This window comes from Azolla caroliniana, unplaced genomic scaffold (assembly GCF_043228905.1).
Source record: "Azolla caroliniana isolate FFs.n. ecotype wild unplaced genomic scaffold, voAzoCaro1.0.p SCAF_21, whole genome shotgun sequence".
In the NCBI taxonomy this organism is placed as follows: domain Eukaryota; kingdom Viridiplantae; phylum Streptophyta; class Polypodiopsida; order Salviniales; family Salviniaceae; genus Azolla; species Azolla caroliniana.
Window position 1 is genome coordinate 614,182 of NW_028230456.1, and position 72,089 is coordinate 686,270.

The 72,089-nt window shown below is 39.1% G+C and overlaps 5 protein-coding genes and 1 pseudogene across 8 annotated transcripts; 3 read left to right on the forward strand and 3 right to left on the reverse strand.

Moving 5' to 3' along the window:
- Positions 1–10,856: 10,856 nt before the first annotated feature.
- Positions 10,857–14,427, forward strand: LOC147850159 (glycerophosphodiester phosphodiesterase GDPD1, chloroplastic-like). 2 transcript variants are annotated; one of them, XM_087336694.1, is made up of 10 exons: positions 10,857–11,081; positions 11,581–11,768; positions 11,863–11,922; positions 12,024–12,110; positions 12,202–12,402; positions 12,615–12,710; positions 13,095–13,182; positions 13,270–13,378; positions 13,831–13,957; positions 14,067–14,427. In XM_087336694.1, the coding sequence occupies exons 1-10, from the start codon at positions 11,027–11,029 to the stop codon at positions 14,076–14,078; spliced, it is 1,023 nt and encodes a 340-aa protein (XP_087192820.1). In that variant the 5' UTR covers positions 10,857–11,026; the 3' UTR covers positions 14,079–14,427. The 2 variants fall into 2 exon arrangements, with proteins under 2 accessions (XP_087192820.1, XP_087192821.1); XM_087336695.1 differs by having other exon boundaries at positions 11,596–11,768.
- Positions 14,428–17,430: 3,003 nt separating this feature from the next.
- Positions 17,431–19,857, reverse strand: LOC147850160 (protein RMD5 homolog pseudogene; annotated as a pseudogene). 2 transcript variants are annotated; one of them, XR_015531680.1, is made up of 2 exons: positions 18,246–19,857; positions 17,431–17,711 (listed from the first exon to the last, which is right to left on the reverse strand). The product of XR_015531680.1 is annotated as a protein RMD5 homolog pseudogene, transcript variant X2 (transcript). The 2 variants fall into 2 exon arrangements; XR_015531679.1 differs by having other exon boundaries at positions 17,431–17,698; positions 18,232–19,855.
- Positions 19,858–22,274: 2,417 nt separating this feature from the next.
- Positions 22,275–25,517, forward strand: LOC147850161 (adenine phosphoribosyltransferase). The gene is made up of 3 exons (XM_087336127.1): positions 22,275–22,488; positions 22,991–23,283; positions 25,073–25,517. Exons 1-3 carry the CDS (start codon positions 22,290–22,292, stop codon positions 25,244–25,246), a joined length of 666 nt encoding a protein of 221 aa, XP_087192253.1. The 5' UTR covers positions 22,275–22,289; the 3' UTR covers positions 25,247–25,517.
- A 1,238-nt stretch (positions 25,518–26,755) lies between these two features.
- LOC147850162 (tetraspanin-9-like) lies at positions 26,756–28,210 on the forward strand. Its single transcript, XM_087336155.1, has 2 exons — positions 26,756–27,319; positions 27,817–28,210. The coding sequence occupies exons 1-2, from the start codon at positions 26,828–26,830 to the stop codon at positions 28,117–28,119; spliced, it is 795 nt and encodes a 264-aa protein (XP_087192281.1). The 5' UTR covers positions 26,756–26,827; the 3' UTR covers positions 28,120–28,210.
- A 1,139-nt stretch (positions 28,211–29,349) lies between these two features.
- On the reverse strand, positions 29,350–30,812 carry LOC147850163 (uncharacterized). Its single transcript, XM_087336700.1, has 2 exons — positions 30,680–30,812; positions 29,350–30,378 (listed from the first exon to the last, which is right to left on the reverse strand). The coding sequence occupies exons 1-2, from the start codon at positions 30,718–30,720 to the stop codon at positions 29,520–29,522; spliced, it is 900 nt and encodes a 299-aa protein (XP_087192826.1). The 5' UTR covers positions 30,721–30,812; the 3' UTR covers positions 29,350–29,519.
- Positions 30,813–37,640: 6,828 nt separating this feature from the next.
- Positions 37,641–45,849, reverse strand: LOC147850164 (uncharacterized). The gene is made up of 7 exons (XM_087336754.1): positions 45,336–45,849; positions 44,991–45,203; positions 44,415–44,570; positions 40,998–41,059; positions 39,798–40,734; positions 38,057–38,203; positions 37,641–37,872 (listed from the first exon to the last, which is right to left on the reverse strand). The coding sequence occupies exons 1-7, from the start codon at positions 45,411–45,413 to the stop codon at positions 37,654–37,656; spliced, it is 1,812 nt and encodes a 603-aa protein (XP_087192880.1). The 5' UTR covers positions 45,414–45,849; the 3' UTR covers positions 37,641–37,653.
- Between the last annotated feature and the right edge of the window lie 26,240 nt (positions 45,850–72,089).

Below are 72,089 nucleotides of genomic sequence, written 5' to 3' on the forward strand. Positions count from 1 at the left end.
GCTAAAGCCAAACTGAGCCAACGTTTAGGTAGGCTCTAGCCGAGCCGAGTTGCTAAACCGGTTTAGCTAAACAGTTTAGGCTTGAGTCGAGACATTGTCGATCCCTAATGTAAGGTAAAATGGAATATGCTTAATGATATACAAAAGAAGTGCTGAAAACCAAAAACATATGGTGTTGAACTTGTCCAATGGGAGACGTGAACAGATAAAAGGAAAAGAGAATAAAGCATCTGGAATAAAAAAAGTAAGATCATACAAGGTTTTAGTGTAGACGAAATTCCAGAGCAAATACTTACACACTTTCAATGGCGTGCATCCAATCAAAAAACAACTCATGAACATCCATCATTGTGTGAATTAGCATAATAAGTATTTTCTAATGATTTAATCAATGGAGTACATGACCAGATCAAACAAGTTCAAGAAGGAAGAGAATGTCGTAGGTAATGGTCAAATTCAACATTTGTGTGTGTTTGTGTGCTTTGATGTGCATGCATGCTGTCTTTACCCCTAAAGCAAAAATTATTTGGGCCACACCAACTTTACAAATGGTCCAAGCACCCATAGGGCACCTACTATTTACTATGCCATTTTCCATAAAGGGCATATTATGCCCACTCTCTCTTCATATCCCATGTGTACAAATGGTGTGTTGTCTCCTCCCAACTACCTAATTTATTTTGTTACATTCACACAAATACATAGGTGCCTCAATGGACTCTCAAATATTGCTCCTCACAAAAAATATTGTGATCATGGGTTTCCTGGTGTACCAACTCGTAGGATAATTGCACGAGTAAAGGTTCATCAAACTTAGTATGCTCTTAGTGAATGGTTTTGGAAGTGATTACACTAAATAACTTGTTTTGAAATTGTTTAGATATCAAGTACTCGAATGGGCATATGGAATTACTTAGTAGATGGATTTCAAGTATAGCTAGTAATATGATAAGTGTGAGACACATAAAATTGCTCAAGTAAATATTCAATTGTAGTTGCGAGATTTTACCTTACTACAAATATTGTTTTCAGCAAAGCACAATCGTTCTATACATACGAAACTATTTTCGTACACATATTTACTGTTTAGGTACATATGTATAATACCTCGTAGATGGTGTTATATGTTTTATATCTTAAAGTTGTCCTCTCAAAGTGCTTGTTTTTTTTGTTTAATACCGTACATAACATATTGGTGTAAAAAGTGGTATCAAACATACTTATCCAAAAAGAGAGCTCCAAATATCATAATTTATAAATATTAAAAATGACACAAAATTGTATTCAAATTTCCAAGTTGTGGGAAGTAGGATTCAAAGACTCATCTTGAAGCTGAACAAAGAAGAGTAGCACTTCTGTCCATCATAACTCATGTCATGGTTGCATTATTGTCCTTTCTAGCTAAATAAAAAAATGAAGAGGTTGATGCCTAAATGACATTGGAATGTTAGCTACTACGCTTACACGCCAAAGACAATATGAAATTGATCTCAAGCATCATGTGATGGAATGGCTCATGTTGTGGTCCTTGTTGTAATCCATATAATTTGTATTGGTTTTCTTGGGAAATAGGAATCGACAACAGTTTGGAAGTTTCCAATTTATTGTAATTGTAATATGTAACCATTTTAGACTAGAAGTTTGTTTTAGAAAATGAAATGAGATAGTAAAGTACTATTCCATAAATGTTTAACAAATATGATTTTAGTTATTTTTAGCTTGAGAGGTACTTAACCCACATTAATATGTTCAATACATATAGCACACATATACACTATACATAACATAGTTGACAACCATGATGCGTGTACACTTATATAGATGCATACTTTCTACTCACACATTCATGTACCTACAAACATATACTTATATTTCTTTAACTCTACGTACGTATAACAACTTTTTCTGCAACCAGCAAAAGACAACTTGGCTAAACTCCATAATAACAACTTTTTTCGCAATGAGAATAAGAGGGGTGCCACTTGATTTTCCATTGAAAGATCAAAACCTATGGTACATCCTAGTACCAAACTGTGAACCTAATGGTATTTACCGAAATTGCGGATGTGGATTCCATGAAGGAGGATTAACATCCCCAACCCGAAATGCAAAGAACTTGTTCCAATTAACCAGTGCACCTGAAGCCTTACAGAATGTGGATATGGCCAAATCTGTTTTTTGCAAATTTTCCAAATCACCTTTTAAGTATAGGGTTGTGTCGTCTGCAAATTCAACGTCCCTTACTTCTATATGTGAGGGTGGAATGCATAGTCCCCCGTATACCAATATCACTAGCATTCAAAAGAGAAACCATTGCCTCAGTGAAAAACAGAAACATGAAAGGAGCCAAAGGACAACCCTGGCGAACTGATCGAGAAATAGAAAACAAAGGGCCATAATTCCTAGCCAGTAAGACTCAACTTTGTGCATAATTATATAATGAAGAAATACCTCTTATCCATTCTTTCGAGAACCCAAAATGAGCCAATACACCTTGTAAAAATTCCCAATCAACACGATCATAAGCTTTCTCAAAATCAAGCATAACAATGGCCAACTTTTGATTAGATTTGGCCGTCAAGGCCATAGATTCCCAAAATGCTCCTTTCTCAAATGAATCCAGTTTGAGTTGGATGTATAAATGTAGGCATTATAATTGTTACGGGCATGACCATATAATATCCCGTGGTAAGAATTTACCGTAGTATTCTATACACGTGGATAAGTGTGAGGGTTAAATGAGAGTGTAAAGAAGGGGAGGATTACTTTTAATCCTCGGGATTGAGACAACCCATTAGGTCAAGTGTGAACTTGCCTGGGGGCCTTGGGTATCGCTATAAATAAGAGGCCTAGCTACCCTCATTTGATCATCTTTTGACTACATCGAGACTCTGCTCGTGTGGTGGGTCAACTCTCGTACCTGGTGCGCAGATTTTTTTTACTAATGTTTCTTTGTTTTTCATTTGTCTTTTGATTGATGCTGATCGATCGTTGTGCGGTTGGCCTTGATCCAGACAACGATCAACAAAGAACTTCGGTAACTCTTTCCATATTTTTTTTTTCTATTCTCTTTTCTCCCATCTAATCATGTGTTTAGTTTATATGTAATTTTTTTCATTAAGTCAATGATGTTGTAGTGGTCTTTAATTGATTATCTAAAACGTTTACATATGCGCACGAGGTCAATACCTCGTTTGACATATTAATAATATGTGATGAGTGTCGTATGCGTACGAGGTTAATACCTCAATTACGTATTACGTTCACGAACATATGTTACGTTTGTGTATGAGTTTAATACCTTGATTTGTTGTAAACGATATGCGTTTGGTCTCGTATGCGTAAGAGGTCAATACCTCCATTGCGTATTACGATGATCTCTTATTTGTGGATGTTTCGTGTGCGTAGAGGTATATACCTCGATTACGTATCTCGATCACATCATTTGTGGCTATTTACTATAACGATATGTTGAATATAGGCATATGTGGTCACATATATACGTATTTGATCGTATATATGTGATAAGTAAACATATGTGTATATTCGTTATTACGTGATTATATCGAAAGTTGTCATGATCGGGAAAAGGATGTTGGTGGCCGTCCTCACATTTTTGTGAGAATGGTGTTGTCACCATCCCTTTTTCAACATTTTTTTTTATTGTTGATAACCCCCTTGACGACCTCGATTTCGTTACGTAAAGAAACGCGAATAGCCAAAATGATGTTGAGTACGTCGGGCTTGACCCACTTCAAGTGAGGTCGCTCCAATGACGCACGTATCCAACATCCCTCCCTCGTTACATGGATACGATGCCACCATGAGCTCGTTCTTACGAGAGGCATTCGTAATGACGTGACCATGTGATGGCCCACGTGAGCCTACTACGAAACAAGGGCTCATTTGGATTGACCATTAGGTTGCACTTTGGCGTATGCCATCGTAATTACAAGACTTGAGGTTAGGTAACGTACCAACATAGTTTTGGTAAATGAGGGCGAAATAAGGACCCTTGACATATATGTTCTTTTAAAAAAACATATATGATCAATTGCCTCACATATCTCTTATACACATCAAACATTAAGCATTCGAGAAGAGCAACTTACTTGGTTGGCTCAAGTGTTTAATGTATTTGTTCTCGGGGTCTCGAGTTCAAATATGACAAAGACCATACAACATCCTTGATACATATGACTATAACACATGTTTAGACTTAAGGTCTAAGTGCACCTCGGGGTCCTCGTAATAGGACTTAAAGAGCCGAAACCACTTATGTGGGCACCGAAACATAGTTTATTGTTAACATTTTTTTCGTGTATAAACTATTCATGACGCGAACATACATGGTTGAGCCTCGGGGAGCCACCATGAAAAAATCGATATAGAGATCAGGGAAAGACATTTATTTGTCACCCCCATGGTTTTTAAAACACCTTTGTGTTACCATAGTAACCTGATCTTGAACCTCATCTCATACGTCTAGAGGGGTATTGACGTGAGATAATGATATCGATTAATGCTCGCCCATGATATGTTTACATCACGACATGATGTTATGACTATATCTCTGACCTTATCCTATTTCTTTTCCAGAAATAATCTTTAATGGCTCAAATTAACGACCCGATGTCATCCGCTCAAGCGGAAGGAACTCAAGGGAATCCTCCTGGACAAATGTCCACTGAGATGTATTTGGCACAAATAACCCAATACCTTAGTTTCACCGCTCAACAGATGACCGAACTTCGGCAATCTCAGAGTGCTCTTGAGGCACGTGTCATTAGTCTACAACGTGAGACTAATAGACCTGATGAGCGACAAGGTGAACCATCATTTGTCGTTAAGCCATTTACGGGAGACAAAAAGGAAAGAACCGAAGAAGCAATCTGCACATGGTTGGGACGATGGGAGTCTCATTTTGAGCTCTATCCCACGCCAGATAGTACGAAGATTGCATATGTCGGCCGAGAACTTGGGGGTAAGGCCGCCGCCTGGTGGCGTGGCCTCCGTACTATGGGGAAATTGCCCGATACCTGGACAGATTTTGTCACGGTTTTTAAGGGCCAATTTCTGCAACCTCCCTCTCGAACCGAGGCAGCACAAGCTTTAATGAACCTCTCTAGCAGGAAATTTTCCTCGCTAGAAGACTATGTTCACCATGCTAGAACCCAATTCCAAAAATCGGGTCTAGAAGGGGACAATTGGTTAATAGCTTGTTTTGTCAATGGCATCCCCAATTCGGACTATCACTGGATAGTGCACGATAAGGATCCAAAATCCTTCGAAGAGGCCGTTGAAATAGTTCTTCGCTATCAACGCACTTCGAAGAAGGACCATAACAAACCCAACGAAGCGCCCGGGACTAAGCAGTCGCAATTTGTTGGGAAACGCAAGACACCCAACGAATTCCTGGATCGCGATTGTAAGCGACAACATCCTTTTTGTGTATTCTGCAAAAAGAAGGGTCATACAAAAGATCAATGTCGAAAGCTCCAACGGAAAGAGCACGACAACAAAGCTAAAGCTGCAGACCATAAAGGTCAGATTCCTAATGTCCTTCAGGTCTATACACACCATTTAAGTAATTGTCAATGTTCTTTTCCTCACTATGTATTGGGTCCCAATGATTTACTACGTGCAAACGGGTATATCAATGGATCTCCCGTACAATTTTTATTTGATTCGGGAAGCTCACACAATTTTGTGAATGATCGTTTGGTTCAGATATGGGGAATCCAACCCACCGTAAGTGATCACACCTACACGGTGCACTTGGCTGATGGAAGAGTACAATACATCAACGGGGCGATTCATTCATTAGGAATTTCTATTGATACTTATATAGAGGAAGTAGACTTCCATGTAATGAATCTTTGTACCACCGATGTAATACTGGGGTATCCCTGGTTTTATAATAAAAACTCTTCTTTATTTATTGATTGGGTTCGTCATTCCATTTCTTTTGTACTGAACGATTGTACGCATTTTATTCAATGTGTAAAAAAACAATCCCTCTCGATTGTTTCCTCGTGTCCATCAATATCCGAGTTGTCTTGTTCTACGTTATTTTATTGTGTACTTGATCCGGACATTCACGTTTACAATATCGATAATGTCCCGATTCAATTAACATATTTTGAACAACAACAACTTGATGAAATCTTAAATGATTTTCATGATGTTTTTCCAAGTGAACTACCTGATGGGTTACCTCCTAAACGTAATATAGACCATCGTATAGATATTGTACCTGGTGTTGCACCAATAAGTATACCTCCGTATCGCTTAAGTCGATCCGAAGAAGATGAGGTATCTAAGCAACTTAAGGACTATTTACGAATGGGTTATATACGTTATAGTAAATCTCCATGGGGTGCACCAGTTCTCTTGGTTAAAAAGAAAGAGGGCACATGGCGTATGTGTATTAATTACCGGCGCTTGAATAAAGTGACGATCAAGAATTCGTATCCATTGCCCCGGGCTGACGATCTAATTGACCGTCTCCAGGGAGCTCGGTATTTTACGAAACTTGATCTCCGTACTGGCTACCATCAAATACGAATAAGTGAGGACGATGTTCCTAAAACGGCATTTCGTACGCGCTATGGCCATTACGAGTTTTTGGTTATGCCTTTTGGTTTGACCAATGCTCCGGCTACTTTTCAACAAGAAATGAATGACATTTTCCGAGAACAACTTGGAAAATTTGTCGTTATTTTCCTGGATGATATTTTAGTTTATAGCCGTACATTACAAGAACATGCTAGACATGTCCGCTTTGTTTTACAAACATTGCGTGACAAACAGTTTTATGCGAAGATCTCAAAATGTGAGTTCTTCAAGAAATCAATTACTTATCTAGGACATCTCATAACCGAACGAGGAGTTGAAATTGATCCTTCTCGCATTGAGAAAATCAAGCTTTGGCCCACTCTTCGGAATATTCGAGAAGTTCGATCATTCCTTGGTTTTGTGGGGTTTTTGCGAAAGTCTCTTCGTAATTACTCCCAATTGACGACGCCATTTACTGATCTTTTAAAAGGTCAAACGCGTAAGTCTACAAAACCTATTGTGTGGAATGCTACACTAGACCTTGCCTTTAAGGAACTCAAGGACCTGGTTTGCAAGGCTCCTTCACTTCTTTTACCTGATCCCTCAAAACCTTTTGAGGTTGAAACCGATGCAAGCGATTATGCTATAGGTGCTGTCTTGTATCAAGATGGTAAACCAATAGCATTCGAGAGTAAGAAACTTGATTCTGCTCAATGTCGGTATACCGTTCAAGAAAAGGAATTATTTGCAGTTATACATGCGCTCAAAACATGGCGCCATTATCTTTATGGAAATCACTTTGTGGTAACTACGGACCACGAGTCCTTGAAATATTTTTGTGACCAACAAGACTTGAAAGGTCGTAAGGCACGATGGGCTGATCTCATCCAGGACTTTGATTTTTCCATACGATATCGTAAAGGTTCCATGAACACTGTCGCTGATGCACTAAGTCGCATCCGTGAAGTTAACATGCTTAGCTTCACTGAAATATCATCAGATCTTTATGATCACCTTCGAGGAAAGTATCCTGATGACAGTTATTTCGCAAAATACTGGGCAAGAGTTGAGTCTGGAACAGACACCACCACATCCTCGAAGGAATACTTCCACATTGCTAACGGTTTGCTCTACCGTAATGGGAAGGTTTGTGTTCCAGATTTACCCGAGGTCAAAAAGAGGATTCTTTTTGAATGCCATGATGCACCCTCAGCAGGGCACCCTGGAATACATCGTACACTCGTTCTCATCTCCACTCAATTTTATTGGCCTAAGATGCGTCCTGACATACATAGTTATGTGACTAAATGTCACCAGTGTCAGGTTAACAAAGCCGAGCGACTTAAAGCCGCAGGACTTTTACATCCCTTGGACATTCCCAATAATAAGTGGGAAAGTATATCCATGGATTTTATTGTTAGCCTTCCTCGCACCCAAAAAGGTCATGATGCCATCTGGGTTGTCGTTGATCGACTAACTAAAATGGCCAGATTTATTGCTACTAAAACCACGGTAACAGCTCCTGAATTGGCTTACCAATTCGTTGACGAATTGTTTCGTTTTTATGGGTTACCGATGGATATCGTGAGTGATCGAGATCCAAAGTTTACTAGTGACTTCTGGACACAAGTCTTTAAGAAGTTAGAAACTACGTTGAGCATGAGCTCCACGGATCATCCTCAATCCGATGGACAGACAGAACGAGTAAATCAAATTATTGAGGACATGCTTCGAGCATACGTTGGTGCAAAACCAACAAAATGGGAACGTTATCTCCCAATTTTGGAGTTTGCTTATAACAGCTCCAAGCATACGTCGACGGGATATAGTCCTTTTATGTTGATGTATGGTTTTCAGCCACGAGCCCCGATTGATGTTACTATACATCATGATGAGTTGCGAAGTACGCAAAACTTTCTTCGGGATATGCAAGATATGTTGCATATTGCACGAGATAATATAAAAACAGCTCAAGATAGAGCGCGTTTTTATGCCGATCATCATAGGCAACCTCGTGTATTCAACCCTGGACAGAAGGTATTTTTACGTGTACCTCACAATTCTAAGACATTGTCTACAGGTAAGTGCGCTAAGTTAGCCCCACGGTTTTGTGGACCTTTTACAGTCCTCAAACGCATTGGGTCATCAGCCTATCGTCTCGCTCTTCCCGATGGTGTCGGAATTCATCCGGTCTTTCATGTGAGTCGTCTAAAAGAACTTCTAGGTTCTGGCGACAATACAGTTACGACTGAAACTCTGGTTACTTCTGAAGAATTATCTTCTAAACCACATGTACCAGAAAGAATTCTCGATGTTAAAACAAAAAAATTACGTACTAAAGAAATCCGAGAATTCAAAATAAAATGGATGGATAAATCAATAAAAGATGCCACATGGGAACGCGAAAATACTCTTAGAACTAACTTCCCTAACTTTCCATTGCAAGAGTGCAATGTTTTAAAGAGGGGGAGTATGTTACGGGCATGACCATATAATATCCCGTGGTAAGAATTTACCGTAGTATTCTATACACGTGGATAAGTGTGAGGGTTAAATGAGAGTGTAAAGAAGGGGAGGATTACTTTTAATCCTCGGGATTGAGACAACCCATTAGGTCAAGTGTGAACTTGCCTGGGGGCCTTGGGTATCGCTATAAATAAGAGGCCTAGCTACCCTCATTTGGTCATCTTTTGACTACATCGAGACTCTGCTCGTGTGGTGGGTCAACTCTTGTAGCGAGCGCGCCAGCACCAGGTACGACTCGACGCCACGGCGGTGGTATGGGACGCCGATCGAGGCTCGAGTCCGTCTCGATCCCTTCGCTCGGGGGTGGTCGGGTGGATCGGCACCCTTCTTTCTCTTTCTCCTTTCTATCTTTCATTTCTTTATCCTTATCTTAAGCTTACGTTAGTATCTAGATCTATAATAATAATACTAAGTCGTATACTAGTCTTTAGCTAGGATTTTATACATTGTATTTAGTAGTGTAATCGGTTGCCATTTCTTGATGTCAAGTGAAGGACCGTTTCATTTAGGGATAAGGTAAATTACTCCCTTTGTAAAATGTGAAGGCATATTATCCTCTCAAAGAATGTGTTGGAATGCTATACATACATAAATATGCTTTGAACAAGTCCTAATATTTAATGAGGAATGTTGGGGTTAGACCATCCATACCTGGACAACAATTCTTCAGCATACATACATAAATACATACGTACATAAATACATACAGACATACATACACACACACACATACATACCTACCTACCTACCTACACACATACATACATACACATACGTTTGTATGTACGCATGTATGCTCGTAGAAGCAGAGCACACAAATAAGGAAAGCAAACATACATACACACAAGCATACATCCACGCGTATGAGGAAAGAAAACATATTCACACACACACACACACACACACACACACACACACACACACACACACACACACACACACACACACACACACAACAAGCATATGTCCATACATACATACAAGCTTACATTCATACACACAATGGAAGCAAGCATACATGTATGTATGCATACGAGCATACACTCATGTCAACGAGGAAATAAAAACATCTATACCCATACATGGAAAAACACATGTACGTATAAACACATACACATACACACACACACACACACACATACATACATACATACATACATACATACATACATACAAGCAAGCAAGCAAGCAAGCAAGCAAGCAAGCAAAGCACACATGAGAAAGCAGAGCGAGCAAAGCACAAGGGGGGGCAACGCATACGCCTCGACGAAATGCAAGCGAGTATTGGGAAGAAGGCAAAGCAATACGCACGAGAAAAAGCAAAAAAGATAGAGACAAAGATAGAGATAGAGGTAGAGACAAATACAGAGACAAGAAATAGAGATAGAGATAGAAGCTAAGCGTTTTGTCTTCTTAACGCATACATAACATACATTATACATACATAACATACATACATACATTATACATACATTATACATACATAACATACATACATAGAGACAGAACAGGCAGACATAGATGGAAATACGAGGAATTATAATTAGCAACGAACAATTCTGATGAATATTTGGGTGAGATGGAGGAAGGAATCTGAACGCGTTGTGGAGGGCATATGCTGCGTATTGTGCTCTTTTCCCGCTCACCATATCTCTCTCTCTCTCTCTCTCTCTCATCATAATCATCGTCATTTGCCATGGCCTACCTCTCTCTTCCTCTTCTTTCTTCTTCTTCTTCTTCTTCTTCTTCTTCCCCTGTTTCTTCATCTTCTTCCCCTGTTTCAACACTGCGTGTCACACCAGCCAGAGCCATGCCCCCCTACCATCATTTTAAGGGGCTCCACGTCTCTCCTTCTCAGCATTGACCAAATCCTCCGAAGGATCTTTCCATCTGTTGTGTTTCTTCTTTTTGGGTTGTTTGGAGAATTTCCACACTCATCAGGATGCATTCCACTGCTCATCTCTACTCTGGCCCTGCCATGGAAACTTTGCTTAGAGGTAAACAGAACACACCAATTTATTCCCTCTTATTCTAAGGAGAGTTCGTTTATTATTTTTGTTTACCCACACTCATATTCATGTATTTTCACAAATATTCTAAGCCTTGTCATGCATCTGATCGTCTAAATGGCATTGCCTTGTTATCACATGATAGCCTCTTCCTAAACACCATATATATGTATATATATATATACAAATGTCATTTAATTTCATACGTATACAAATGCCGTGTATGGTTAACACATACAAATGTTGTCTAGTTTTGTATTCATACAACCTACCATATCGATTGAAACATGGTTTAATCCATTAAAATACATACATACATACATACATACATACATACATACATACATACATATATATACATACATACACACACACACACACACACATATACATGTTACATATTACATATTGAAGCCGGCATTTGTTGTGCTCATAAATTATAATGTGATATCCCACCAGTGATACAAGCCATGCTTTTCCCTGAAAGATTCTACTCTTGTAGGAATTGGTGGTGAATCAAGGGTAGTTATTATCGGTCACAGAGGGTGTGGCAAGAATAAGATATCTCTTTCAGGAATCCATGAGGAACATATGCCCACCATCATGGAAAACACTATTGTGTCTTTTAACTTGGCTGCAAACAGTGGTGCTGATTTTGTTGAGTTTGATGTACAGGTTTAGTCTAGTCCTCTGTCCATTACTTTTTTATTCTTTTGTCAATGAACATTCTTTGATGATCAATCGTCATTTTGTTTGCTATTTTATTCAGGTGACAAAGGATGGGCATCCAATAATATTTCATGATGATTTGATTATCTATAATGAGAAGGTAAACATTATGGATTGATTTTGTTATAATTCCAGAAGACATCCTGATGTGGACTCTAGTATTGTGCTCATTGCTGCATTGTTCTATTCCTACGGGGGTAGGAAAAGGATTGTTTGGTTGAAAAACGGATATGTGACCTGACACTCGATGAGTTCCTTTCTATAGGATATCAAAAAGATTCTCAAACAGTGAGTCATACTATTTCCTCCTATTTGTATATCTTATAGGCCTATGCGTTCACTTGTATGTGTGTTTTTAAGGGGTTCTACATGACTACAGATTGAGAAAGAATTGCTTCGCAAAACTGCTGATGGGTCACTTGCTGTATGGAAAACTTCTGTTAACGATTCCTTGTGTACTCTCAAGGAGGCATTTCTTCGCGTTTCTCCCACAATTGGGTTCAACATCGAGCTAAAATTTGACAATTACAATCCGATACCCCATTGGGATTTGAAAGCATCAATTCAATCAATCCTAGAGGTATAAATTCTATATTGCCTGTTTGTGTGCATGGAACATTTCCACATACAATCAAAACATTTTTCAAAGAAATCAACAATCTAGAGCATCCAGATGTTTGAAGTGCAGGAAATTCTGAAACATTGTTAGACTTCTAGATCTTTCCAAATTCATCCAAATAAAACAGACATGTCTCTTAACACTTTGTTACCTCTCTCCATAACATTTTGCAGGTTGTTCATGGGAATGCGATGGAGCGAAAGGTTTTCTTTTCTACTTTCCATCCTGATGCAGCTTTATTGCTCAGACAACATCAATCTATATATCCAGTGAGCTTTTCTAAGACATCATTTCATTCTCTACTGCATTGGCATTTGTGTATTTTCATTTTGATTTAGATTTGCATATGCTTTTGGTCCCAATGAGAGTTTGGTATGGCCTTCTGAGATTTGTATATATCTACAGGAGATCAGCATTGCCCCTTCAAGATTTTTGTATGCATAAATTAGAAATTGCATTACTCTCTTGAGATGTCTTGCATATATCAACCAGAGATTGATTTTGTATATGTCAACAATTGATTGCTTTAGCCCTTTGAATTTTTTTGTATGTAGCTACTATATCGTCATCACCAAATTACATTGCCATTTTGAGATTTATTGTTTATCAATGGTTTTATATGTTGACAGTAGATTGTGATGCCTCTTTTTCAGGTTCTGTTTTTAACTGATGGTGTGCCGAACACTTATCCTGATGTTCGCCGAAACTCTCTAACTTCTGCAATTGATGTTTGCTTGTCTGGTAATTAATTCTCTTCATGAGTTTCCTTTGAAGTTCTGTTATAAGAATTTCTGTTTTATCTTATAAATATGGGTGTAACTTGTACAGGAAATTTGCAAGGCATTGTTTCTGAAGTCAAAGCCATTCTTAATAATCCTGAAGTGGTACAAAAGATTAAGGCCGCGAAACTCAGATTACTAACGTATGGAGAATTCAAGTAAGTATTGTGCTTTATTTGAAAATGATTGTAGAAAATCTGAATTCTATTCGATGTTTTGCTGGGAATTCTTGTGTGGAATTGGCTATGCCATTCAAGATATTTTATGCCGAATTGTGATTTGACTGTTCTATTCAAGATATATTTCACAGACATATGTTGCATATTCTATAAGAATGATATTTTGCCTAGAATTATTTATAGAATTTCTTGAATTAGTTTCTATTGTATAATTTGCCATAGAGTTTGTTATAGAATTTTCTGTAGGATATGTTGTAGAATTGGTTTATAGAAATTGTGATTTTATAAGATACCTGGATGCATGCACACGCAGATATATACTGTTTAGGGTTTAGGATACACATGCAGATATATGTCTTTGCACGCATGTATGTATGCATGCACACGTATGTGTGTGTATTTATGTAACTTTACTTTCTTTTGTTAATCAGCAATATACCTGAGATACTCCACCTCCAACATGAATTAAGTGTTGATGGTGTCGTTGTCGATCATGTATCGAAGATGGTGGTAGCATCATTCTGCAAAAGCAAGGGTCCAATTATGACCTTGGATAATGTGAGTTTCTTTTCTCTTGAAATGTCAATTGATTTGTTGGATTCATAATTATTCCCCACGGGTTTTTTTGCCGAAATTATATACTTGTTTTTTTATGTCTTTTTTGCAGGGTTCAGAATAAGCCAAACTACCATTATTACGTGTAATATTATACGATTCTTCATTGAAGTGAATGTAATACTTCTATTCAAAGTATTTAATCATCGTAGCCTAGTTTAACATTGATAATTGACATTTGATATCAACATCTAGCTAGTAAAACAATAAGAATCTGTAAAGTCGAGATATTCAAAGCCTTTACTGTTGTAAGTTCTGACAACTATATTGATCAAATGGTTTATAAAGCTAGTTTAATCGCAGCCTAGCTAGTAGAACAATAAGAATTTGTAAAGTCAAGATATTCAAAGCCTTGACTATTATTGTAAGTTATGACAACTATACTAATCAAATGGTTTATAAAGCTTTAGGAATGATGTCCAACTAAATGTTCTAAAAACTTATAGCACTGATTTTGAATCAAGTGGTTCAGAACTCAGTAATTGTCTTTTATCTTCTTCCCCTAATATGTAAAAAGGAAAGAAAGCTTATGGTCAGGTCAGCATATACATCAACATTTATGATGCAATTCTTGATTGTGCTGCAAAGCAACTGCTGTTGTCACTTGCCTTTGAAGAGTGTTGCATTGGTTCACCACCTCGTGTATGACTAGTTACCAATCAAGAAGTTGAATGTTTGCACCTGTGTATGGCTAGCTTGGTAAAACCTAGCTTTGTTTGACTATTTGTAATGCTCAACTCTTGAATGATTGTAAAAGGCCATTTGTAGCTGGTGAGTATAACTATAATTTTATATTATCAGATCTCATAGTGCTCACATTTAAGTCTTATTGCCAGTGTCGTTCAAAACTACTAGCACGTATTCAAAATTTACTTGCATTACGTAGCTAATTCTGCAATGGCAATAAAGTTGGAAAATATTACATTCATTTACCATTGATCCACACTTTGTACTAATGTTTGCAAATAAAATTATGCAGTACACTTTTTATATTTATACCTATTGCAAGGTTAAAAACGTTGCATTAATTTTAACTTGCACGCTATGGAATTTTATCATATGCTGAATAAGCACATAACACTTCTTACCCAAGAAGTCATACATAGAACCTTTGGCCACATAATTTCACCCACAAGAATATTGGCATTTGGTTTATCATGATAAAACCTTTCCCCACTATAAATTCGAAATAAAATTATTGATAGTAGATTATTCCCACAATATGTACAAGTCATGCGAAACAAACCCATGATGTAATTGAAGTTTTTCAAAACAATTAAAAAGTCCATTGCTTATTTAGTGTTTGCTTGGACTGGTGCTACAATGTAATGGTGTAAACCATGAGCATTCATGTGAATGCAGTGATATTTGTACAAACAATGCCACATTATTTTCATGAACGATGACCATGTTGAGCAAAGATATCAACATTTGTCGGAATATGATAACCAAGTATGCCAACAATACCAAAATCAAATATCGTAGTTCTTCAAATAAATTTCTTCATATCAACCACCGTTGTGTGATTACATTTCTATATTTCTCTGGCCTTTCTATAAGCTCAAAGTTTGGAATAGGGACTGACAATTGAATTTGTTTCCTCTCATAGTAAGATTATTAAAACACTTGAATTTGATTTCTCTCATAGTAAGATGATTAAAACACAACATAGATTATGCATAGCTCTCCGTATTAAAAAAGTGTGCTTGAATAGCATTCCATTCATTGTTTTCTTGCTATGAGAAGAACAAGAATCAACCAAGGTCTAAACATAGGCAAGGTTTTCCTGATCAAGCTTAAGATTTCAAATCACAAGTACATTCTGAACCAGAAAAGGAACTCCTTGTAAGTTTCTGTCCTGGAGGATTGGTTGCAACTATGGCATCACCTCATCAAGGGTTCATTTACAATTGTAACATAGCAAAATATGCACAATTTCACCACCTAATGATCAAAACAGTTACATCTAGACAGACACTACACAGATATATAATCTACTTCAATGGCATCCCATCATTTAGTTCTCACGTACAATGCACTCTCTCCAGGCAAAATGTACTCAAATAAATTGGACCCCAATGGATAAGATGTATCAAATAACTTATTTAATCCTTTTGTGTGGCAGAGAGATACATTTTCTTCCACAAGATGGAGTTATACATGTAAAAAAAAAGGTCTACCATTGATAGGAAAAAATAACCAAAAGAAAAATAGGGTTAGAAGCACCCTATTGTGAGGCACTGACTAATTAGATATATATGACTTTTCTTTTTAGAGATGGTTTCTAGTCTCCTATCAATACTCATAGACTTGCAACATTTCCTCTGAACGGCAAAGAGATAAAGAGGTCTTCAATCGATAGGACAGAACAACCAAGTGAACAATTGGGTGAGGAGCACTTCATTGGCTAGCACTGATTGATTAGATATATGACTATCTTTTTAGAGATGGCTTCTGGTCTCCTATCAATACTCAGAGTACAATGATCAGAGATGCCTGGGGTTCTCATTCTCCTCGATACATGGAGACAAAGAGTTCCTCTTGTGTACGGATGATCAGAGATGCCTCAGACTACTCCTGCTAGTGTTACATGGAGGGCATAGAGAGGCCCTTCTGAGTAAAGATAGGACACATGTACTTTGCAGAGACAAATCATAGAAAACACTACAGAGCTAGCACCCCAGTTAACTCATCCATGAGAAAACAAATTGATAGAGCACTCGAGCTTCAATGCTTTAGATGTCCACCCAAGCATAGCTTAGTTTCAAGGATATGTAGAACTGCTGAACACTACAGTAATCGACCTACACATAGGCTTCCAATGACGGATATCAATGGCATTAAAATCTTAGAAAGAGCTCATGGATTGAACTAGTCTACTGTCTCCCACTATACTTCCTAAGCTAAGATTCTCCATCCTTGTATACCCGAATCACCTACACATCTTCAGCTCTAAGGTCTTCCCTATTTCTAGAACCAATGATATTGTACTCAGAACTCTCCTATACCCAGAATTCTTGTTTCTCAAATCTTGTGTTATAATTAGTTGCAATTTGGGCCCCTAAGTCATTTTGGCCTTTCGTATTAGGTTCATTTTCATTTCATTTCAATGAATTAACCTCGAAACTTTTGAATTGTACTAATGTTTAGTACAATAGGTGAACTCAAGTCACCATCTCTTGAAATTTCCTGACTCATGGGAGTCACAGTCATAAACCACACAAGCGGCAAAGTCCACAAAGTTTGACATTCTCAAGATCAAGAGGTAAAACCACCCACTTCCTAACATCAGGAAAAAACATTGCATTTCACATGAGTAATTTCGAAAGCATTGCCATGAAATGCATATACCCTTTTATCTGTAAAATTATTGAGTCATATATTGGAAAGCAAAAACATAAAAAATCACACATATCAAACCAGAAACAAATGCCTTGAAAAGAAGTATGGATACATTGATACAAGCCATTGATCTGAGGTTGTGTACCAAATTCCACAGAATCCTTATGAGGAAAAGTAAAAGGACTGATTTGTACATAAGAGAGTAACAAGTCCTTGTTAAACAGGCTCAGTTGCAACAAAAGATTTCTCCCTTTCTAAGACATTAGCCATACCTGCCCTAGAAATAGATACAGTTGGCCTTTGATAGTATGTTCGCAAGCTCAGCTGCAACAAGAGATTGCTCTTTTTTTTTACACTGAAAACAAAAAACATTGTCTCCTTCCATTAGCACTTTATCCACACATGTCGCATTTTGAAAACATACTTATTCTCTGAAGACATCAAGTTTCGCAGTTAAAAACTATATAATCCTTTAATGAATTAGCCATACACAGTCTACAACACAGATAGGCTTTGCACTGGAAAGGCATACAATCTCCTAAAAACTAGCCATGCATGCCCTAGACATAAATAGGCTTGGTATTTGAAACGCATATAATCTTTTTAAATAATAACCATACATTCCGTCAGAATATATAGGCCTTTACATTGGACATGGTCTAGAAATAAATAGACTATACAGTGAAACTGTATACCATTTTCCATACATGCATACCCTGGAAACACATAGACTCTGCCAAAACCACTAGTCATACTGTACAAATGCCCCAGAATTTGAAAGATATGCTTACCACAAAAAAGGCATATAATCTCTTAAAAACATAAATAATGTACAGGCTATGCCTCCAAAAGCCATATAACTTCTTTCAAGATACATATAACTCCATACCTGACTCAGAAATAGATAGGTTTGCATTGATTCATGGTGACTTCTGTTGGGCAATAAGGGCACTTAAAAGATCGATTCTTTGCCAGCTTCTGGAGTGTTTGCTTACAAAGAACATGACAACAGGGCATGAGCATCGGAGGGTTCTCAGCCGAGCTTTGATCTTTCGATACTGGACAAGCAAATATTGAATGAAATTGGAACTCTTTGTCCAATTCGATTTCAATGGGCAACTGTTTTAACTGCTGCCATTCTTGCTTCTTGCTGGCCGACAAGATTGTGGTCATCTTAAGAAGAGTTGGCAGAGCATAGGCACCTGCCAATAGGGTCACCTTGAGTGGGCTTTCATACGCTTCTCCAAGAAGAGAACAACATTCTCGGGTAAATTTCTTTCCAATTTCATCCCACATATCTGAATAGGGGCAGAACATTTCTGAATATGGACAGCTCTCAAGCCTACCCGTCCATAAGAGGCAGCACATCAGCCTTTGGATATCAGCCATGTGGCGTGATGAGAACCTTCCAAATTTCTCCCTTGCATAATTCAATGCTTCAGGTCGGAATCCTTTGTGCAAAAGTTGCAAGAATTGGAGGCGATGTAGATCGAATTCGAAGAAAGATCCCTTTTGGATAAGAAATTCCCGATTTGATTCAGCCCAACTGAGTGCGAGATCTAGATTCCGTCCCCGAATTCCCTCAAGAATCTTATACATTTCGAAGAAAGGTGCTTTCAATGATCCATTGACACCATTACCATTATCACTATCACTATCAGTATGAGAAGACTCCAATAAATATTCGTTCACCAAGGAATCACCTAGATCGAACAAACCTTGTCTGTAGAAATGGCGGGCTATTATCTCACAGATCTTTCTCTCTGACCAATCAACATCCCGGCAAGCTTTTGCCATATCTGTGCAGAAGGACTTATCAAGAAGCTTTCCATATTTGCCAAGGGAGAGGTGTAGGTCCTTCTGAAACGATCCAATCTCGAGTAATGAAGAGTTCTGATCTGTGATCTTTGCATGGAGTTCTTGTAGAACCGGTTTGATATTAGGGTTTAGTTCGGATCTGGAGGTTCCATGGTTCTCTGTGAGGTGTGCGAGCTTCTGTATGGAGCTTTCGAGTTCAGCTATGGCGGTATCCACAGCTTGGAGTGTCTTTGATTCAGCGGTTTTCTGTTTTTTCGAGACTCTATCGAAAGCTTCTTTGATAGACGCGAGGTCCATCTCTCGAACAGAGAGAGAGAGAGAGAGAGAGAGAGAGAGAGAGAGAGAGAGAGAGAAACCAAAGAGGGCAAGAAAGAAAAAAGACAGAAAGAAAGAGAAGAGAAGAGAAGAGGGGTAAAAGAAAACACAGAGATGTTTTTTAGGGTTTAATGGTGATAGGAAGGGAAGGAGAAAGTGAAAACCAGAAGAGGAGAACGCAGAAAGACGAAGCGTGTGGATTCGAAGGCGCAATACATCGGAGGAGGAGGAGAAGGAATGGAAGGGGAGAGTGGAGGTTTACCTGATTAGGAAAGGCGAGGAATGGCCATGGCCATGGCCCTGCTTTTCTCTGAGTGGCGCCCTTGCCTTGCCTTGCCTTCGATCTCTCTGTGTGAATTACATGAATCTCTCTGTCTCGATCAATCTCTCTCGCGATCTCTTTCTCTGTCTCTGTCTCTGTCTCTGTCTCTGTTTCTCTGTCTCTCTGTGTATGTATGTGTATGTTTTCTTCCTATTTTTGTTCACACGGTTCATTGAAAGAGAGAGTTTGGATATACATACATATGTATGTATGTACATATTTGCAACATATGCACATACATGTATATATGTATGTATGCATGCATATAATGTATGTATGCACGCATGTAATGAGTGTATGTATGTATGTATGTATAGGCTATGAATGAAGGAATGTATGTGTGTATGTATGTACATATGTATAGGCTATGAATGAAGGAATGTATGTGTGTATGTATGTATGTATGTATGTATGCACGCATGTAATGTGTGTATGTATGTATGTATAGGCTATGAATGAAGGAATATATGTGTGTATGTATGTATGTATGTATGTATGCACGCATGTAATGTGTGTATGTATGTATGTATAGGCTATGAATGAAGGAATATATGTGTGTATGTATGTATGCACGCATGTAATGTGTGTATGTATTTATGTATAGGCTATGAATGAAGGAATATATGTGTGTATGTATGTATGCACGCATGTAATGTGTGTATGTATGTATGTATAGGCTATGAATGAAGGAATGTATGTGTGTGTGTATGTATGTATGTATAGGCTATGAATGAAGGAAGGAAGAGATTGATCATGGTATGGTATGTATAGGGTATAGACAACATCCAAGAAAGGTTTCTCGCTTTCGCACATCATTGGGCCCTGCATGAGCATCTTCCAACGATGCTCTTGGCTTTCACTCGAATGTGTGAGAGAGAACCAAGAACCGTGCAAAACGAAAAACATTCATGAGAGCGTTTGCTCTCATTCGCCTCCATCGGTTTCTTTATCACGTACACTTGTATGTGCCATCGCGTAGACTCTTACACTTTTTGTTATCGTAAATGATGCTTTTTTGGGGTCGAGAGAATTGTTGTAAATGATGTCCCATGAATTTGTTGGACATTGGTATGAACATTGTCAAAGGTCATCGCTCGCTAACTAGGTGCAGACCTATCGTGTATTTCGATGATGATGAGATGGAGAAAGGATGGGTGCACATGCACAAGTGGATTCAATGTTTGAAGTAACACATCCTCAATGATGGGTTGAAAACAATACCAACAATTGATTTAAAAATGGTTTATGTTACGTTTGAGATGATTCTCTTCCTCCAAAATTTGTGGCTACTTTATGCCTGTCTGATTTCATGAAGTGAAGGGTCGAAAACCTCAATGCAGTCTGCATAGAATATATGTTTCCAATTTCAATTCTTCCAAGACCCCCCCCCCCGGGTTGAAGGCCAAAATGTTGGTGGAAATGAAAAACCAATCCCTTTACTTGGAAGATCAATTGCCATCTTCTCTCTTCTCTTGTTTGGATCGATGCGAGTTTGATTCAAATGCCACATTTTTCCTTGTCGTATACTTGTTCTCGTCTCTTGCTTTCGAGGCTCAAGTGCACACAGACACATCTTTCTACGAGTGATGACATATTTTTGCAACACAATTGGCTTTATCAACCAAGAAGCTTGGATATGGACACAAATGGAGTTGGCCCTCTCCTTTTTATTGCCGAGAGCATTTCATCTTTCCACCACCTCATATACCATTTTGTATTGATATAAACTGAACGACCCCTACCAATATCTTCCTTCGACATTGCCATTGAAGTTATATATTGATGATGAGATTGTCATTTCTACTCCAACATCAAAATCTTCGAAGCAGATAACCACACACCCTTCCTTTGCTTGTAGAGCTTCATTGAAGTATGTATTTGTTTCGTTTGGCAGAAACATGCATACGCTTCTTGGCAACTTTAGCAATTTAAAACCAAGAGAGAGGAATTAAAAGAAGCCCGACATGTGTTTATTTATTTATTTATTTATCAGGAGGAGAGAGGGCAAAAGCACACGGGGAGCAAGAGTGTCCATCTGGGCTCTCCTCTCGGTGAGTCCGGCGAACAGGAAAGGCGTCCCAAGGAGCATCCCGACTTGACTTGACCCGACCCGTGTGGTCTCGTACCATCTTGTCTGACCGAGAAAAACACGACGACATTCCGACTTGACTTGACATGACCCGTGTGGTCCCGTACCATCTTGTCCGGCTGAGAAAAACACACGACGACATTCCGACTTGACTTGACCCGACCCGACTCGTCCGGCCGAGAAAAACGGGACACATTCCGTCTCGGGTTTGACCTCCGAAGACGATAATATAATCTATCAAATCTCTCATATATGTATCATCATATCTCTTTTAACTAATTTCCTCTTCCTTATCAAGTTTCTTCCTCCCTTCCTTTTCTCCCTTTTTGTCTACAACTACTATGGACTTACATACTTGGCAGTGGCTGCTAAACTAAAGGAAGCCTATAATGGCTGCTAGCCTATTGTCCTGCTCCTTCTTTCTCTGCCTCCTCCTTGCCTTTGCGCCATTTCCATCTCCATCGCTAATTCAAGCTCAGACGGTGAACAGACCAGATCTTTCTCCCTCTTGGACCACTCTTCGCTCCCTCTTCACCTCCCTTCTTCATCGGATTCTCAACCTTCGCCTCTCAAGAGGCGATGCCCCAGGTAAGCAAACCAAGAATAAAACCCTAATTTCTCCTTTATACTATATCTTGACTCTTCTTATCTTAGCGTTTTCACATACCCTAACCCCCTTATTCTTTGAATCCCCGACCTTTCTGTAATGTTTTATAGCTAAGGCTAATCATTTTTTTTATAATCCGTTACCCTCCAAAATTTCTTTAACAGTAAAGTTTTGTTATTGTTGTTGTATCTAACTATGCACTTCTGCAAACCCGAAACCTAACTCTGAGATCCTCACCTTTTTTGTTTTGTTCTCCAATCATAACCCTTCTTTTCTTGAAGGATTTTGACTAGCCTTTATTAATAATCATGAAACCTTCTTTCTTCGTCTCTAACTTCCAACTCTAAAATGTATAAGAGTAGCTGAACCTGATCCATCTTCTAAAGGGAAACAGGGTGTGGACAGCACCCCTACATAACATGTTCTTTTAATGTAGTACCCTTTTTATGATCCATAACCCTAACTCTTTCTCTTAACCTTCAGGTGCTGAGAGAATCTCACAGATCTTATCGACTTTTGATAGTAGCCTTTTGTTCTGGAAAAAAGCGGGTTCCCTCGGATGGGATTACCTCATCCACTACTATTGGAGACGTGTTGATCCAACCCAGATCATGGGTATATTGAAAGGGATCACTGAAATTCAATCGTTTGTAGCTGAGCTCTCACAGTTATCATCAGCGAACGATCGATTGAATTGGATTTCTTTGAACTATGGGAGGATCTTGCGGCTCTCCAAGGACACACTTAGGCACCTCTTGAGTCTACTCGATCAACCTGTAAGATGTTGATGTGATGATTATGCTCCGTTAATCTGTGTATAACCTATTTTTGATGTTTTCTTATGAGTGCACTAACAACTTTGTTAGGGTTATGTGATAGATGATCTCACATACTTTTGTAGTACATATTGTATAGAAGATTGTACATGCTTCATAGGATCATACTATATAGAGGATTTTGCATTTTCTCAGAGTATTTTAATGACTTTGTCAGGGCCAAGCTGTAATATTTCACATTGGTATTAGTGTTTTGTCAGCTTTGCAGCATGGATGATATACTATAGGAGATTTTACGTTGTCATTTGAGAGTCTTAAGGAATTTGCTTGTTTATGCTGTGGAAGTGTATCCATTGTTATTCGAGTTCTAATGACATTGGTAGCATTTTGTTTATAGAAGGTTTTACCATTGTCGTTGAGAATTTCAGGAACTTTGTTAGGAGTATGTTTCAAAGATTTTATTTTGTGAATAGAGAAAATTAGGATTATGCTATAGAATTTTTTACACTGGTATTAGAGACGTCCTACAGAATTATGGCAGAGAAGATTTTAAATATTATCTAAGAGATGAATGACTTTATGCTGTGAAGTGTGTGCATTGTTATTCGAGTTCTAAGGACATCAGTAGGATTTTAGTATAGAAGGTTTCACATTCTCATCAAGAGTTTCAGGAACTTTGTTAGGAGTATGTTACAAAGATTTTACTTTGTGAATAGACAAAATTAGAATTATGCTGTAAATGTTTTTACACTGGTATTAGAGACCTTCAACGGAATTATGGCAGAGAAGATTTTGAATGTTATCTAAGAGGTTAATGACTTCATTGTGCTTATTCTATAGAATAGTTCTGTCAGTAGAAAGTTTCATTAGCTTTATTAGGATTGATAGGGTTATGCTACAGAAGAAGTGTACATAATTTGTAATCATGTTAGCATAGGCTGTACAAGATTTTACATTTTATGTATTAGGAGAGTTTTTTGTGTCCATTGTTAGTTTTATACTACAGAGAATTTTACATTACATCAGATTCATAATGGACTTTGCTAGAGTTTACTATAGAAGACTTTACATTATTACTAGAGAATCTTCATAAGTTTTTTAGGACTAAATTATGAATGCTGTTACGAGTCCTTTTTTTCTTGTATGATTGAACATGGCTTGTGGATTGTTGGGCTTACTATCATTTGTTGTCCTTACGGCCAAACGTACTATCATTTTATGTATTAGGAGAGTTTTTTGTGTCCATTGTTAGTTTTATACTACAGAGAATTTTACATTACATCAGATTCATAATGGACTTTGCTAGAGTTTACTATAGAAGACTTTACATTATTACTAGAGAATCTTCATAAGTTTTTTAGGACTAAATTATGAATGCTGTTACGAGTCCTTTTTTTCTTGTATGATTGAACATGGCTTGTGGATTGTTGGGCTTACTATCATTTGTTGTCCTTACGACCAAACGTACTATCATTTTATGTATTAGGAGAGTTTTTTGTGTCCATTGTTAGTTTTATACTACAGAGAATTTTACATTACATCAGATTCATAATGGACTTTGCTAGAGTTTACTATAGAAGACTTTACATTATTACTAGAGAATCTTCATAAGTTTTTTAGGACTAAATTATGAATGCTGTTACGAGTCCTTTTTTTCTTGTATGATTGAACATGGCTTGTGGATTGTTGGGCTTACTATCATTCGTTTTCCTTACAACCAAACTTATGAAACGTTTTTGATGCTCAAAGGGTTATTCCCCATTTAATCTTTAGTTATTTGAATTTCCAGGGAGCGCTTCGGAATTTTATTCTCTCCCTGCAAACCGAAATAGTCTCTGGGGATGTGTTACGAGATGCTTTAGAGCTTGGTGCAACTGACTTACATGGCATTTTCCAAGTGGCAAAGGAACTTCTTGGAAGATATTATAGAAGTTCCTATACCAACAATTCATCGGAGCTATAGGTGGCGTAAAGCACTGAAAAGAGGTTATCACGCGGGAATAAAAAAGAGCACACTTCAGTTTAATATATGGATGATAGTTTTCTACAAGATACTTTGGGTCAGCTTTCATATACACCCCACTTTCTCTCTATCACTTTTTGAAAGTTGCCCATTATGTTATTCAGCAACATTTTTTCAATATGGGCGAAAATCCAAGGATGTACTTATTTACTCTTTCCAACAAACTCTTCAACGCCATAAAGAAAGAAATCTCTCTTTTCTTGAATACAAATGACAAGACATATCTAGGAAATTTCAAGGTTCTTCAAGATTTTATTCTTTCTAACATACATGTGTACATTGTGTAGTTTGTTTATTTTGGGTGATAGCGTGAGAAAGAATGAGAGATGGTGTGATAATATTTGAATAACTAGGGTGAATAGCTATACGAAAATCCCTAGCACATATCTAGGCATGTTTCAAAAAGTTGTTAAAGATTCAAGGGTAAATAGTACTTCAAATCTCCATGAAACTTGAAGTGTAGGTTCAGAGTTGAAAGGAATCCCCTTGACAAATTCTGTAAAACTAGAAGGTTTTCATGGCATTTCATACATCATTCCATGTTTTCAAGATGTATTTTACATACACATCTTATTCGTGCATTTCTTGCATGTGTGTTTCTATGTGCAAGGGTTTTGGTGTGGCATGCATGGAGGTAGTTTATTGAATGAGCTTCAACTTAGCTTTCCTAGATTCTTGGTCAATTGACTTGTTTTGCGACAAAATGAGTTGTCTTCGTTGAGGAGAAAAAAGATCTAGCTTATTTTGATTCCCTTTTTCCGAGCTTGTCATGGAGAAAACCCCAAAAAAGCATGCTTGATGAAGATACACATGTATACTAACATACTGCCCCTTGTAGTTTTGAAAGTGGCAACATATTTTGTTTTTTGCCTTTTAAGGATCTAGGAAAACTCACCTAACAAAGCTAAGAAGAACAGTTTTAATTTTCCTAACAAAGCTAAGAAGACCAAGTTTCAAGTTCTATTTTGTTAGGTGTCAATGCAAAAAATAAATTTGTATATGTCCTCATATGTGTAGTTGATATTACCCCTTTATATGAGGGTCTATATTTATATGGCCCTTAGGATACATATATGTTAAGTCACATTTGAAAAGTGACAACTTGACATATTGCATATTGAGGTTGCTTGTGCAATTCATGTAGTTTTGATCCATCTCTAAGAGTTTGTGAGTACAGTGTACAAAAGCCTCAAATTTTTGTCCATGGGGCCCATGCAAATTTTAATTTAGAAGCAACTACATACCTATACCTATGAGTCTCTTCCTGATTTGAACATGAGTCAAGCATATTCAGATCCGTCGATGGGGCTACTGCTAGAGAGAGAGAAAGAGGGATCATAGTGTAAACGAAAGAGTAAGATTATTGAACAAGAATCTTGTTGAAGTAAGGAATGATATTCTAGTTCTTTTCTTAAACAACATGGCAAGAGAAGTAATGTTGAAGTTGTGGAAATAACAAGTAACTAACAAGATCCAATAAAATGAAAATTTCAAAGTTAAAAATTTTCTTAGGGTTGGTCAATGGAAAGATTAAGGGGCCGGAGTGAAGAGATCAATGGCTTCAATGAGTCCATAATCCAAGGCCATTGGATCAAGGGGGCGGAGTTGTCAGTTGGGGTGGTGTTGATTGTGCTGGGCGTGACATGGCGAAGGGAGGCTGGATGGGCGATTTGCTTGGGTGATGTTGTAGATGTGACAACAATAGTAGGGGGGGTTGCATTGGTCATTGTGGCGTGTTTGGGCCTCATAGGCGCTCTTCTACGGCTGGACACAGTCTTATGGGCACATTTGGGATCCCTTCTATTGGCCCTCCTTTTCCTTCTCTCAATAATATTGTTCACACTTGAGGTCACTCGTGGCCATCCAAACCCTGACACCGCCCAACTCACCGACTTCCCCGATTGGTTCCAACATCGGGTTCGTAGCCACAAACATTGGGATCCCATAATCTCTTCATGCTTCCTTCCTCCCCCTTCTTTATGCTCGTCATCTAACACCCCTTCCACATTCAAGGTCGGTGATCTCTTAGATGGAAAAATGAGTAACTTATAATAATAATGTATTGTTGGTGTATTAATCCATTGGTTGTGATGAATAGTCATTAAAAATGTCACTACCCTCGTTGTTGTGTTAGAGATATAACCTCGTTGATAATATAGATATCTTTGATGTGTTAATGCATTTGCCATATAGCTTTGTTTTAATTATGACTTCCTATACTAGAAATAAGCCATGAAATGAAGCAAACATGCATGCATCATTGATCAATTATATATGATCAACAAGGACAATTCAACAGAAGACAAGCAATAGAAGTTGCTTGCAATTCTTCATGACAACCTTGTTGATCAATGTTATTTTCGAAGCATTAGTAACTAGATTATACATGTGCCATAATGCCAACATATTCCATCGTCTAAATTCAATGATTATATAAGAAAACAACCACCTATCGCTTCTCATGTACAGAGAGAGGTAGATGATTTTGAAAGTGTTTATTCATTTTCCAGTCAGGTTGTTGTGAACCTCCATTATCTTGCAACTTTACACATGTGGACGACGACAATTGGATTCCATCAAATCAGACTACAACTACAACAATCCTAGATTGTGCGATTTGGAATAATGACCCATCAAAATTATGCTACTATTGTGATTCTTGTAAGGTTGTAACTATACAAATGACCTCGGAACGATGGAAAAAGTTTCGCACACTTTTGTTCCTCTCCATATGCATTATTCTCAGCTTGTATGCTTTTTGTGGATGTGCCCTCTTCAAACATGATGAACCACGAATCTATATTCATTCTTAGTTGTACAAATGCTCATTGCATTGGAAAGTTTCAACACATTTGGATGGATGTGCATTACATTATTATATGACAACCTATGAATTAATGTACATATAGTCATTATAAACTTGTGAATAGGAGGCTTTGCAAAAAGGTTTATGACAAAATTTGGACGTGTTTCATCATTTAATCTCTTTGTACATCTACGAAATTTGCACAAAGAGTGGGGAATTTTATACATTACACACAAGTATAAGTATTTGCGAGACACTCTAGCCCTAGGATAATATCTAACACTGTCAATGTTTTGTAAGAATGAATATAATAACACTAGATCAAATTGGTCATTCTCAAGCTCAAAAGGGAACACTTTAATGAGCCAATATTGAAAAAAAATGTGAACATAATGAATCCGCCTCTTTGTGAAACCCATGAATTGCAAAATTTGGGCGCATTCACGATTTATTTTGTATTGAATTTACTACAAGATTTCCTATTGTGGATTACGATATCACCATGCCTAGGTTAGATAGGTCGAAACTAACCTTGACCATATTATCCAACACTAATGCTAGGGCCTATTATATCACGTAATGTTGTAGAAATTCTTCATATCTTTGGGCATCAGAAATTCGTAACGTTTGTAAATGTTAATGCTATGCTTTGAAGAGTTACAATACAAAAGTCAACATTTAAATCCACACATCAATGTCTGATGGCTAACAAACAGATTGATCATGTATTTGAGACAAGTGCAAGGAAGGGACGAATCCATGTTCCCACGTTGTAACAAGCAAACACGATCGTAGATCATGAATGCAAGAAGTTATATTGCTTGTTCGACATCAAATTTGAAAGAGTTAATTAGCAAGGAATAACCGAGGGAAACCACCATCATCAATATTGTCGAAAACATATCCAATATGACCCTAAGAAGGCTCGTTACGATCAACACACACAATGACACTAGTAGGCTCCTCATGATCAAACACATGGACAAATGCGGGGCATTAAGGGACATGCCAACATTAGTCCTTATCATCACGGCCATATTCTAGACCCATAGATTATAAGCACAATTCCGATACATGCACACACACACACACACACACACACACACACACACACACACACGGAGGGATCTTGACTTAAAATTTCAGTCGGTCTAATGCGATACGATGAGATATGTATCGATCGGGAGCTAATTCCATGAAATTAAATAGATCTTTAGTTTAAATTTACAAGATTGGCCCTCAAGAGGAGGGCGAGATATCGATGGGGGAGCCAATTGCATGAAATTAAATAGATTTTTTTAGCTTATTTACAAGATTGGCCCTCAGGAGGAGGAGGAGGAGATGCTGGAGAGATGAATCTTTGTCTGAGAACAGATTCCATTCAACTCATGAATGAATGAGCCAGGCTCAGCTCTTTGTGTGTTGGAAGATCCGGAATCTGTCCTGCTGGATGATAGAATTCCTTTGAAGGATCTTCCTGTCGTCGTCGGATTCATCGGCTGAGTCCAGATCTGCATTCCTCGAATTAACCAGTGGTTCATAATTCTGAAATTCCATGTCGATTGCATTCATCACAACGCTGTTGATCACATCCGAGCTGAAATCGAAACTCTCCTCCTCCTGCTCATCACGAGAAGGGTTGCTATTGTTAACATCCAATGGCCACCCATTAGAAGCCTTCCATTGATGGTTCGATCGCGATGCCGAAGCAGTATGATGATGGGACCATGATCTATGGATCAACAAGCAATCAGGTTTTGCCTGTGCGGCCATACGATGATGATGATGATGATGATGATGATGATGATGATGATGATGATCGATCGCGTGTGTGGGCCACACCACATCATCAATGGAGGCTGGAAGGTCTGGATTAGATGCAGATGGGGCTGGGTATTTAGATCCACCATCATTGATATTATTACTCTCCCACACGTCCAGTTTCCACTGCCATGACCAGGGATCGAACTCTGGTGGATCCTCCAAGAGCTCTGGCGATGTGGCGGATGATGTGGCGGATGATGTGGCGGATGATGTGGCAGATGATGTGGCGGATGATGTGGCGGCCGAGTCCAGCAGTTCCCTTAGGAGTGCCTGGGCGCGTTTGTACGATCGCACTTGGGAGTCGGTGTTGGTCGGGGGGCCTATGGAGGGCCCCATGGCTCCCCCTAGGACCACTTTCGCCTCTCCGAACCTCTCTTGCTTCATCAGGCACATGCCCAAGTTGCATAACTTGTTATTGTCGGGTTCGAGCAACAGGGCCTTCCTGTAGGCAAATCAAGAAACCCGACAACGAACCGTATCCATGAACAAACAAACAAGTGTCAATGTCCCCTCTATATTGGTGGCCTAGAAATCGATACATTTGACAACAATGTCGAGCACACGAGACGAATGCATGGGAAAAAAGCAGAGAAACCAACCAACCCACACATGCCCCCAAGATAAGACAAATACCTTGCTTCTTAGGGACATTTTGCTTTTGTAGAGCACCAACTCATGAATCCATCAACAATGTTACGACTCAAATGTGAATGAGGAGGTCCAAGGTTCAAATATTTTTTTACCTGTACACTGCCTCTGCAGCAATGTAGTTGTGCAACTGCATGTATGCCCAACCCAAATTTCCCTATCACATTCAAAATATGCTCATTCAGGCATGTTTGAGACAAATACAAGAAGGCCGAACTTATAACATTTAGAATGACTATGTATTGACTCAATGGTAAATGTCGAAAGGTGATTCCACCATGTAGTACCCATTTATCAACCTCGAAGGAAATTTGGGATTCATTAGGGGCTATTTGCCTCTGTCATGATTCTCAAACTTTACAAATAAGAATGTTAACAAATTAAATGTCAATATTCGTTAAAAATTTGAGGTTTGGCATCAATGAGGCCGTCTTGTTAGAATTTAGTTTTCCACAAGTTGTCAACTTTGCCCTTTAAATGGCTGCCTTGCCCCAATAATGGCACACATTCATGATATGTATGAAATTCACTTTCGGTCAATAGAAATGTTGTTACACTTGCTGATCTACCTCACAAGAAAACAACCTTCGTAAAGCAATAATATACTTTCTCCCTCTCGCACTACCCTTTACATTAATCATTCGGAACACAAGAAGTGCAAGTTTACTCATAAATCTAGAACATTATATCAATCAATAAATTATAAATTCAAATGCATCCAAATTTATGGGTCTTTAATTATTTTGTAAAAAAAGTAAAAAATTTAGCCATGACACAGAGGATTCCTATAGAAATTTCGTGATAAATGAGAACTAGACCCCTCCTCCGACGAGGACAATGAAGACTCTTCCACTCCCTTCACGAACCTCATCACCCTTGACCAAGTTCACACTTCTACATGGAGTTTTGATAAAGGAACAACATGTTATCAAGGGCAATAGAATGCCTCCAAGAGGCACACCATTAGAAAATCTTTTTGTTATGAGATTTGGGAACAATGGGCTCGAGTATGCCCTTGGGCATGACATAATCTATATCGAACTATCGTATGGAAATTTTATTGCAATTAGTATTATATACCAAAAATAGCGAAAAACTTAATATCTATAAATAAAACTCGTAGATGACAAAACCTCATTTGTATTCTATCACAATTATTGCATATGTTATAACTTATAAGACAACCTTTGGTTGAGGTTACATAGTTAATTGTCCATGACAAAGATACCTTTATTCACCATGTTGTTCTATGTTGCTTGTTCAAGAAACAATGGTTCACGTGGTTTGACAACATATAACCATAGGCTTTAACCTACCTTGAAAATCTTCACCATCCCTTTGAGAAGAGTGTATCTTTGGGGAGCTCTCAAATTCTCCTTTTCCATGAGACCCAATCACCACCATCAAACCCCTCCAATTAGTATATAGAAAAGTATATGTGGTCTTTGGTCCACCTCATCCCAATCCAATAATGTATAAATTTCTTGATGTTTATAGATGTTTATACTTGTTTCATGATGGTCCCTTTTCAACATAAAACCTGGTGACAAATCCTTGAGAAATCTAAAGTCTATCACAAACTTGACAAAACGCAATAAGACCTACCACTTAAAGCACTACAATTTGATAGCAACACAGAAGTCTAAAATATTTCGTTCCTCCCACCAAAATCACAAGATCCAACAATAATTTACAATACCTCGTACCCCTCAACATAATTTCAGGTTTGATCAATAAATTTGGTCGTATACAGTTTCCCCTCGTAGCATATTCATTGTGGCAGGCATCCTACATCATATTGGGAAGAGGTAGTATCAACTACTTGTACATATTTAAATAGGACATGTAGTAGTTGTATATGAATGATCTCATTCCAGTAATGGTTTGGGACTTGGGTAAAGACTTGATTATATAAACCTATATGTGTTTGGAAGCTTGGCTTATGCTCTCTTACCCCTAGATGTCCAACGAATATTGGATAACAATGAGGTTCATACTATATTTGTTGTTTACTAGGGTTGCCTTTTGTGTATAAGGGTTACTAGTCATATGAACCAAATGCAAACAATTTATCTTTACCAGATGGGTAATACATAACGAAGATAAACTAATATCCCATATTCATAGACATCCCAAACTTGAAATGATACCAAATACAACTATAAATCAATTTCCTCTAACGAATATGGTTACCAAATGAAACTAATTTAATTGTACTTGGTGGGCTCCATCCACTTCCTTGGAGATTGAACAACCAACAAATACCATGTGATTTTTCCACATTTGCTAATAACGCTACCACATTTGACCTAGCCACATGTTTTTCCTTGGGGATGATGACCCTTTGTCATTTGTGACAATAAAACCACCACAACAAAATGAACTACATAACCCACTCATAAAAATCAATCATATCCAAAATAAGAATATCGCCAATAATTCCAAAGCCCTGAATGTGATACCTTAAACTCATTGTGATTATGCACACTCACGTCCTAGTGGAAGTTATTCTACCCACGAGCAAGTTCCTCATGCCTTAATGGAAAAACATATGACACCAATCATGACACTTCCTTTATTCATCCTCACCTCACAATGAGATTACAAGAGTTATCCAAGTGTGCTTCGCTACGCAACGATGTAACATCAAGATCTCTAATAGGATTGACTAGGAAGAAGGTTTTGCACAAATATTTGTAAAGTTTACGAATGTTTTTCCCCCCACTCATGAAAAAACTTGGACCATACTAATAACCTCGATATCTTGTCATCTGCACCTCATTCACCTAAATTTACATCTTATTGCAGGAAAGTTCAAATACTTAGTGATACTCAAGATCACACCAACAAATTACCTACTCTCGTTCCATAATATCATTTTGAAACAAAATGCACATGCTTTGAACTTTGCTCCCCTATCGCATATGATGTTCTTAATGATACATTAATTAATTATCACAAGGCATTGCAAAGTTGAGAAATTGTTGAATGATAGACCATCATGGAGGAGGAGAAACTCACTTCTACCTCTCTACAAAAAGAATCAGGGACTCCACTACCATTCCCTATAGACCATTCACATGTTTCATGCAAATGGCTATTAAAGCGAATATTATACCATCATGGTGAAATTGCACATTGTAAATCCCGACTTGTGGCTTATGGTTTCTCTCAAGTTGAAGGACGTGACTACTTCAAGATGTTTTCACCTTTTCTTTAGATGTCATCATTTCAATTACTCATAGCTCTAGCCACCATCCTTGACCTAAAGATACATCACTTTGATGTAGAAATGACATTTCTACATGGGAATCTATTGGAAGAAATCTACCTGTCACAACCTCAGGTGGCTTTGAAGGAATTTGATAATTGAGTTCACAATTGAATTGGATTTGTTGGCTCCAATGAACCCTCTATGGACTCATTCAACAATTTCCTGATTATGGTTTTAAAAGTTTCACAATTTTCGAAATAAAGTTCTATCTGAAGATTTCTCTATATTAGCTTTAGGTCCCAAGGGTGGCATCATATATTTTAGTCTCACAAATTAACCACAATGAAAATCTAGGAACTCTTGGCATTCGTCAAAATAAAATTCTATCTAAAGCTAGTAGTGGCCTTGGTTGTCATTGGACTATGGTTGCAGAAGTTATGTAAGGAACTTCAACTATGCAAGAAACTCTAGTTGAAGATCAGAAGTGATATTATCAACTTGGAAACACAAAAACAAGGATCAACACCACGACATCTCTTGGTAGGAAGATAACCCACCATAATATATACTTTTTACATACACCGAATGATGTACTTCCTATGTGCTGCACAATGTGATAAGGCAAATACGAAATTCTTCACCTCAGTTAGATATTTAAGTAGGTAGATATGCATGACTATCTCTAGAACAACGTATTTTCCAAATGTGTCATTAGTGATTAGAACCTGAAGAACAATATGTTTGCTATTGTCTTGTTGTTTATACAATAAAAGGGACACATCATTGCCTCTTTAAGCAATGCTTTGGCACAGTACGCAAGGTAATATTATGACCAACAATGGTTGGGGCTTTAAGGTTTTTCTTATAGAACTCAAGAGACACGATGAGAAGTTGTTGAGGACAGCAATACAACCAACCAGGGTCATCACCAAAGAACAATCACAACTTTCTTTAGCCCAATCACTCCTACTCAAACTACAACTCAATCAAGGGCTACACAAATGGGATCCCAACCAAGAAATCCAAACCCTAAACCCTAAACTCTAGAGCAATTGCAATTTGTCGTTCACATAGGCCTCAATCTCATGGCCTTTATTTCCCCCCATCACAAGTGCACTCCTTGCTTCGAAGATCTCTCCATTCTAGATGGACCTATGCTAGAAATCTTTCGAAGATGGAAATTACAATATATCTGACTTGAGAGTCTTACATGTATAGATGGCCAGATTCTTTGGTCACAACTTATTCTATTTCTATTGACTATTTTTATTTGGTTACATATATTTTTGTTCGTTGTTCTCAAAGACAAGACAACATTTAAAGACGCTCGTCACTAATATATATTTCTTTCTCTGCTCTTGTTATTTTTCAAGGGATAAATTCAATAACATTCAAAGCATAAATCTAGAAAACTTTGATAATGAATCCTTAAGCATCAGTCTTTTGCAAAATATAGAGTTAATGATTATAATAGGCATGTTTAGCCATTTGGGGAAGTAGGAAGTAGGTCAAACAAAACGCTATGGGGTTGGTTGAATTTAATGCACTTGGACATTTTTATGATATTGAAGAATTGATAGATGGGATAACATTTTCATGATGTTGATAAATTGTGCAAAGTTTTGGAAACAAATGGAGCATAAGCTTTTAAAGCTTTCAATGATTGGGTTAATTCAATGTTCTTGGACAACATGTGAGAGAGGCTTACTTGCCTACATCTAATAACGAATAAGTTCAGAAATTATAGCCCAAAGCGTAACATGATAAATGCAATGATTCAAAGAGTTATTGATGAATCCGAGCTAGCACAACATGACTTCAATGCCAATATTTTGTTTCGGTGAGAAAACAGAGTATATCATCATATTTTTACAAGAATCCTGGTGATCGGCATGGCATTGAAGACTTCATTGAAGTCATGGATTTGGGATAATGTTATCATTGAAGTCATGTATAATGTTATCAAGTATGTTTTGAATTCCCCTAATATAAAAAGACTTGTTATCTTTTACCAAGAGATTTAGCTATATATGTTCTATGATATTTTACATGATGCTTCGAAGAATTGTGAATTTTTTACTAGAAAGAATTAGTTTAATAAAAAAAACTCAATTTCTCTTTGTTCCAAATGACATGTAAAATGTAAGAATAGCTTACAAGAATTCTGTAATTAGAGTAAGGTTGACACGAAGCCTAACATTCGCCAGTATCTTTCTTATCAGTGACTCATGCTTAGGCTAGGAATCGTAAGAACGAGTAATTACCAACACTAATGCTTGCATAATTAAATAAACATGTTGAATATGTACTAAAACTACAACTAGCTTCAACCTATTTGAATGTGTTTGCTAATAATATTTGTGTAGGAATAAAATATCATGTTAGTTATCTAGACTAATTGAGGATTGAATGTGGGGAGTCACGGTCATGTGGTTAAAGAAGATATTTATCTTGAAGAATTAATATTAGTTTACTTTTGTTTGACATACAACATATCCTTAATCATACTAGGGATGTCAAAACCATCGACAGTCTCGGTAGGGTTGATGAGTGTCGTCTAGCATACAAATGCTAGTAGACATTGATCACCAGAGGGAGTACCTAGCCATAAGTACCTTAGGTCACAAGGGGGAGTAGTAGCTTGTCTCAAGCCAAATACGATTCAATACTTCTCTGTGTCGAATGAACAAAATGTAACACATCATGTATATAGTAATATATGGGCTTATAATTTATTAGAAGATGGAAAACCTCTTATTTTGAAACCATCATTTGGAGCCATTTGGAACTAGGTGATGATCAAACGCTAGGAATATGTGGTTAAATAATCAAGATCTATATCATATTTATTAATTTTGTTGTTGTATGGCTGTTCTTAAACATAACTAGGAAGTCAAACCTGGTGACAACCAGTTCTTAAACATAACAACTAAGTCAAAGCCACACACAACCAAATAGGGTCACTGAGTGTCATCTACTAGACACACTAGTTCAGATTGGTCACAAGGGGGAACACCTAGTGCAAAGTAAGGAAGGGGGAGTAGTACCTAGGCCAAGGCCTACTACAATTCTATTATTCTGTGCATTGAATCCACAAAGTTGTATATATAATAATACATGAGCTTATAATTTACCAGAAGACGCGTTGCCTCTTGTCGAATAGATACTTGGAACTTCTTGCCTTGACAACGTGCGGTTTTCGTATGCTTCCCATTGAAGATCAACCCTGTGTGAACACGATTCAACATATGTTTCAATAGCTCGATCTGGTCCTCGTTTCGACCACATTTCTACAATACCAATTACAGTATGTGAGGAAAAAACATTAGCAAAAACATAGTTAAACCTAGAGAGACATGAGCAAATATATATGTATATGTATATGTATATATGGATCCTTCACACTTTAAATCCGACTTTGTGTTGATCAACAAACAAAGACTTAGAAGCATATATATCATCACATAGCATTATACTTCAAACTAATGAATATGAAGAAGAAGCATTATCACATAGCATCACATGATACTTCAAACTAATGAATATGAAGAACAATACATATCATCACATGATATTTCAAACTACTGAATATGAAGAAGAAGCATTATCACATAGCATCACATGATACTTCAAACTAATGAATATGAAGAAGAAGCATACTACATATCATAAGATGTGCACATGATACTTCAAGTTCAAGCTAATGATAATGAAGAACTTCAATCAAGCTTATGATAGGAACAAAAGATTTGTCATAAAGTACATATTAGACATATACACATTTATCATGTCTATTACTGTCTACTACTAATACTAGCTACAACAACTACTACTAGCTACCACTAGCTACTACAATTAGACCTTGTAGAGATCTAGGAGGAGGTTGTCAAGAGCTGGCTGAGCAGCAATGGAGCAGTGCTTCCGGAATGAGTGGATGGCCTCGATCGCCTCCTCCGCCCGGTTCTGCTGCTTCATTATGATCACCATATCCTTGAGCGCGCTGTCCACACGGTCCCCTGCATTTATCGCCGCCCACAACAATGCTATCGCCCGCTCAGGATCTTTCTCCAACAACTGCATGCAATGCAATTGAGTTGCAATTAATTGATTATAATACAGTGCTGTTAGTTTCTAATCCCTACAGATTAAGGACAGTAATTTAGCTCTGCTCCCGAAAGAATCTATGTCCCCATCATGGATTGTTTTTTTAAATTAGTGGGGTATTGCAATGCTTTGATTAAAACTAGTCACTAATTACCTGTGCGTGTTTAGCACGAACATAGGGGCCATCTCCTGTTGGGATCTTAATTAGTGTCTCCTTCTTTGTTGCAGGCATATCGACGGTTACCTTAATTACATTAATGACCCTTTTAATCACGCTGGTTACCCCCCAATCGCCCACTATTCACCATCATATAAAGGACACTCACTACTCATCTTCTTATTCATCCACTAGGCCCACTAATCCCTCTCTGTCTCACAGAAATAACCCTCCAATGACTGCTAACCCTATAATCATATTGATCACACGGTATTCTCACTAATCCCCCTTCTTCCCCATGCTAATCACCCACTAATTAGGCTAATCAATCTGTCGAACAACTAATCACCCTCTTAATGAGAACCGCACGAGCACTAATCACCGCTAAGTACTCTGGTAATCACACACCACTCACCGTAGGAATCATCCACTACCTCATACTAATCCCCTTCGTAATCTCACTCGGATCGTTTAAGACTGATACTCTGCATTTAGGGTATGATTCCAAACCTAGGCATTCTGTAGTCCACTTTCCTGTTTTTCATAATGAATGAATTGTCATATCGAAATTCTGGTCTACATCCATCCCCCCTGATCTTCCAATACCGTCCGGACAAAATTCTGCAAAATACGAGGCTTTGTCAAAAACGAATTACTGTGAACCCAAATATATGTATCTGATTTGTGTTCCAAATAATATCTTTTTTTTCTCTCTCTCTTTGGAAACTTACACTTGAAAACCACACAAAAACTTATATATATATTAGCATTTGTGGGTGGATAATCTCTCTAGTAGCTTAATCATGATGTGTTTTCACATAATCATGGTTATGCAAGCATAGATTAAAATGTAGTGACAGAGTATGTTGTTGAGTTGGTCGAATCATCATGTCGAACCATGGAAAAATAATGTTACAATGTCTAGGTATCCTTCATTAAAACACATACGGAAAACATGTGGCATTAGACCCAAACACGATTGGCATTCAAACAGTATACGTATATCCTTCATAGAGTTTCTTCATGCTTAAATGGACAAGCCTCATTTAGCAGTTGGCCCGCAAACTCTACGAATCAAAGTCCAATATTCACTGACCAATCGATTTAAATCACTTTAAGAGAAGACACACATGTGCAATCAATCGTGGTACCCTTCCCATGATTAGGTTCCATGACCTAACGAGGTTCCCGAATTGTTGGGATAATGGAAAAAACATGATCTTACTTACTTGTACAGTATGAATGCTCGCACTTACAAGGGTTTGTTCAATTCCAGCGTTGAAACAATTAAAACAAGGAAAAGGCACCCAAGGAAACCATCAATACTTGACATCATGCCTACCCGAGTCTTGATAGAAGGCATTGGAGAGATCGGCACACAAGGCAAGGCCATGCCAAAATAAATCCAATGATCATCTACTACATATGGTTAAGCACAAATTCTCGTGTAACACACTCGAGGGATCATGACTAAAATTAACGCCCCTATAACGCCGAGTGTGAGTCGATGACAGACATATAGCGATGGAAACAAACACAAAGTGTGTGTGTGTGTAGAATGTGGAGTTAATCCCATGAAATTAAATAGATTCAAAGGCAAAGTTTTATTTATTTTTATTTACAAGATTGGCCCTGAGGAGGAGGAGGATGAAGCTTTGAGGGATGAAATGCTGCTGCTCTCTATGTCTGGGAGCATTTCCATTCCATTCATCTCATATGAATGAATGAGCCAGGCTCAGCTCTTTGTGTGTTGGAAGATCCGGAATCTGTGCTGCTGGATGATAGAATTCCTTTGAAGAAACTTCCTCTCATCATATTCATCCTCCACCTCATCACTGTCTGTGTCGGCCGATCCATTCATCGAGTTCTCCAGTTTATAATTCATGTCGATCGCATCCATAACGCTGTCGATCACATCCGAGCTGAAACCATAGCCATCCTGGCCCTCCTTCTTATGATGATAATGATTGCTATTGTTAAAATCCCAGGACTGCCCATTATGAGCCTGCCATTGATCATTCCATATGGACGCCGAAGTGGTATAAGGATCCGACCAGGTTCCATCGATCGACAACCGATCCGAGGACTTTACCCGTGTGTGTCCATGTTCGTGTGTGGGCCACACAACATCAATGGAGCTTGGAAGGCCTGGATTAGAAGCAAATGGGGCTGCACATTTCGATCCGCCATCATTCATATTATTATTACTCTCCCATACGTCGAGCTTCCACTGCCGTGACCAGGGATCAAACTCTGGTAGATCCTCCAAGAGCTCGGGCATCGACAATGGCGATGACGATGCCACCGGAGAAGATGCCGTAGAAGAACCCGAGAGACATGGCAATGTGAGGAGAGATATGGGGGGCATGGCCTGCCGTAGCGTCGACGGTGAGGTGGGTGGTGACATGGACTGCGATGACGTGGTGGATGATGTGGCGGATGTCGTGGATGATGTGGCGGACGATCCCGACAAGTCCAGCAACTCCTTTAGGAGTGTCTGGGCACGCTCGTATGATCGCATGTGGGAGTCAGAGTCGGGCCGACGTCCATCGTGGGGCCCTATGGGCATGGCTCCCCCTAGGACCACTTTCGCCTCTCCGAACCTCTCTTGCTTCATCAGACACATGCCCAAGTTGCATAGCTTGTTATTGTCGGGATCGAGCAACAAGGCCTTCCTGTAGGCAAATCAAGAGCCCGATGACAAACAAAAGAGTGTCAGTGTTCCCTCTATATTGGTGACCTAGATACATTTACATGCATTTGACAACAATGAATGTCGAGCAACCTAGAGACATGGAAATCAATAAAACCCATGCCCCAAGATACCTTGCTTCCTAGAGACATTTAGTTTTGTAAAGGTACCAACTCATGAATCCATATCAACAATGTTTGTTACCATTCAATGTGAATAAGAAGGTTCAAGGCTCAAAGGTTTTACCTGTACACTGCCTCTGCTGCAATGTAGTTGTGCAATTGCATGTATGCCCAACCCAAATTTCCCTATCACATTTAAAACACACTCATTAAGGCATGATTGAGACAATATGAGGCTGAGCTTATTATAGCATAGAACAAATGTGCATTGATGCGATGATATATGCCAAGCAACAAATTCAACCAAATAGTACCCATCAACATACATACGTATATATGTTTGATGGCACTTAGGTTGAAAATCCAAGTGAACCTTGTCCTTGGACTAAGTGCTGGAACCCAACCCATCTCAAAGGAATTCTAGGATGGTTAAGAGGGAAACTGCTTCTATGGTGACGTGACTTCTCAAGTAGCGAGGTCAAGAAATTTAATCAATATGAATAGTAATTATAAGTGAGTATGTTCACAAGTTCTTTAAAATTTAGAGGCTTCACTTTGGTAATGTCAAGTCTTAATTGCCAAGTCTTGTAAAGTTTGTCCTAAGTTTTGACTTCTGCCTTCTGAGCATATGGCAACCACTTCGGACAAGTACATAATTCCCTTCGGTCAAAAGTGTTTTCCTATACTTTTAGTAATAAATCTAGCATATACCATCAATTAACAAATTCCAAAGTTTACTAAAAAAATTTCCAAATCATATGAATTGAAATTGAAATTTCTTTACATTGTCAATAAATTGATTATGACACGAAGGATGGCTATATAAATTTAGTGAGAAAAAGAAAACTTTATAAACAATGTCATAATGATGAATGTAACTACAATGATGTAGGGACATCTCATGAATGCAACCACAATGACAAGGATAACAAATACTTTTTCATTGGCTTGATGGCCCGCCCTCACAACCCTTGACCAAACTCCTACTTCCACCTGGATTCTTGACATAAGAGAAAGATGGCATGTTACATCCAAGGTGAAATGGCTCTAAGACCGTAACCAATAATGAAATTCCTTTGCCATGAAATTTCGGGAAAAATGAGATTGAGTACGCCCTTGGGCATGGCACAAACCATGTTGAATTATTTGGTGACGATTCTATTGTATTCAAACAAGTTTGTTCAATACCAAACAAGTTGAAAAAACTCAATACTCAAAAATAAACTCATAGATAAATAAATTTTTTGTCAAAATCTATCTCAATTATACTCAGTTAATTGTCCACAACAAGGAAGCCTTCCTGTACTAGGTCGTCAACATAAAATTACTCCAAGGAAACCTAATAAAGATGCATACTACATTGATGATTCCAAATCATAAAATTACTCCACTTTAGTATTATTGATTAGGCCCTTTGAATCTTAATGAAAAAATGGTTCATATTGCTCAACAATGTACAACGACTAACTTTACCCTACCGCGAGTATCTTAACTATATTTCCTATTGTGAAGCTGTCAAATTCCCTTTTTTCTTCACACCCCATAACCAACACCAAACCCCTCCCCATATATTGGGTCCCTCATCCACCTCATGCCTATCCCATAACATATATTTCATTATGGTTCATAGAGGATGATACTCATTTCCCAATAATCACAATTCTAACACAACATTTAGCTACCAAGTTCATTAGAAATTAAGGTTTACCATGAGCTAGTGGCAATGCAAAAAGATCCACGCCTACAATCAAAAGCTTAGGATCGTTGATAACCACCAACACAATTCAAAGAGTTGAGTGAGAATCATCAATCGTATATATATGTGGCTCATAGCATGATCACTGTTGCAATCCTCCCCATCACATAACGTTGGGAAGAGATGGTATCAATTGCACACTACACATTTAAAGGACATATGGTATGTCTCTTTCAACAAACTCATTCCATTTATGGTTTGTTAGAAGTTTGGATTATACAAACTTATGAGCTTTGGATGTTTGGCCTATGCCTTCATGATACCCCTAGATGCTCAGGCTAAATTAGATAACCATGTAGTTTGTACCAACCATATTTGTTGGGAATTGAGAATCTCATGGTTACACAGGTTATTATTGTATGAACCAAGACCCAAATGATTTATATTTAGATGATGGGCAATATTCGACAAAGATAAACCAGATATCCCATAGTAACGAGATAAATCAGACACCTTGAACCTAAACAATACAAGAACATTTGCAAAACCCAATCTCTTTGATGATAAATCACTAGGCAACTAACCCATCTACTAGTACTTCATGGTGAGTTCCATCCATTCCTTTGGAACATGATGTTAATTAGCCATCTTCACTAATAATCCCATATTTATTATTAATCCTACGATGTGTTCTCCCCATGGACATTGGTTCTCTTTTGTCTATGGTAGAAAAACCTCCAAAACAAAGCAAACCACACAGTCCAATCATAAAAACAAATCATATTCAAAAAATATGAAGATCTCTGGTTATCCTGAATGTGACACTTTTTTGGGTGTAACAAATCTCACTCATCTTGATTTTTCATGTTCACATCCTTGTGGAAGATCATCTACCCCATGAACAAGATTCTCATACCTCTGGAAAAAAGAATGACGTCATTAAAGACACTTTTTGCCTATTATTCATCCCTACCTCAAATGAGATTCCCAAAGTGATCCAAATGGGGTGTACTAATGTTCCCACTCATGAACAACATCCTCAGAGTATACATGGGTGTAGAATCTCAGAAATCTATGGTTGGCTTCTTCTTTATCATGGCAAGAGTAGCAGTTATGTGGCTATAAAAGATGCAAGACTCCATGACATTCTCGTTTGCAAAAGCAGAATTAGTAGCAAAAGCATCCAAAGCACTCCAAAACAACAAAACGTGTGGACTCTGAAATACCATCTCATAAGATAACTCAACAAAGAAAATAAATGTGCATTAGAGTATACATACATAAATAATATGCTAGCTGATTTCTTAACAAAGGCTCTACCGACATACTAGTTTGAAGCTTGTTGTGAAAACTTAGGTCTAGAAAGATTACGGGGTTGTTAAAATAAACTAATTCATGTAAAACTATATAAACATGTGGAATATGTATTGCAACTACAACTAACTCGAAGCTACTTCAATGTGTTTACAAATTCTATTGGTGTGCTATAACTACACCTAACATTGATCTACTTCAATGTGTTTACTAATTATATTCATGCACAAGTACACTAGTTAGCATGATGATCAAACATCATGATGATGAAGTCAAATAAGCGAGATTGGTATAAGGGAAGACTTCATCCTTGTTTAATTTTCTTTGTTGTGTTATGTAGTCTTCATCATGTCTAGGAAGTCCAAGCCTATCACCAATCTGATTACCTGATAGGGTTGTTGTGTGTCATTTAATATACACACTAGTCAGTCACATGGGGCAGTAGTACCTAATCCCAGTTCAAATATAGTTTGATTCTTCTTTTATGCATTGAATTTACAAACCATAACAATACATGGGTTTATAGTTTACCAAAAGCCGTGTCGCCTCTTGTCGAATAGATATTTGGAACTTCTTGCCTTGGGAACGCGCTGTCTTCGTACGTTTTCCGTTGAAGATCAACCCCGTGTGAATAAGATTCAACTTATGCTTCAACAGTTCAATTTGGTCCTCAATTCGACCACATTTCTACAAGACCAATTATGGCATGTGAGGAAAAAAACATTAACAAAACATAGTTAAACCTAGAGAGACATACACAAAGTCTCTAATTGTGAAGGTTCTATATAGGATCTATATATGTGTGTGTGTGTGTGTATAGATCCTTCACAATTAGAGACTTTGTCTTCAAGAAACTAAGGCTTAGAAGTATACATATTAAAACTTAAAAACTTATGAACATGAACAACTTCAAACAAGCCTAAATTAGGAAGAAAATATTGTCATAAATTATCTAAATATAGACACATTTATGATGTCTCCTCCTACAACAACAACAACAACTAGTGGTAGTAGTTGTAGTAGTAGTAGTACCTCTAACAACTACAACTACAACTACTACCACTAACTACTACTACTACTAGCTACCACTAGTTACTACAATTAGACCTTGTAGAGATCTAGGAGGAGGTTGTCAAGAGCTGGCTGAGCAGCAATGGAGCAATGCTTCCGGAACGAGCGGATGGCCTCGATCGCCTCCTCTGCCCTGTTCTGCTGCTTCATTACGATCGCCATATCCTTGAGCGCACTGTCCACTCGGTCACCAGCATTTATCGCTGCCCAGAACAACGCTATCGCCCGCTCGGGATCTTTCTCCAACAACTGCATGCAAACACACACTTCACACTGATTAAGAGCAGTAATTTAGGTGTCCTCATTAAGGGATGCTTGGTTAGATTAGTATCATGTTTAGTAAGAGATTGCAATGCTTTTCAGTAATTGGTCACTAATTACCTGTGCATGTTTAGCGCGAACATAAGGACCATCTCCTGTTGGGATCTTGACTAGTGTCTCCTTCTTTGTCGCAGTCATAATGAAGGTTACCTTAATTTCTTTGCTAATCACGCTAATTACCCTCGAATGGCCCACTACTACTAGCCCTCTTAATCACCCACTAGTCACACTGATAACTCTCTGGCTCATACAAATCAACCTCTTAATCATACCACTCGCACCAATCTCCATCTTCCTCATTCTAATCGCCCACAAGTTAGGCTAATCAATCTGTCTGACACCTATTTAAGCAAACTAATCGCACATTACTCGCACTAATCACCCTCGTAATCACAGTACTCACCCTCTTGAGCATACTGATCGTTCACTACTCACACTAATTACCTTTTTTAACACCTCCCTAATCTCACTCGGATTTTGTGTTAGGACTGATGGTCTGCATTTAGGGCTAGATTCAAAACCTAGGAAGTTTTGTAGTCTCTCCTCCTCCTCTTCCTCCTTTTCTTCTTCTCCTCCTTCTTCTTCTTCTTCTTCTTCTTAATTACTTAACTTCATGGGATAATACTTTTTATTTCTATTGCTATTATGATTATGATTGTTAGTAGTATTTTGCAGGAATCTCAAATTTTGGTCTAGATCCATCCCCCCTGCCTTTGGTGCGATCTTGACCGTAGGATGTCGTAGCGACTCATCCCGACCCTCCAACTCTCTCTCGGCTCCTAGCGGTCGCTCACACGGTACATCGGGGTCCACCTTTATTTATTTTTCATCCTCATTTACATTACTCACATGCCACGTGTTCACACGTTGAACAAAGCGGGGGGCTTACCTGTCGTGTTGATTCATCTGGTCCGATTCCTCACATTGTTTGCTTACGTGGGTGCACTGACCTGGGGAACTTCACTTTACCAATCGCCCGAGCTTTCTTGGTTCGTTGCATTAAATTAATTGGACTTCATCGGGGAAATATATAAAGGAGTTTCTCGCAGAACAAACTCCCATGTTCTCACGAGGTGACACTCATAACATCGATTCGATGTTAGGCAGGCGAAGATTTGTTCTTTGTTAATCCGTCGAAGTTTTTTTGCTTCCATGCATAAAAAACAATGGTGACTTACAGGAAATTAGCAAACAAAATATAAGTTTCTGACCGAATTTTGGTTCCATTTCTAAATATTTCTATCCTACACATTAAAATTTTCAACTTGACATTTCTAAGTGGATGAGTACATGCATTTTTCCTGAACATTGGATGCTTGTATCCTTTCATAATTGGGCAATTGGAGTCTATCATGTTGACAAGGATCTTAAAAACTGGTGGCTTACTCTTATGTGGCAATCCCTAAAGCCCTTATGTATGGGCCTTATATTGACGTGGCAACTATGTGGAATTTAATTTTGTATATTGTGATACAAATATGTAGCTATCCCTATCAATGAAGGCCAATCAAACTTATGCTACCCATACATAACATACATTGAACCTAGTCAATCCCTTGAGTTCACATAGCTATTACCTATTACTTCAAGTTTCCTTGCATTTGCACATTAGCTATTGTATGGTCATGTACAACCTTGTGTCGTTTTGTGGAGTTTTCTCAAATGACATTGTATGATTGTGTGTTGCCGAATGATACTAGACAATACCATATACATAACAATACATTGAACCTAGTCAACCTCTCAATCAAGTTTACATGACTATTAGTTACTACCCCCAATGTCCTAGCCTTTGCACATGTGACATTAGACATCATATGATTATGTACCACCTTGCATTTGTAACATATCAGACTAATCTTAATTACACAATTGTCGTAGTTGTCTAGAGTTTTCTTTCAAGGCATTGTAAGGTCATATGTTGCCTAGCGATGCTAGCTAATATTGTACACCAAATCACGATTGTACATACAACATTGTTGTCTTATGATTGATATTGCCACATTTTCATCATGGTGTTACCCAATTTGATATGAGAGGTCTTTGAGTTTGTCAATATATTAGAGGGCTCTTTACCCTTTATGGTGGGTTTCTTCCATGTTTATGCTATGACACCTTACCAATAAGGCATGTTTTCATCTAATCCATTCCCGTGGGTTCAAGTTTCTTTCTTTCCACTATTGTACCAAATGCGATTGTAGAACATAGGGGTTGGACCTCATACTAAGAACATAGCTTAAAATATTCGAAAACAAAATGAGTCAATGAGCATTTTATGTACGTCATTTTAAGATCTAGATGCTAAAGTCAATCATCTATGGATTGGTGATCTAAATGCCCAATACTTCAAGTTATACTTGGATAAATATGTTATTTAACATGATTAATGTCAATTTTGTGTCTAAAATCATTCCCCCATGTTGGAGAATGTTTATTAAGTTTACTTGAAAAAGTGTGATTATTAAGTATTATGATAGAGATTTGAGAGCAATTTTGCTTGGCCAACTTGGACATAAAATCTCTGATATTATTAGTGATGGATTGCATCATTGGAAGAAAACCTCCCTTCTGGTGATATATGGTATCATGTAGCTATATGAGTGATGTCAATCATGAAACGCAATATGCAATGAAATAATTTGATAGAGGAATATTCTTCCCAACTTCCTTGAATACACCACTTTCTATCACTTAGCCTGACACCTAAACATTGACTTCCAACATTTTCATGGTCGTAGATGTATACGATTAAACAAGTAGGGGTCGAGACAACATCTTGAACTCACATCTGTAGCATTGGTCATGGTTTCTAGCTAAGATACGTATTGTAGATTGGAGTTTGTTTTAAAGTGACAAGAACTTAGTTACTTACAATGAGTAGGCACAATTAGTACACAGTTAATCACATCATATAAAAGAATGTTGGCACACAATAGGGGTAAATGAAGAGTCGATTAAAAGTAATTATTGCATTGATGCATTGGCATTTAGAGATTACAGTAGACAATTAGGATACAAACTCTACTAATGGCAACACAAGTGTACTTTGATTAGAGCGGGTTCGTTTAGAAGACTTTAAGGGATATTTGTTGACTACTTAACTTCAAGGGAAACTTGTGGATGAGATACGGAGAACAAGATAATGAGAACGTCAACTACATATCGCCTTTGCTTTCAATTCAACCCTTCATTTCTAATCAATAAGATAGGGAGACGGAAAGGGATGATCATTCTAATCACATAATTCCTTACATGTATGGTCGTTAAAGCTTGTTGGATGTGGTGAGTAATATTTTTCATAACTTGTAGTAACTAGCTAACTACATGATACATATATTAAATTGTTCATCTAGGCACGTGATGATCTAGAAGCCATAAGTGGTGGTCTATATAATGAGGTCTAACATTAGATGTTGTTGGAACTTCGTTCGTGAGGCCAAGCTCTCTTATATAGCCACTCATGATTATATAGCCCACCACATCATAAGGCTTCTAGACGTTGTTGAGACTCTTAGATTGGTGAGGCGAATCTCTCTTAATATTCAACTAACTATCACGTAAGGTAATGTTCGGTGATCTGGGACACCAATGGTATTTTATGTTTGTCACCTCCTCTGCTCGAGTGTGGCCAATGTAGATAAGTACCCTTAATCCATTTTTCTCCTTAATCTCTTATTATATTGTTCATAATTAGTGTTATTCATAGCATTAATTCTAGTGATAGTATCATAATTTGTTTCTCGGCCTCATTATAATTGCATGTGGTTGGTGTGTTGAAATCGTAACCTTATTAGTGTCCAAAAAATTGACACATTGATCAACATCATGAGGTTGTGTTATTCAAAGTGTATTGAAATTATAACCTAACTAGTGTCCAAATAATTGACACACCAATCAACCTCATGAGGTTATGGGTTCAAATCCTTATTTTCGCAAATATCACATCATTTCTTATAAACTACATGCCACATTAACAACTACAAAACAAGGGCATGGAGTAATGCAAATATGATATTATGTCTATCATTAAATGTAAAGTTTTTTTGTGCAGTGTCTAAATGTCATGTTTAACTTTGCAATGATAGTGACATTTCGTAACACATTCTACAAGGTTTATGCATCACATATAAGATGCATCTCAAAATAATGAGTATGATCGACAACACTAAACATCACCCTACAAAAACAATATATATAAACAAAGACATTCTTTCGTCATGAGTTAGAGGGAATTCTTAGTCACTCACCAATTATTTCTTGTTGTTAATGCTTTGTCCTAGTTGAAACAACAAAATTCCTTATTTTCTTGTTTCAAACTGCTCAAAATTCTACATTGATTAGACAAAAGTGTTCTTAATTTTGACTCAACACAAAGAGGAAGTTATTTGGTGAATCAATAAAAGAGGAAGAAATGAAGAAGAGAAAGAAAAAATCACAATAAAAGAGGAAGTTTTTTTTGCGAGTGGTGCAGTTTAAACTCGAATCTCCAGATTTCCTGAATACAATACATTCCCATTGCGAGATACTCAAGCTTGGGAAAATACCAACTATCATGGGCCCAATCATCGTGAACCCAACCCTCATGGGTCTAACTCAAACCATCATGTGGACAAGCTCACATGATACGACAGATGCCATCATTTGGATTGTGGAAAAGTTTAAAATATTGCATGTCTCTAGTTAGTCTATTAAACTTAATTCACCAAAGTCTATGATGTCGTGGAGGATTCTGGCTACAAGAAGAAACTTCACCGATCACACATGAACGGGGGGTGTGCACGCATGCACAGGAAAACGTCTTTATGCACATATGTGTGAATAACATAGTATTAGTTTGAGTGTTGAGAAATACTAGGTAGAAGGTATTTGATAAGTACTTTAAATTCACACGAATATAGAGAAGAATAAAATTGATTAAAGGGGAGGAGATTGAGGAGAGGATCTCTGACAGAAACTGGTTGTCTTAACAACCTAATGTAACGACCTCTCTCTCCTTGAGTTATAAAAGGGGGGAGAGAAGATGTAGGGGGCATCCGGGAATTAGAGAACGAAGTGTTGTCGATTTGGAGTTCCGAGCTCTATCGATCCCTCTGTTTTTTGTTTTGTGCTGGTGGAGGCCTTTGCTCGCGTAGGAAGCTCGTGTGCTCCCGACCAGAGGCCCATCGTTTTGTGTTTGTGGGTGTGCGTGTAGAGCTTGAAGCTCTGTTGTCGACCGCTTTCGGTTGTAATCTTTCTCTTTCTCTGTTAATGATTAGTTTGTTGAGTCTCTCTGTGTGTTTGGGCATCGTCATGTTCTTATCTCTATTTTATTCTTGTTTGGGTGTGCGTATCCGAGTGCGTGAGCCCGTGAGCTTATCGCTGCTATCCGGGTACTGGCCAGAACAATATACGTCCTCAAGCCTGTGCGCTCACTGTCCGACATATGGGGATCGATTCGGATTAGATACGTGTCCGTAAACCAATCCGACAAAGTTATTCGGAAACGATCCGGACAAACTTTCTTCTCTCACCGGCTCCTTGGTTTGAGACCTCAATGGTCCCGCCCCGTCGTCGTGAAGATCTGTCACTACGCGCGGATCATGAGGCGAAACTGTCGGGGTCCTGGACTAGAAGGATTCGAAGTTTGTACTAGTTTAGCGAAAAAGTATTTAAGATAGATTGAGAGAGAGAGATTGAGATTAAGATTCCAATTTTAAAATAGATTAAGAATGATTGAAATAGAAAGAGAGATTAAGATTGAACTCTTGACTTTAGATTTGAAGAACAAGGTATATCATCAAAAGGATAATGAATTTTCTTCTTAATATTAATTTTGATATAAAGTACAAAGCTTGCTTGATAAAAATCCCCCTTTTGCTTGATTCCTTCACTCTTTTATAGATACTCCCATGCATATGGTGCATGTGAGGGTGCAAGACATGCACGGTGTCGCGTTACTACGCGCGTGCGTGTAGAAGGGGTGGGACCACGGGGGTGTCGGACGAGAGAGGAAGGGATGCCGAGAAGATGGTTCCGGACGCGGCCCAGAGGCAACTGAACATGAGATAGGGAGAGAGAGAGAGAGAGAGAGAGAGAGAGAGAGAACGCGTTGCACCGACTCTTATACACACGAGACAAGGGGCGTGCTCATGACTTCACCAAATACACCGATATGCACAAATGACACAAATATATATATATATATATATATAACTGGGAAAGATACAACCCCGGCTTCGAGCCGAACCAAGGTAGGTTACAGTAGAAGTCTGTTGCCAAGCCGCCGATCGGGGAGCTCACGGGCTTTTCGCGCCGAGCGGGGTCTTGCACAAGAGACTGATCAGAAGCAAACCCTAAGCAAACACGAAGGGGAAGAAGAAGAAGAAGAAAAGAAAGAACTACCAAGACAAAACCCTAAACGAACAAGAATAAGATGAAGAGGAAGAACTCTACCAAACCCTAGACCTAAGTGGTATACCCTCCTAACTCAAAATGGGCAACCCCTTTTACAAAGAGCGCTCCCTTTTATAGAACAAGGAGAGGGATGCATAACAATGTGAATAAATCCCTTATTACATGGGATCCTCTGTCCCGACTTAACTCCTATTATTCACACGTTTTTACAAGGGTGAGTACACATGATGCACTCCGTCGATTCTCCCGATATTCTCCGAATCCGCCTAGGGACGGTTTTCTCCACGACAACGGAATGCATGCTTGCCATGACATCATCTAAGCTCTCACACATGAGAATTTACATGTAAAGCTATAATGATAAAAATACAATCCCTAAAGAAATGGGTTGGCTTAATAGTAAACCTATTGCTTCCTATCTTGGAGGTGTTAAGTTTGAGTCTTGCTCACATCTTTTTCTTTTATGCACAAAATACTATTAGGCTTTTGGACCAAAAATCTTTAAGACACCATGCACCGCAATCAATCGACCGATCCGTCTGATTTGCATCCATTTGGTTTGGCCCAATCCGATTTGGTCCACATCCCAAGTCGGTTGCCGATCACCGGCTCACCGGCTCCGTCGCCGGTTGCCACCGGTTTTGGTTGGCCAAAAACATTTATAAGTAGCTAAGCCACACCCAATCATCCAATTAGACACCATGCACCGCAATCAATCGACTGATCCGTCTGATTTGCATCCATTTGGTCTGGCCCAGTCCGGTTTGGTCCACATCCCGAGTCGGTTGCCGATCACCGGCTCACCAGCTCCGTCGCCGGTTGCCACCGGTTTTGGTTGGCCAAAAACGTTTACAAGTAGCTAAGCCACACCCAATCATCCAATTAGCTTAGTTCAAGTCACCTTGAACTCTCTATGCTCCACACATTAACATAAAAATAATAGCTTTTGCTCTACCTTATATATGGTAAGATCCTTATTTGTCCTGTCTATGTGGGATCTCTCATAGTTTTATCTTTCTCTTTTCCTTTACTAACTTCCTACCCTCATAACTTGAGACTTAGATGTCTATTTCTTATGTAGTAAAGTGCATTCGAAAGCTCTTGAAGACCTCCATCTTTTTGTACTAAGATATTAAACTTATTTAAAATAGTATTTTCACTATTATTGTTTTATATGATTCATACTCGATTTCGTATATTTTATGCGATTTTCACACCATTGTTGAAAATTTTCACGACACTGTTTCAACACATACCCGTGAATAACCGCGACAATGAGCCGAGAACAATGTCTATTTTATTATTGGCAACACAAGGAGTGGATGTGAATCGAATCATAACCCTACAAATGAATGCTTATGAACAACTTGAGTAAGCACTAACCCTAATGTAAAATATGCATGGATGAGTTAAACCTACATAATCACTCTTTAAAACCGGATGTTGATGATTATGGATATAGAAGAGAAAGTAGAAGATGAGACCAATCGATATCATTAGAGGTAAACATTAACGACTTCGAGCTACAATTGACCCAAATTCATAAGATGGAAGCTTATGTTTTGGGTCTTACTTATATTCGCAAGTAGGTTAAGAAAGTGATGAAAAATTAGTACAACAAATCAATCATTTAAACTCTAGCTCAAGTTCATTAAAATGTCAAGAAGAAGCTAAAACTACTCATACAAATGTATTTTATAGCTTTAGTGTTGCCCTTGGGCCTTTTCACTACAATTTTCTCTTGCCATTGTCTTTATTCAATTTTCTTTTTCCTTTAAACCACTACACTTGTTCCTTTATTCTTTACTCACATTTAGATGTACGAAAATTGTTAACATTCCCCCGGCTTAATGAGTGCACTCTTGGGTGTAGACATCGACAAGATTGAATAGCACAAGTTAGAGATGAGGGCCTTCAATGGGAAGATTTAGTGAGTGGATTGTAATGGATGTCAGTGGGCTTGTTTCGGTTTTATGTTTATTGGGGGTTGGGGGTTGGGCGCCTATGCAATAGTTCGATAAATACATTATTAGATAGATAGATTAAATGACATGGGGGTTGAAGCAGTTAATATTTTGAATTTTATCAGTTCATCAAGGGAATTCATGCAACGCGTGGTAGAACCACTAAATCATGCACTATCGCGCAAAGTTAAGACTTGGCATACAAGCAAAAGCCTATATAGGCTGGTGACTTCTTCATCTAATAAAACTCATGATCCTATATTTTATATTGGTTGCTTTTTTATTGTCATGGTTGTGGTTTTTGGTGAAGTGCAATTAGGATGGCTATTAACATCCAAGTTGTTGGCATCTAGATGACCATTAGTTTGGTGAGGCTAGAAGGTGGCAAAGGTAGTAACATTTTGTTATTTAAGAATATGACAGATCAGATTACTACATGATTAGTAACAATATCATTTGACCATTAGTATGTAACACATATTGATGTTGTGGATGTCCATGATGGTGTTGTTGTCATCAAGGTCTTGTTCATTGTCATTCAAATATATCTTTTCCCTCTAGCTCAAATTTCATCATTTTGTGCACAATAGAAGTCACCTTAAGGCTATACATGAAATATGTACATTTAGGTAATGCACCCATTCTAAGTTCTAATTGTTGGCTTAAATAAATACTTCATTGTAGAGTAGAACCCCTCCACCTTATCAAAAATCTATCTATAACATATTCCTTTGTCCCACATGGCATGAAACTCCTATAGTTCTAACTCTGCTCGTTGTGTATTACCTTTTATATTTTCCAAAGAACCTTTGAGATTACACACAAGCTCTATCCAAATCCCAAAAATTATCGGTCACATTTTGCAACACCTTCAAACATCAAGCCTTTCGGTCATCTTATTATTTTTATGTAATTATTGATTTTATTATATATTATATACTATTTATTATGTATGTACATATATGTGTGTGTGTGGTGTCATGTGTGTATGTAGGTGTAGTATGTACATATATTTTGGTAAATTTGGTTCATTTATTTGTAGGGTAGTTAATTTTTTAATTTTTAAAAATAGCCGTTGCTTAATTTAGGTGCCTTATCTATTTTACATATATGATCGGTTATTATTAGTAACAATATAAATGTTATTAATATTAGCGTTATTTCATGTATATTTATGATGGCATATGATTAGTTATTATTATTATTATAGTATTAAACAGCTAAGAAATTGGTTATTTATTATTGCCAAATGATACTATTTTATTCTAATTTCTAACTATTTTTAGCTTATTATTATGATTATAAATTGAGTCACCTGTGTGAACTGACTGGATAAGCCACTATTCATTTATTTATATATCTATTTGTATACTTTTATTCATGTATATTGTGCATTTGGTACATCACAATATGTAATGGAAGTCTACTCCCCTCGAGTCATGATTTTTGTATTTATTTATTTTTCAATTTATTTATTGATTTATTGGTTATTATTATTATTATTATTATTATTATTGAATACTAGTATAAGTAATGTATAGCTATATCTAGAATCTAGATATACACATCACTTGCTTTGGATGTAGATGGATTATTTATGCAATTATTACTGAGTGATCAATTTACCTTTGACTATTGTCGTCTCTAATCCATAGGCTTTATCTTTGTTTATCTTCTCTTCAAATAAGATCTCAAACATAGTGAGGCTTGGACTTAACGGCTCGGTGATTATGTTTGTGCTATCATCCAAACATACAACCCCAACACAATTGGAGCTCCAGATTGGAGGCGGTAGAACCATGGTTGATATATATTCTTGGGACAAGGGAAACCACCCAAACCATCTAAACATTCATCATTCCACCTTGCTCCAAACGACACCGACCACACTTATCTTTCCGTAAGTGTTCCATCCAATATATTATCACTATATTCGCAACCACTTTCTCCCTCATCATCTGTTGGGAAAACGAGTCCCTCCGGATGGAAAAATAAGTTGAATCAGTCGACAGCAACTCGGTCGAGGCCGAATTGGTGTAATAATCGATTCGGTAAATAGCCGACTTGGGGCTATATTTGGAAATACCCTCAATGTGCCCTTAGTGGGCTATATTTGTAAATAGCCCATATTATGTATGAGTATAAATACACTTCGGGCAAATCATTATATGTGTGATGAATCAATAGTGTGTAGTTGCCTCTGTAACTAGAGTGTAAGAGAGAGTGTGTGTGGGAGAGTTGTAACTCTGTAGCCGTGTGTGAGACAAAGAAGAACTCGAGGTTGTTACCTTGAGATTCTTATTTTTTGTATTTAATCTCAATATAGTGATTTTGTTCGGAGTTTGTGGGCTCCCATGGTTTTCCCCATTTCAGGGTTTCCACGTTAATATCTTGTGTTTCTGTGTCAAGGCATCATCTTCTGTTATTTCGATTTTTTTCTCGTTTGTGTGTGGTAATTGGTTGTGGACGATCCCATATTCAACATCATCAACCTCACCCCTTTGTACAATCATTCAATGTACCGAGGAACTAGCAAAAACTTATAATCATGTCCAAGGACTCGATCATCTAGATCTAAGCACATCATTTGATGCTCTTTCCTCCTAACCCTAACTCTCTACTATATGTCTTACCTCATCCATCAGTAGTTTTCCTTTATCACACATCTTGTGGATGCCACATTTCTAGGAACATGCCCCCAAAATCGTTGGTACACATATTAGAGTTGGAGAGCTTACACCAAAAAATAGCTCACAAGAAGATGTGAAGCCTTTGGGAACCAAAAAAGATTTGTATATGAATTAGGAAGCCAAATATCATGATTTATAGATACTACCTTTCACAAGCAAAGACTCTGCCACCACTGCCTACGAATGAATAAGAAGAGAACCTCGAACAATGTCCTTGATATATTTGTGGTAAGCACAATCAATTGCCCATATCATTGCACACATGTTCAAGAGGGCCTTCCCAATGCATGGACCATGTAGAGGATTTTGGCTATTAATAAATCAATAGACCCCCTCCTCCAACTATTGGAGTACCATGATTGGCCTACTCAAAACTCTGCCAAGCTTTATGGAGTGGTGCTTCAAAAGGAGGTTAACACTTTTGTGTGCCAAAGATACCAAGCCTCAAGCCCCAACAAGACTTAGGAGAACCTTTTCTACCTACCACCAACCACGTCCTTAAATTTTGCATTTCTTGGTGGATCAAGCAAAGTTGCCAAAGTAGTGATTATTTGAATGCTTTGTAGATTTCCACGAGGCCTTTGACATATTGTACCAAGGGGATGTCTCCTACAAAGACTATGTGCAATTGTTTGGACGCTTCTTTTTTAGGAAATTTTGAGATGAGTCTGGCGACTTCCAAAAGTAGTCACAAGCACCAAGGATTACCCACTCTCCCTTATCCTCTTCATATTGTACATCGACGGGGCAAACTACTATCGAATACGGCTATATAATGGCCGCATTCACACTGTCCCTTTGAACAAACTAGGCTTAGGTCATTTATGTAAATTTGTTTGAGGGAAAATGCCTTAACCCAGATAGTATATAACTAGTCTTGTAACCTAGCTCAAGTTGTTGTTGATCGTAACATTTTGGAATAATACAACTACATTGTGTGCCTACTCTCTATCTCTCATTCTCATTCATATTCTGTTTCTTTGATCTTGTCTTTGTGAGGTTGCCTTCTGTGATCTGTTCTCCATAGTCTACTAGTGTCATAACTTGTTAGTCTTCATCATATACTATTGATATTGTTTCAAGACTGATGGACTCAACTCCAACATCTAGTATCAGAGCCAGGTTCTTCAAGTTGTTGTTGGCCGTCATTCTTCCTCAATAGTGTTCCTGCTTCCAACACTTACCAGAACAGACTCTGAGATCTTGGACGAAATGAAATCTCGTGCTCAGCAACCACCAAGGTCTCACTCTGAGAAGAGAAAGATACATGTGAATTTGCACTTCACTACGATAAATCACCTCTAAAGCAAGCCAATTGGCTAATTTTCCCCACTGTGATTGTAACCACTCGAATTGGTATCCCTACACTAACGACTCCAACCGCGTTCCATCCGGCTGAGTAGTATTCGGACAAGCTAGCCGGCGTTGTCTACTCAACCACTACAACCACCTGAAGCAGGCTCGACGTCAGGAATCATAACATAATCTATGATCGGCCCATAAAATTGGAAATCAAATTCAGATCGGTAGTTCACTGTGATCAAATTGCCTAGGCAACATTAAGGAAGGCTAGTTGGCTCTGTCCCTCCAAATTGTTGTAACCACTCTGAGCAAGTTTAGTACCCAACTATCATCTGAAAATCAAACAGGCTATCCAATTGGCACATTCTTGTCCACCTCGGCTCGATCCACTATAGCTACTTCGAACAGAACCCACCAATAGTCGAAGTCGATTTGATTCCCGCCTAAATCCGACTACAACGATATTGGGTGAGCTATTCGGCTGCATCCCACGATAGTTCGTAGTCGACCCTAGACAGTGCCTAGTCAACCGACACAAAAATGACATCAACATCCGGCTGATCAGAGATGAATGTAGGGAAGTTCGACGGATCTAACATCAAATTCTGGAAGGAACACAAATGTACTAGGACTACCTAATTGTCAAAGGTCAGATATATCCAATTGAGTTCGAGAATCCTCCAGAAGGATACAAGCCAAATGGGTAGACGAAACTAGACAGAATTGTTGAAGCCACCATTCAAATGCACTTGTCAGAGTTAGTGTACTTCACAATGCAATCGTGTTCAACCGCCTTCCAATTATGGAACACTCTCTTTGACACTTACGAAAAGAAGGTCACTGCCACAAAGATATATTTGGTTCAGCGCCTCTACAATCTTCGAATGAAAGAATCTGACTCGGTCCAGCCACACCTCAATGAGTACGAAAGCCTAAGCTCCCAAATCTCGGCTCAAGGGACGACAATCGAAGACGAATTAAAAGCAATGTTCCTCATGAGTAGTCTCCCCACTTCATGGGAAACGTTCGTTAGAACCGTATGTAATGCGTCAACTGGTGCCGTGAAGTACTTCAAAGTCACGAGCTCAATCCTAACGGAAGCTAATCGAAGGAAATCATTTGCAAACGATTCGGCCAGTGACACCTATGTAGTACAAGGTTCGGTCGACCAATCGAATAGTCCAGGAAGACGTTCTTCCCGATCGGCAACTAATACACGAAGTTGAAGTAAGTCTTGGCATAATTGAAGCTACAATTACTGCAAGAAACCTAGACATATCAAGGCTGATTGACGTGCCCTCAAAGCCAAAAATGATAAGGCTGAGAGAGCTTATCACAAGGACAGTCAACAAGAGGAGGTCAACTACGTCGACTTATGAGCCGAAGTATTGATAGACAACCCGAACATTTTGTTCATAGAACACCTTGTCGAATCAGAAGTTCTGCTTACGACTGAAGAGTCAAGCACTTGGCTCTTGGACTTGGGTGCGTCCTGCCATGTGACCCCTCACAGATCACAATTTCGGAAATTCGCAACACTATGCGATAATCGGAATCAACATTGTAGAACTTAACCTTCCATGTGGCTCTACTCTTGTACTACACAACGCCTGACATGTCCCATAATTATCAAGGCCATTGATATCTGTCGGACAACTAGATGAAGATGGCATCTGTGCCGACTTCTCAACGGGAAGGTGGACATTCCACCGGCGGAACCTCCTACTTGTTGGAGGACCGAAGGAACATTCATTGTACCCGATGTATGTCACCTTCAAGGTAGGTGACCTATTAATGGTGGACATCCTTGTGTCATCATTATGGCACGGCCAACTTGATCACCTTATCTAAGTCAGCTTTACGCACCTATCTAGAGTCGGCTATATCCCTGTTGGGTATGTGAGGAAGAGTGGGAAACACACAAGAAGCTCAAAGAAAGAAGCACTCACACAAGGAAGGCAATGGCTGGAATAGCTCTCTATTGATGAATGTTCCTAAAAAAAAATAGGAGCTGAAATATATATCCCTAAGTACTAAGTACCACCACATATGAGTGACTCATGTATGTGGTAACATGGGGAAAAAACCTCTAGCCAGCACTAGAGTAAAAAGTGCCCATGTATAGGGAAAATGGTTCACATCAAAGCTACTAGAGGAACACGCAAGTGTAACAAACCCCCCTGGAGCGAATGATGTGAACATGTACAAGGAGTGACAGATCAGCCCCCACAAGGCAATAAGCCTAAAGCTTTGCGAAAAGCTTCAAACTTTTCTCGTGGAAGAGCTTTGGTGAATATGTCTGCCACGTTATCTTGTGTAGGCACATATACCAAATCAATATCTCCTGCATGAAAGCGCTCTCTCACATAGTGATAATGCACCTCAATGTGTTTGGTCCGTGCATGAAATACAGGATTTCGTGCAACAGCCAATGCACTCTGACTATCTGTGAGAATACGTGTAGCAACTTCAATCTCCATGCAAAGATCCATCAAAAGGCGTCTTAGCCATATACACTCCACTGTAGCTGTGAAAACTGCCCTGTACTCAGCTTCACAACTTGATGTCGCCACTGTAGGTTGCTTTTTACTCAACCAAGATATACATGAGTTTCCAAAGAAAAAGCAATTACCACTAGTGGACACGCGAGTATCATAACAACCAGCCCAATCACTATCTGTAAAAGCATGCAAGCATGGCTGAGTATCTCTGCCATAAAAGAGACCCAAGCTCAAAGTGCCTCTAAGATATCTGAACACACGTTTCACTGCTTGCCAATGCTTAGTGCCAGGGCTATGCATGAATCGACTCAATTGGGAGACTGCATACTGTATATCCGGCCTTGTATTGCATGCATATATAAGACATCCCACAGCTTGTTGATAAAGAGAAGTATCAAACGCATCACTAGAATCCTCAACAGAGAACCTAAATCCTGTCTCCACAGGTGTATAAACCGGCTTGCAATCCTCAAAGTCAAAACGCTGAAGTAGTTTTTCAACATACTTTCCTTGATGCATAAACATTCCCCCCTCAACGGATACAAACTGGATGCCAAGATAGTAGCTCAAAAGACCAAGATAAGTGACTTCAAAAGTATGCTGCAAATCAGCCATAAGAAAATCGAGTTTTGCATCACATGACCCAGTCAAGAGTATGTCATCAACATAAAGAACGAGCACTAGAAGATCAGCCCCATCTTTGCGTACATAAAGTGTGCTTTCAATCGGACTACATGTGAAGCTAAGAGAAATCAAGTGCTTATGGATTTTTTCATACCATGCACGCGAAGCTTGCTTTAGACCATACAAGGCCTTATGCAAGCGACAAACCATATGCTCTTTCTCTTTCGTAGCAAATCCAGGAGGTTGCTTCACATAAACCTCTTCTTGCAAATCACCATTTAAAAAGGCTGTTTTTATGTCCAATTGATGCATTTTCCAACCTCTTTGGGCAGCCAATGCAACCACGGTACGAATGGTAGTCATGCGTGAAGTAGGTGCAAAAGTTTCCTCATAATCAATGCCATATTGTTGGGCATATCCTTTGGCAACCAATCTAGCTTTGTAGCGATCAATACTACCATCGGGCTTTCGTTTAATCTTGTAAACCCACCTAGTACCAATCACATTCTTTCCTTTTGGCAATTCACATAACTCCCAAGTACCATTTTTATGAATGGAATCCATTTCTGATTGCATAGCACTCATCCAATGTGGATCATCACATGCATCTTCAAAAGTAAGTGGCTCCTCATTACATGCTATTGCAACAATAGAATAATCCACAAAATTACCTGATGCATGGCGAGAGCTTGATCTTGTTTTACCAAGTAAAGGTGCACTCAATTTGCTATCTTGCAAAGTTTGTTTCAGCCACCTCGGCATAGTTTGTGACCTCTCGATAGCCATACGTTCATTATGTAATACATCTTCAATATGTACATCATGCGTGGGCTGAATTTCATGCTCATTTTCAGCCACATTTGGTTGGACATTTCGTGCATTTTCAACACTTATTTGCTGGAAATTTTTATCCCTTTGAGACTCACTTGGCTGGTCTACATGTCCATGGTCAAGCGCAGCACTTTGGAACAAAGGCATGAGTGTATCAAACACATCTTGTGAGCTAACTGTTGGTTGTTTTTTGCATTCAAGAAAAGGGAAAGCTGAATTTTCAGCAAATACCACATCTCGACTCACAATAATTGTGTCCGTCAATGGATGATACAAACGATATCCCTTACTTTCCGCACTATAACCAACAAATATGCATTTCTTTGCCTTGTCATCAAGTTTGTGACGTTGTTGTGATGGCACAAGAGCATATGCCAAACAACCGAACACACGCATATGACTAACCATAGGTTTATGTCCATTCCAAGCCTCATATGGCGTAATGACTCTCAACGCTTTTGTAGGGCAACGATTCAACACATAATTTGCACACATAACCGCTTCCATCCAAAACTTGTTAGGAAGATGCTTTCCTTTAACCATACATCGTGCCATCTCTAAGAGTGTTCTATTTTTGCGTTCTGCAACACCATTTTGTTGAGGTGTATATGGCACCGTACATTGATGTAAAATACCTCTCTCACAAAGAAAAGCATTAAACTCATGTGACATATATTCGCCACCACGATCCGTGCGTAGAGTCAAGAGCTTATTTGCGGAAAAATTTTCAGCCATAGCTAAAAATGATTTGAAGCAAGAAAAGACTTCATTCTTTGCTTTCATAGGATACACCCATGTATGACGAGTAGCATCATCAATGAAGGTAACAAAATATACATGCTTTCCAAAAGATGGAGTCTTTACAGAACCACACACATCACTATGAACAAGTTGTAATTTTCTTGTAGTGTGTGTATGACTATCTTTTGGAAAAGAAGCACGATGCATTTTTCCAAGAATGCAACCTTCACATGCATGTTTTTCAATGGACTCAAGTGTAGGCAACCCAATAACCATATCCTTCTTTTGCAAGTGAAGCAAACTATTGAAGTTCAAGTGACCAAAACGAGCATGCCAAAGCTCCATTTCAGCCATGGAAGAAGTATGTACAGCCAAGGCATTTAGAGAAGCCCTCTTGTATGTATCTAAACGGTACAAGCCATTGCATAATGTACCGGACATCACGATAACATCACCATTGCTATAATCGTGAACCATGCACTTATCATCAACAAAATGTACATGAAGTCCGGCTTTGGCAATCAAAGGAACCGAAATTAAGTTCTTCTTGATACCGGGCACATACAATACATTCTTTAAGATGACAACACCTCCATTTGCAGCCGAAAGCTCAATTTCTCCTACTCCAATGATAGGATAAGAGGCATTGTTTGCACACACCACATGTCCACCTTTGGGTGCATCTTTCAAGGATGCAAAAAAACTTTTGCATGAAGTAATGTGCTTTGAAGCACCACTATCAAAGAACCAATCCGAATCAATCTCACTTACAACCATACATTTAGAGTGCAATGATGCATCATAATGATATGTAACAACACATGCCCAATAATCTTGAGCCATGTTGGCCTCATCACTCTTTGCACTTGAAACATTTTCAGAAATGGTCATGCCGGATTCCTTCTTCTTCTCATTGCGCTTAACAAGCTTTCTACATTCTTCAATCGTATGGCCAACCTTTCGACAATATTTGCATTTTTTCTTCTTTTGCAAATCACCATCATTAGAGGAATAAGTGAAAGAGGGAGGTTGAGGCTTTGGTTTTGAAGAACCAAAAGCTGAACCATGCTTGCCTTTTCCTTTTTGTGAGATAGCAAGTGCTTGTGTTCCCTCTATCAAACCACTTCTATTCACTCTAGATTGTTCTTCTTGCAAAAGAAGAGACACAACCTCATCAAATGCGTACATATCCGTATTCCCTTTTGCAACCAAACGAATAGTAGTAGCAAAGCTTTGAAAAGATTCGGGTAATCCTTTCAACAACGTAGAGACAAGTGATGTATTCGAAATGATCTCATCAATGTTTGCCAATTGCTCTTTCAAATCTTTAATGCGTGTCACATACACATCTACCGACTCATTTTCAGCCATATATACATCCTCAAGTTGCTTTCTCAAATATGCAACACGTGCTTCGTTACGCACGGCATATGCTCAAGCTCATGCATTGATTGCACTTTCTGTGAAGCGTCATATAGTTCCACATATTCGGTCATGCTCTACGTCCAAACAAGCAAGAGTGTCCCATGCTTGTTTGGACGTAGAGCATGACCGAATATGTGGAACTATATGACGCTTCACAGAAAGTGCAATCAATGCATGAGCTTGAGCATCTTTTCCATCCCATCTAAGTTGCTCTTGTGTTGGTGGAGTAGATGAAGTCACTGTGCTCGAAGATGAACCTGTATCTGTGATAGTAGACTGTGAAGTAGTAGGACCGGCGGGGCGTCGATCTACATCTACCACTATGTTCCATAGTTGTTTGGCAACAAGAACGTGTTTCATCATGTAGGACCACATTGGATAGTTTGTCCCATCAAGCTTATCTTCAGCTTGAAGCATGCCAAACAAATCACCATTGTTTGCCATTTTACCAAAGAACAAGAAAGTGGTAAAATATTACCTCAACAAATCGGAAATGAGTGCTGAAAATGCAGCTCACAAACTATCACTCGGATGACGATTTCGACTACACGAACGGCTTCGAAATGGGGGTAAAACAGCAGGGTACCTGCTGAAAATGCGCTCCAAGTGCTGAAATACACTTCTCTATATTCGGAAGTTGATTTGCACAATGAAAAGTGCGCGCGCGCCGCGACACCGCGATGCGGACAACCGAAGATGGAGAGGATGAAGAACTTGGCTCTGATACCACTGTTGGGTATGTGAGGAAGAGTGGGAAACACACAAGAAGCTCAAAGAAAGAAGCACTCACACAAGGAAGGCAATGGCTGGAATAGCTCTCTATTGATGAATGTTCCTAAAAAAAAATAGGAGCTGAAATATATATCCCTAAGTACTAAGTACCACCACATATGAGTGACTCATGTATGTGGTAACATGGGGAAAAAACCTCTAGCCAGCACTAGAGTAAAAAGTGCCCATGTATAGGGAAAATGGTTCACATCAAAGCTACTAGAGGAACGCGCAAGTGTAACAAACCCCAAGCTCTCTTCTCTTACCATAAGTTTTGTGAGCATTGTCAATACAGCAAACAAACTACAACCACCCATCTGACAAGAGAGACGAGATAGTCGAGCCTGCTTGACTTGGTTCATTTAGATATTTGTGGTCCAATGCCACACTAGTCTCTCGGCGGAGCGTCATACTTCGTGTCAATACAACAAACAAATTACAGCCACCCATCTGACAAGAGAGTCGAGAGAGTCGAGCCCGCTCGACTTGGTTCATTCAGACGTTTGTGGTCCAATGCCACACTAGTCTCTCAGCGGAGCGTCATACTTCGTGTTGGGATCGAGACCGGCCATAACCAGTTTCACTTTGAATGTTCGGGTGCAAAGAATCGGTATAGACAGTACACATACATATAAACGAGGAAGCAGAAAGATAAGTACAAAGACACAAGATATTTTACGTGGAAAACCCGAAAGGGAAAAAAACCACGGGGGTCCACAAACCCCAAGAAACAAATCACTATGTAAAGAGAGGAATACAATGAGATACTCGGAGGCAACGACCTCGAGATCTTCTTTGTCTGATTCATGGCTATTAAGTTACTACTCTCACTCTCTCTCTCTCTCTAACGGCTCTCTCTACCGTTGCGTTGCTGTCGTTGTCGTCACCGTCGCCGTCGTCTGCAGCCGCTGCAACCGTCGCCGTCTGCTCTCTCTCTCTCTCTCTCGCTTCCTCGTCTCTCTCTGCCGTTGCTGTCGTCGGCTAGTGTCGTCGCCGTCGTCTGTTGCTGTCGTCGTCCGACGACTACGGTTATCTGCGGCTGTCGCCGTCTGCTACCGTCTTCAACAGTCTGCAGCCGTCTGCCGTCTGCTGCCGCCGTCACCGTCGTCGTCACGGGGTGTTTCTTCTCCGTTTTCTCTTGATGTGGTGAAGTGCCATTTTCTTGACGAGTTCGTGGGTGGGTTCTTTTGGTGTGCTTGTCGCGTGCTACAAAATGCCGATGTGATTGCGACATACACACAAACTCGGCTAAGTCTGGAACCCATTTATTTTACCTTTTTTTTCTTATTGACACTACAATGACGTCTAGACGGCCTAAGGAACATAAGGATATACAAGACGAGGCTATAAGTAAGGACTTTTTAGATATGTTTAATCGTTTAACAAAAATAGAGATGGATATGAAAAAATGGGTGAAAGACACCGAAACCCACAAGAAAAAAGATAGAGAGGAAAAAGACGCCCTCAAGGCCGAAATAGAATAACTTAAAGTAGAAAACATCGACCTTAAAAAACAACTTAAGGACATCGAGGTATCTCGAGAAGACGGTGAAATATCCTCTATAGAGGATATAAAGGACGAAATTAAAAAAGTTAAAGAGGAAGTTAATAATAACATAGAGTTAGCTAAAATGGGTTGGGTAGATGTGGTTAAAAGAAACATTAAAAAAGAAATAAAAGATGAAAATATTGTTAATACCACCCTTGAAGAAGAGAAAATGCGTCAGGCCCGACGCTTAAATGTACGTGTCACTGGGCTCAAGGAAGGTGCATCCCCAAATGAGGACGCACAAACACTTGGGAAAATGTTAGGGTACACAAAGGCCCTACCTATCACCAAAGCATGGAGGGCCGGGCGTGACACAACTAGGAAGAGAGCCTTAGTCCTTCAATTTAAAGACTTAGACTCTAGAATCACTTTCTTTAAGAAGAGACCAATCCTTCGAGGAATGGATGGGGACCCCATCTATCTCGATGAAGACCTCACTAAGATGCAAATTGAGCATCGCAAGAGTTGTATGCCACAAGTTATGCAAGCTCGTAAAGAAGGCCATCGCGCCTTTTACCGAGACGGGCGAGTGATCATAAATGATCCCACTACTAATTGACGGCGTGTGGCCCATGTGACAGAAAATGCACTTAGGATGACCCTATGGAATTGTAATGGCGCACTCTGGGCACACCCCGGCCGCCTAGAGGAGATACTAAAGGTATCTTATATACTTTTCTTGGTAGAAACACATCAGAGCCCAAATAGAGGACTCCCACGGGTCGAAGGATTCTGTTGGGAGTCCGCTTTTAGACAAACCTCACGTCGACACACTACTAGGGGATCTGGAGGTGTCGTGATACTATTTCGTAGAGAGCTACATAATAGGATAGAAATAATGAAGATAGACCCAGAAGCTCGTTTTATGTGGGTGAAAGTCTCCACAAGCAAAGACCATGCAGTATTTTTCGCCATTTGTTACTTTCCCCCAAAAGGATCCCGTTATAATATTGGTGGCTTGACGAGATTAGTCAATGAAGGAATGCCACATGGGCCTTCTCCATACGAACCCCTATCGGATGACATAATCCGATATTCTTCCCAAGGAGAAGTATTTCTTGTAGGAGACTTCAATGCGAGAACCCAATCCTGACAATGCACAGTATTTCAGATGAATAGAAACCTAGATATGGTAAATGTTGATCCTTTAGACATAGGCACCACACGTAGATCAAAAGATGAAGGTGCGGACGCCACGAGCTTTGGCCATCATCTGCTCGAACTTGGCAGTCGGCACCAGATGGTCATATATAATGGTTTAGCTAAGTGGCCAAGCTCGGAAGAGCTCACATGTTTCCCACATGGAGGAGGGGAAAGCACAGTTGACTATCTAATAGGGCGCCCTGAAGCTACCCACATGATTAACTCATTCTGAGTGGCCCCATGCCCTATTGGCGCAGACCATAGTTTCTTATACTTCGAGCTAAAATGTGATATCTCTAAGGTCACCAAGTCTAGTCAACCATGCCATCACACCACAATACATTTCACACATGAGCTCTCTGACATATACTCTCAACATGTTCAGGCCCATCTCCCCTCCCTTGATCCCTCCCTACCGTTAGAAAGCCTTAGTACAAAACTCACACACATCCTTCACTCCGCAGCAGCTAGCAGTTTCCCATATACAAAACACTCAAATCAAGGTAGATCAGGATCAATGCCACAAAATAAATGGTATGACGAGGATTGTAGGGACCTACATAGACAACTTACAGTATCGCAACTCAATGGTAGTATTACCTCCATACAAGCTCGCAAAGCAATGTGTAAGATGACACGTCGTAAGAGACGAGCGTGGGAGGCATCCCAATACTGGGAACTCTACCATATGCTCATGAGTAGCGATTGCGCCACAGCATGGAAGAGACTACGGGAGCCAAGACCACAAACACCCATCGAAGATCCCGAAACTTGGCACACATATACAGAGAGATTTTACCAAATCCCAAACCAACCACCCTTTCCAATGCCTTCCACACCCCGGCCTACCACGGGGACACTTTTCACGACCTCTAGGGTCATGAAGGTCATAAAGAAATTACAACATAGGAAGTCCATGGACCACACAGGATTGCGAGCAGAACACATTATATATATATGCGAGAGAGTGCCTAGCTCCCTTGCTAACTCTAATCTTCAATCGTGCCCTTGCGGAGGGTTTTCCACCACGGTGGACTATGAATACAGTGGCCCCCATACATAAAGGGGGGGACCCCATGGACCCAAATACATATAGGACCATTATGATAGGCCATACCCTTGCTAAGTTATATGGTGCAGTAATGGAAGCAGAGCTTAGCGACTACATGGAGACCCTAAACCTTCGTGCACCTGAACAAGCTGGCTTTAGACGAGCCTTCTCCACTATTGATCATATCTTCACACTTAGATGCCTAATTGACCAAACTAAGGCTCGCAAGAAGAAATTATATTGTTGTTTTGTGGACTTCCGCAAAGCCTTTGACACAGTCCCTAGAGAGTGGTTGTTTGATAGACTTAAAAGCTTGAGGATACCAGATGATATGGTATGGGCCATCTACGCACTATATGAACAAGTGTCCGGGTGTGTCCGATGCCCAGGTGGCCTATCCAATCGTTTCACTAGCACTATTGGTGTAAAAATAGGTTGCCCCCTATCACCGACGCTTTTTGGGATCTACATTGATGAGATCACAGATTTTATTGCTCGTGAGGGAGGCACCGAAGTGGTCCTTGGGGATACGCAGGTTCGTATCTTGCTCTATGCGGATGACATAGTTTTGCTCTCTGAATCTGAACACGACCTACAGAGGCACCTTAATGCCTTAGATGACTTTTGTGTACAACGAGGATTGGTAGTGAATCTAGGGAAAACAAAAGTCCTTATCTTCCACACATCGGCCCAAGTTAGAGCTAAGTGTCACCTAACTATCTCCCATAGCCCAGTCGAGGTGGTTGGATCATACGTCTATCTCGGAGTCACTTTTAGTGCCCGCTCAGGTAAATTTTCGATGACACAGGCAGCGAAGGATAGACTCATGAGAGGACATGCATCCCTCTCACTCCTAGAGAGACAATGCCACCAAGCACACTTTCAAGAGCCACGGACTAAAGGGTGGCTCTTTGACTCATTAGTGACCCCCTCCCTCATGTATGCATCAGCGGTTTGGGCTCCAGGATTACCATCTTTCATGTGGACGCAATTAGAGAGACCATTGGTGATGATGTTATCACGCCAACTCCGAAGCAAATCGACTGTACCACATGACATTATTAGGGCCGAGTTCACGTTACCCCCAATGCTAGTAGAGGCACTTTTTCAACTTGTAGTCTTCATTTATAGGATACATAGCCAACCACATGATAGAATATCTCATCAAGCCTTTAAGGCCTCTCGATCATTGTATGAGTCCGGCTATACTAGCTCATGGTATGGCATGATGGTGAGTTGGCTTCTTGCGAATGTTCTAGACATTAATAACCTACCTCCCCTTAGGTACAACCACACGAGTGATAACACCTTAATCTCTCATGAGAACCGCAATAAAGTAATACGCCAAGAAATATGGCAAATTTACACTCGGTGTAAATGGATCACCCCACTAGAGCCACTCCCATCTAAAATGTCGTACTATAAGAAACACTTCATGCACTTCTCTGAGTTAGGTTTTATCACGCGGCCAAAATATCTAGATGTATTCTTACCACATGCAATAAGGGTTGCCATTGGACAACTTAGAATATCATCTCACCAACTTGAGATTGAAAATGGCCGTACTAGTGGAGTCCCTAGGGAGGAAAGGATATGTAGGTTATGTCACATAGAGATAGAGGATGAGTACCACTTTACATGCAAGTGTCCAACCTATGCCGAGATAAGGGCAAAATACCACGACATACTTGGTCCGTTTCCCACCCTCCCCAAACTATTAGATACTCTAGATATAAAGAAATTAGGCAAATACATTCTAGAGCTAAAACAACACAGAGAGAATAAGTTACAAAATGTTGACAATAATGTTGCTAATGATCACAAACATGTAACAAATGAAGTTTTTCAGGAACCTGAGGAGACAACGAATGCCGACACACTTGCACCACTCGGCCTTTCCATTGATGAGGCAGAAAACCAGAGAAGAACCAGACGTCCTCGGATGCCGGGTTTCAAAGCAACTCAACGTGATGTGGAAGCAATATTGAAAATAAGGGAACGTGAGCTACACCGCCTAGAAGCCATGGCTAGGGCACTCTCTACATTGGAACCCACATCAAGACCCTTTGACCCCCCACTTCTTTTCGAGAGGCTTGGGTGGAAATAAAATTAGGCTTATTGTATAGTCACTTTCGAGTATACTACATATTGTACACTACTAGAACTCTTTTAGTTTAAGTTCTATTTTTTACTTAATTTTATTGTAGTTATGATGACCGGATAAATACTCTATTGTTGTAAACCAATTGTCTCATGGGCCAAATTTGGCCTTAGAAGACGTTAATATATCTTTCTTTCTTTCTTACTCATAGTTACAGAGGCAACTACCTTCAGTGTAACTTTTACAACAATGATCTTCACTACTCTAATAAAGTTTGCCCTAGTTGTTTTTATACTAGAACAACTTTCAGGTTATTTACAAGTATAGCCCACAAGGGGCATTTTGGACTATTTACAATTATAGTCTTCCGAATCGGCCATTGAATCGATTTTGGTTCTCGGTTTCAATCTCGGCCTCTACCAAATTACCCTTGTGTCTTCGATTCAGTTTGTTCTCTTCTTCCCATCCGGAGGGACATGTTTCCCAACAAACTCCCCCTTCACTCCGGCATGGGGTACTTTACCAATCTGACTCTTTATCGACACTCATTCAACTTCTCTGTTGACAGTACTTTCGTTAGCATGTCCGATCCATTTTCGGCCGTGTCGATATGCATCAAAGAAAACTCCTTTTTATTCTACTCGCCCTCAAAGCCAATGATATCTTCTTTGGATATGCTTGATCCTCGGGTGGTAGGCAGCATTTTTCGCAAGGTGGATGACACTCTGATTATTGCAATGGAGCCAGAATTCCTCTTGTTGAATTCCCAACTCTTCAATAAATTCCTTCATCCAAATTATTTCCTTATTGGCTTCCGCTACGGCCATGTTCTCGGCTTCCGTGGTCGACAACGCCACGGCCTTCTGTAGCCTCGACTGCCACGAAACAACTCCCCCTACATAAGTGATCACGTATCCAGACGTGGATCGGCTACTGTCCACATCAACCGACATGTCTGAATCCATATAACCTTCCAATGTGGGGTTGGGGTTACCCAAGCTTAATCGAAGACACACATTCGAGGTGCCTCTCAGGAACCCGAAGTATCCATTTGATTCATGCCCAATGCTCTCTTCCGGGATTGCTCATATATCGGCTGACCACTCCGACTGCATATGCGATATTCTGCCTTGTACACACTATTGCATACATCAAGCTTCCGACTGCTGAGGCATGAGGGACTTTTGATATCTTGGGCTTCTCGGTTTCGATTTCAGACATTGACTTCCGCTCAGCTTACAATTTGTCGGCAGTGTCGAGCCGACTGGTTTCACACTTTCCATGCCGAATCTCTAAAGCACTTTTGTCACGTACTTCTCCTATGGCAACCATAACAATTTCTTTGTTCAATCCCGAACAATGTGCATGCCCAGGATTTGTTTTATCGGACCCATATCTTTCATCGAGAACAACCAACTCAAAGCCTTCATCAAACTTCAGATTTTCCTCAGGTCCTGTTCGACAATCAGCATGTCATCCACATACAACAGGAGGATGAGAAAATCTCCTCCATCATACTTCTTGACAAAGATGTAGTGATCAGCTTGTGTCTTGCCGAAACCGTGATCCACCATGAAGGATTCAAACTTTCGGTACCATTGTGGAGATGCCTCCTTCAGCCCATACAAGCTCTTTCTCAATCAGCATACAAGGTTTTCTTTACCCTTTTCCTCAAATCCTTCCGACTTGTGCATATATATCTCTTCGTCCAAATCTCCATGAAGGAAG

Coding starts and splice junctions, on each gene's coding strand:
- LOC147850159 (XM_087336694.1), top strand. CDS start 11,027: ATGCATTCCACTGCTCATCTCTACTCTGGCCCTGCCATGGAAACTTTG. Junction 11,769..11,862: donor TTGTTGAGTTTGATGTACAG/GTTTAGTCTAGT, acceptor TATTTTATTCAG/GTGACAAAGGATGGGCATCC. Junction 13,183..13,269: donor AATTGATGTTTGCTTGTCTG/GTAATTAATTCT, acceptor TAACTTGTACAG/GAAATTTGCAAGGCATTGTT.
- LOC147850161 (XM_087336127.1), top strand. CDS start 22,290: ATGGCTGCTAGCCTATTGTCCTGCTCCTTCTTTCTCTGCCTCCTCCTT. Junction 22,489..22,990: donor CTCAAGAGGCGATGCCCCAG/GTAAGCAAACCA, acceptor CTTAACCTTCAG/GTGCTGAGAGAATCTCACAG. Junction 23,284..25,072: donor TGAGTCTACTCGATCAACCT/GTAAGATGTTGA, acceptor TTGAATTTCCAG/GGAGCGCTTCGGAATTTTAT.
- LOC147850162 (XM_087336155.1), top strand. CDS start 26,828: ATGGAAAGATTAAGGGGCCGGAGTGAAGAGATCAATGGCTTCAATGAG. Junction 27,320..27,816: donor ACACCCCTTCCACATTCAAG/GTCGGTGATCTC, acceptor TTCATTTTCCAG/TCAGGTTGTTGTGAACCTCC.
- LOC147850163 (XM_087336700.1), bottom strand. CDS start 30,720: ATGCAGTTGCACAACTACATTGCTGCAGAGGCAGTGTACAG. Junction 30,379..30,679: donor GCTGCAGAGGCAGTGTACAG/GTAAAAAAATAT, acceptor ATTTGCCTACAG/GAAGGCCCTGTTGCTCGAAC.
- LOC147850164 (XM_087336754.1), bottom strand. CDS start 45,413: ATGACTGCGACAAAGAAGGAGACACTAGTCAAGATCCCAACAGGAGAT. Junction 40,735..40,997: donor GCAGCAGAGGCAGTGTACAG/GTAAAACCTTTG, acceptor ATTTGCCTACAG/GAAGGCCTTGTTGCTCGATC. Junction 37,873..38,056: donor TTCGTGCTAAACACGCACAG/GTAATTAGTGAC, acceptor CATTGCATGCAG/TTGTTGGAGAAAGATCCTGA.